Here is a 68,810-nt window from a genome sequence, read left to right as displayed (position 1 = left end):
TTCTTTCCTTATCCCAGATTTAGCACGAGTACAATCTCGTCTGAAATGTTCAAAAGCTCCACAGTTGTAACACTTCACCTGACTCACTCTTTAAAAAGCAGCGGCTATTATTTGCGCCTGGTGGGTTGGTGTTCCCACTTCCCTACATACCTTATTAAAATTATCCAGAGAGTTTTTACCCATTAATTTAGCAGTCTGAATTGCCTTTTGGCAATCTGCTGTAGCATTTTTCCACCGCTAAAGTTAACATAAGCATTTCATGAAGGCCTTCATCAGGTATAGCCTTTTCAAGAGAGTCCTGGAGTCTGGCGATAAAATCTGTGTAAGTTCATTTACTTCCTGAAAGATTTTTGTGAATGACATAGTACGTTTTGCAGAGGTCTCAAGATAACGCCCGGCCTTTAGACAGGTCTTATTAACGGCTTCTAAAATGTTTGCCTCCAAACGAACTTGTTCTTCTGCTAAAGCCCACTTGCCAATGCCTAAAATCCGGTTCACAGATATGAACATGTTTTGGTGTTTTACTTCTAGCAAATTTCTCAGCTTCTTCTCTCCACCAAAATTTAAATTGTATATATTGAGAGTTTTCTAACACTGCCTTCGCAAGAGTTTGCCAATCAAACGGAATTAGAGTATTAGCTTTCTTTTAGTCAAGTGTGCCCTCTGCCCCACACTCCTCTTTTTTTTTTTTTTTTTTTTTTTGCTTTTTGGGTCACACCCGGCGATGAATGGGGGTTACTCCTGGCTTTTGCACTCAGGAATTACTCCTGGCGGTGCTCGGGGGACAATATGGGATGCTGGGAATCGAACCTGGGTCGGCCGCATGCAAGGAAAACGCCCTATCCATTGTACGATCACTCCAGCCCCTTCATTCTTATCACAAGGAAAAATAAACTTTTTTTTGGGTGTATATGGGGGGTAATCACACCTGGTAATGCTCAGGGGTTACTCCTGGCTCTGCACTCAGGAATCACTCCTGGAGGTGCTCCGAGGACCATACGAGACGCCAGGGGTCTAACCCAGGACAGTCATGTGCAAGGCAAATATCCTATCTGTTGTACTATCGCTCTGACCCAAAACCTTTTTTTTGCAGTGTAGGGAATGGAGTCCAGGGCCTGAAACATGCAAGGCAAGTGCTTTACCTCGGAGTCTCGCTCCAGCCTAAGGGAGATTTTTTTGCTTTTTTGGGTCACACCTGGCAATGCACAGGGGTTCCTCCTGGCTCTGTACTCAGGAATTACCCCTGGCGGTGCTCAGAGGACCATATGGGATGCTGGGAATTGAACCTCGGTCGGCCGCATGCAAGGCAAACGCCCTACCCACTGTGCTATCACTCCAGCCCCTTAAGGGAGATTTTTGCTTGCTTGATTTTGGGCAACACTCAGCAGTATTCAGGGCTTACTCCTGGCTCTGTGCTCAGCATCTCTCCTGGCGGTGCTCAAGGGACTATATGAGATGCTGGAGATTGAACCCAGGTTGGGTGAGCGCAGGGCAAGTAAGTGCCTTACATACTATCACTCCAGCCAGAGTTTTAAAATTATCTCTGATGCAAGAGGTTAATAAAAACATAATATGTCGATTATTCCACAATATTTACAAATATCAAGTCATTAAGTTACATACCCAACCTACTATAATGCTTATGCTAATTATACATCAATTAGGACTGGAGCGATAGCACAGCGGGTAGGATGTTTGCCTTGCACGTGGCCAACCCAGTTCGATTCCTCCATCCCTCTTGGAGAACCTGACAAGCTACCGAGAGTATCCCGCCCACATGTCAGAGCCTGGCAAGCTACCCGTGGCGTATTCTATATGCCAAAAACAGTAACAGCAAGTCTAACAATGGAGATGTTACTGGTGCCCGCTTGAGCAAATCGATGAACAGCGGGACGAGAGTGCTACAGTGCTATACACCAATCAATGAAAAAAGAATGGTTAACTAGGTATAAAATTGTGAACTAGGTAAACAACTAGAGTTTCTCAACCTTTTTCCAACTGTTCCCTTCTGAACTGGTCTCCATCCTCAACCCCGCCCGTCTTACCAGCTGGCCCCCTAGTCTTGAGCTGGGGCTCCCATTTGTGCAGTTTTCCACCCGTGAACCCTTTGGGATATCCTGGGGCCCACAGTTGAGGAACACCACATGCGGGTATAGTATGAATTGTCTGGGGCTGCCACAAATAAAAGGAAGAATCTGCTGTCTTCTCTATAGATTATTGATTACTTTCCCCTCTTCTTTTCGTGCCAGTCATTTGTTAATTATCTATTGAACACTGTGATAATCTATTGTAGAGGCTCTGATTTATTTTCTCTTCTCACCAGAGAAGTATGACATTTGGGGACTAGGAGGTAGTTCAGAGGTGGCCCCAGCTGGCCCAAGCACTGAGGGTGATGGCCCACATTGCTGGTCTGTGCAGTGTCTCATCTGGCCCTGCTGGCTGAATAACCCTGGGAGTGGCCCTTGGTCTCTCGAGCACTGCTTGGAAGGCCCTCCTGATCTTTAAAAACAGTATTACAGGGGTTAATACAGTGGGTAGGGCACTTGCCTTGCATCTGGCTGGCCTAAGCTCGATCCCCGGCACACCCTGTGGTTCCCCAAGCTCCACTAGGAATGATCCCTGAGCCCAGAGCCTGGAATAAGCCCTGAGAACTGCCAGGTATAGCCCCAAACTCTCTCAAGATGGTGTGTGTGGGGGGAAGTATTACTTTTTATTCCAGAGGCACTTCAGTTATCAATAAATAATGTTGATTAATTAGGAACCTAATTATTTAAATATTAAGGGATTACCTCTATGACTGAACCAGTAGATCCACCATGGGCTTATTCAGAAACAGAAGAGAAGGTGAGGTGGGGTTTGTTCATGGCCGAGCCAGTGCACCTCTGGCTTCTCTTGCACCCCTCAATTTTACGGGGTTCAATGCACTTCTGGCCTCTCTCATTACACCCTTATGCGCCCACTCTGAAGGGCCTCCCTTTTCGTTCCATGGGAAAAGGAAATAGTGGGAAATGTCAGGCATTGTGAGTCCTTTAGCTTTCTGATCTATACACCAGAACACATTGTTCTCTTGCCTCCCTTCTAATTAGAGTTCTGGATGTGAATCTTGACACCACATATTTATCAATCACTACTAATAGTTTGGTGTGCTTAAGAAATCAGGTATGGACTATGTTACTGGTGTGATAAAGGCAATGAGAAAACAGAATATGAATCTGAGAAATAAATAGCCCAGGACTTGCTCATTCCAGCCATGTGACATTAGAAATCTTCGTTTGAGGGAGTGATCCTACAGAGGGCAGGGTGCCAACCTAGCTTCCATCTCTGGCACCCCACATGGTCCCCCAAGTCCACCAGGAATGGTCCCTGAGTGCAGAACCAGGAGTCAGCCGGGGTCACACCACACACAGTTGGGTGTGGCCCCAAAACAAAAACAAAATTTAAAAAACTTCAATTGATCCTGTCACTAAGAGATACTGAATGTAAGTATCATCATGAATACACCTCATGAAGGAAAGAAAGATTGTACAGTCAGAAGAGAAGCAGAGAAACCGATTAGGAAACTTTGGTAACTAAGAAAGTGTGTTCAGTGCATGCTGGGGGAAAAGACAGCTCAGATAGAGAAGGGACCACCAAGAAAAGGGTGCTAGGAGGGTCCGCTCAGGATGGGAGATGCGGGCTGAAAGTAAACTATAGACCGAACTTGATGGCCACTTAATACCTCTACTGCAAACCACAACACCCAAAAGGAGAGAGAGAACAAAAGGGAATGTCCCGCCACAGAGCCGGGGTGGGGTAGAGGGGACGGGTGGGGGTGGTAGGAGAGATGCTGGGACCATTGGCGGTAGAAAATGGGCAGTGGTGGAGGGATGGGGACTCGACCATTGTATGACTGAAACGTAAGCACGAAAGTTTGTAAGTCTGTAACGGTACCTCACGGTGATTCACTATGTGCTGAAAGTAGGTAAAGGAACAGTAATGATAACCTTTCATTATTGAAAACTAACATGCACAAAAGGGGAGAGACAGGGAGAAAAAAAAAGTGAGTTCTGGGGCTAGAGAGAGAATTAAGTGGGTTCAGGCATCGTCTTTGCATCCCACCAACACATCCTTGAATCCTCGGAACCACATATGGTCCCCCAATCCGTACCAGTAAGTCTCCCCTGAGCACAGAGCCAGGACTAGGCCCTGGGCCCCTCAGTGTGGTGCCAGCCTTTGGTTGGGGCGTCACCAACCCACGTGGCTGAGTGAGAGCACTCCCCACGCGTCATTCAGTCACTGCAACAGCAAAGGGAAGGGAAGAAGGCAACTATTACTACCCCCCCCTTAAAAATGTTGAATCGCTGTGAATTATGAAGATATTTATGATTTTCAGGCACATAGTGTTCCAACACCAGTCCCTTCACCAGTGCCCACTGCCCTCCACCAGAGTCTCCAGTTTCCCTTCCCACCCAGCCTACCTCTTTGGCAGGCACTTTTCCCTTCCCCCACTGTCCTAGTGGTTAAGGCTCTGCCTTTGCATTCCACCAGCTTGAATTTAAGTATATGCTTTATACTTCTGTCATTGTCACTGTCATCCCGTTGCTCATGGATTTGCTTGAGCGGGCACCAGTAACATCTCCATTGTGATACTTGTTGTTACTGTTTTTGGCACATCGAACACGCATGGGTAGCTTGCCAGGCTCTGCCATGTGGGCGAGATACTTTTGCAGGGCTCTCCGAGAGGGACAAAGGAATCGAACCCAGGTCGGTCGAATCGACTGCGTGCTTTATACTTAATAAAACTTAATTAAATATTTGTATTGATTGATGCAAATATTAATTAAATATTTACTCAATCAAATAATTATAATTGCCACTAAGACTAAATATCTTGATATTTAAATATTATACAAATGTATTGTTTAAATAAGTATTAAATAAGAATTAAATCAGTAACTACTGAGGCTGGAGCGATAGCACAGCGGGTAGGGCGTTTGCCTTGCATGCGGCCGACCCGGGTTTGATTCCCAGCATCCTATATGGTCCCCCGAGCACCGCCAGGAGTAATTCCTGAGTGCGTGAGCCAGGAGTGACCCCTGTGCATCACCGGGTGTGACCCGGAAAGCAAAAAAAAAAAAAAATCAGTAACTACTAAGTGGTGCGCTCCAAATTAAAAAAAACAAAACAACATAAAAAAAAAATCCCAGTCATTACACGGTCTTCAGAGCACCATTGAAAGTGACCCCTGAGCACAGAGTTGGGAGTAATTCTAGGGATGATTCAAAAATGCCCCTGCACCCCCAAAAAACAACAGCCTGAAAGGTAGACAATACCAAGAATACCAAGTATTGGTAAAGATGTGGAGAAAGTGACACTCTCATATATTATATTGCTGCTGGGAAAGTAAAATGATGCAGTTCCTCAGGGAAATGTTTGGCAGTTTCTCAAAGAGTTAAAAACACAGCTGTCGTGGCTGGAGCAATAGCTCAGGGGGTAGGGCGTTTGCCTTGCATGCAGCCGATCCGGGTTCGATTCCCAGCATCCCATATGGTCCCCTGAGCCAGGGGTAATTCCTGAGTGCAGAGCCAGGAGTAACCCCCGTGCATCGCTGGGTGTGACCCAAAAAGCAAGCAAGCAAACAAAACACAGCTGTCACATACAATTCCATCCCCAGGTATACACGCAAAGAAACCGAACTCTGCAAGCTGGGGCGGGGAGAGACAACTCGACCCGCATACGTTGCTTGTTGAAGGTGCAGGACCGCGCAGTGCTGGGGACGGAATCCCGACTCCAGCGTGCAGAGCGTGCACGGAGCCCTTGGATCCTCCCCAGCACGTTTCGGCTTATTTTCCTTCCTGAGGCTCAGATGTGCCCTCAACATAGGGTAAGTTTGTCTCTGGAAGTCGTCCCTGCTGGTGGCAGATTGTTACTTCCTGTGTCTTCCCAGCCTCCTGCAGGGGCGTGTGAAACCCCCCAGCCCTGTGCTCCTGAGGAGCGGGAGGATGTCAGCACAACCTCCCCCAGGAGGACTCAAATCTGACTTGGGCTGAAGACTGACTTCCACCACGTGACTCAGGCGCGGCTTGGTCAGACCTAATTAAGAACTACCCCAAAATGTTGTGGACCCCCAAAGCTCTTTGAGCTTCCTGACTGGTGAGCACTTTGACGGAGGAGGTAATGTCTGGTTCCATGGGGAATAGCCCCGAAACTCTGCAGGGAGACCTTCCTGGACCCTGCGGGGCTGTTTTTTTGTGTCCTGTAGAGTAAAACTGTTGCGAGTCCTAGCACCGATGGAAACGGAGAATCTCAGCAGTAAACAAGTGAGGTTGTAGCCAGGTGGTCAGATGTGTTTGTCGCGCCTCCCCTGAGATGCGGCTTTCTTCCTTTCGGGTGCGTTTCCCCTTTTGGAGGAAATGGCTCACACATCCTTGCTTCCGACGTGTGCTTGCCTTTTTGCGTGCTGGAGAAGCTTGTATTCTCTCTTGAGAATTGTTTCTTTCCCTCCCTTTATTTCCCAAATAAACTTGTTTTAATTTTAAAAAAAAAAGAGTAAAAATGTAAGTGGTCTGGACACCCTGAATGAAGCAAGAATAGTTTTGCAGACTGTGCCTCTGAGCTGAGGGTTTAGTGTCAGAACTGAACTGCGGTGTGGTCGCTCAGGGAAATGCAGATACATTTGCATTGTATCGAGGTTGACCTGGAGAGGAGGGAAGCCTGAGGCTGTGGAAGGCAAAGCGGAGTGGGTGGGTGTCTGCAGTGAGGGGCCAGCTGCTTGCCAAAGACTCCTCAAGAGATGAATAGCTTGAGTTCAGAGAATTGATCGGGATATTTGGCTTTTCTTTTCTTTCCTTTTCTTTCCTTTCCTTTTCCTTTCCTTTCCTTTCCTTTCCTTTCCTTTCCTTTCCTTTCCTTTCCTTTCCTTTCCTTTCCTTTTCTTTTCTTTTTTCTTCTTTCTCTTTTCTTTTTTTTTTTTTTGTTTCTTGGGTCACACCCAGCAATGCTCAGGGGTTTCTCTTGGCTCTGCACCCAGGAATTACTTCTGCTGGTGTTCAGGGGACTATAGGGGATGCTGGGGGTAACCCAGTTCAGCTGTGTGCAAGGCAAACACCCTACCCACTGCACTATCTGTCCAGCCCTGCATAGTAACAATCCCTGACCCTGATATTTGGGAAGGTGACATTCATTGCTGGTGAAGTGAAATCGCTTTGTTGAGGCACCCTCAGAACGGGGAGAAAGGAGAGGGGAACCCAGGGGGTGAGAAGAAAGGAAACACACACCCCGGGTTGGGTTGTGCGCCATTGCAGCATGGAATGGGCTGGAATGGGACTTTTTCCCCTTTTTTTCTTGTTGGGTCACACCCAGTGATGCTCAGGGGTTACTCCTGGCTCTGCACTCAGGAATTACTCCTGGCTGCACTTGGAGGACCATATGGGATGCTGAGACTGTGGCCATGTGCAAGGCAAATGCCCTCCCGCCGTACTATCGCTCTGCCCCAGAACAGGACTTTTCTTGGTGGTGTACTCCTCAGTGGTGTCCACCAACAGTGTCCGTCCTCTTCTGGGGTCCTTCCTCACTTGCCTTTTTCTCTCATCACTTTTGAAGAGGACTTGGAAGAATCTACGCTCCGAGTGTCTGGGGACTGCCCATGACCCCCCTTCTCTGGGAAAGGCTGGGCATCTAGCTTTGTGTTTTGTTTTTGTGTTTTACCTTCCCGGTTTCCTTTCAGTCCAGTTTGTGGGCACTTTGCCAACACGGCTCTAGCAGAACGGAATATTTTCTGTGTATTTGATTTCAGACAACTTCAAGCCATGCCCAGTTCTTTCATACCTTCCGTTCCAGGCATAATATCCACTATTGAAGAACAGGTATCTCGGGTGGGCTTCTGTGGATGTACAGAGTTAATCATTCTTGCTGCCCTTTTGTCTAGCTGAATGGGCCCAGAGTCGCTGCGTTAATCCTGGCAGAGGTCTATGAAAAGGAAGGTGAGAGCCACACTCTGGCTTCAGGCTTCGTTCCAAAGTCCTGTGGTTGAAGGTGGTAATGAACGCATAGTCCCCAGGGGGCTGCAGGTACACCCCTTTGCATTGTGCCTGCCAGCCCTCCCAGGAAGAGATGGATTCTGTTTCCCAGCCTTTTCAGCTGGGTTTAGCCAAGTGGCATGCTCTCGGCAATGGCACAGGAGCCAATGTGGCAAAAGGGCACTCTGAAAACAAGGGTTGGTCCTAGCTTGCTGAATGCAGGTTCCTAAGGGCCACGGGGAAGAGCTGCTGGGGAATGAGAGACCTGGAAGTCAGAGCCCCGAGGGCCATTCCAGGGGATGTGGCATGGACCAGGGTGGAATCTGGTTTCCTTCACCACAGTCTTAGGCCTTCCTGGAGTCAGAGCGTAGGAGAGACCCTCTCATCATCCATCCCATCATCCTAATGCATCAGGAAAGGGAGCTTGCCAATCAACAACTTCAAGCCTTTATTTTCCTGAACAAATCTGGAAATGTTTATTAATCCATCAAATTTTTAATCTGTTGAAGACCAGTTAGTGCACTGTTGGACTGGCATCTATTTACACTCAACAGGCTCCAGCCCAATAAGCTGCAGAGATGCCTCTGGATCCCCAAATTACCATCTAGTTAAATTTAACTCCAGCTATATCACCCTATTTAAAATTTTAGAATTCCTGTAGCATATGAGGCCACATTTGCAACTGTGTGACATCTCATGTCAGTCTATACCACTGATGTACCAAGAGTAGCACAACACATTTGATGGGGTGTAAAGTAGAAGGCAACTGATCTTGATAAAATACATATGTGTATACATATACACATATTAGCACACAAGGCTCCATCTGTAATGACATGTTACTAATCTCTTATACAAGAGCTTAATGGCTCCAAGGCGAGATGCAACCATCTTCATACACTAAGGAAACATTTTTGGATCATTTTTTAGCAGATTATTATAACAAGCAATGCAAAATAAATGATTTAGGAACTGCCTTTGGAGGCAGGCTTGGGTGGTGGTGGTAAAATTTGAAATAATGGTGGTGGTAAGGTATAATGGTGTTGGTATTGGTGTTAGAATATTTAATGTAATAAATTATTGTGAACATCCTTATAAAAATCATCACCATCATCTCGTCGATCGTTGATTTTCTCAAGCAGTCTCAGTAACGTCTCCATTCATCCTCGCCCTGAGATTTAGAAGCCTCTCTTTACGCATCCTTTCCAACGGTGCTCTTTCAGGGTCAGGGGAATGAGACCCATCCTTGTTACTGGTTTTGGCATATGAATAAGCCGAGAGGAGTTTGCCAGGCTCTCCCATGCGGTCAGGAAACTCTCGGTAGCTTGCCAGGTTCTCCAAAAGGGAGAATTAGGCTATAAATTAAAAAATAAAAAAACAGTCTCCAGCCTCTCAATATCTAGGGTGCATAGTACTTGGGGCTGGAAAGCTAATTTCATTTCCAGCATGATGGGGCTGTTTGATTTAGAAACTCTGTAGAGGGAGTCATCCATATGCAATGACTTGGTAAAGAAGTTCAGTGTACCTAACTTTTTAGGGGGTCTAGAGGCACTTAATTGTGGGTAAAGGTAGGTATTAGTCTCTAAATGGGTGTAGTCGACAGAAAGGGACTTATGGTGTCCAGGTTCTCTTATGGATGTGGGAACACTGAGTCTTTTGTTTACATAGAACTTAGTGATAGAGAATTTAGATAAAGGAGATAATTTTTTTAGCCTTGAATCAAGCTTATTTAAGTTTGATTAAATAGATGTTCACAATACAATTGTTTCAGATATTCAATATTCCAATACCAGTCCCACCACCGCAGTGCCCTTCCCTTCAGCAGTGTCCCAGCTTCCCACCCTCCCCCCAAGCCTGCTCCCTTAGTAGACACAAGATAATTCAATCCACTTTATATTGCCTGTTACAAGCCAGGAGTAAGCCCTGAGTAATGCCAGCTGTGCCCCGCCAAATGAATACTCCCAGAAATGAAGACAAAATGAAAGAGGACCGCCTGAGCACTGTTCGGGGGACCTCACCCCACTTAATAAAAGGGAAAATATACAGAGAATGAATCATTGTATAAATATAAATATTTGTTTATTTATATTACATTTTATATTTATATATTTATACAAATATATTATGTTTATATTATATTAAATATAATATAATATATTATATTTATATTATATTGAAAGTCCATGTACCCAAGCATTTTGGTACATGGACTTTCTCTGTATTTGACAATGGGGTACTACTATATGCTTGTAGAAAGAATACTGTTTCAGACATCAGGGCCAGAATATCTCATGACTTATTTTTCAGAACTACAGTCATTAACGGACTGGAGCAATAGCACAGCGGGTAGGGTGTTTGCCTTGCATGTGGCCAACCTGGGTTCGATTCCTCCGTCTCTCTCGGAGAGCCCGGCAAGCTACTTAGAGTATCCCCCCACCCGCATGGCAGAGCCTGGCAAGCTACCTGTGGCATATTTGATATGCCAAAACAGTAACAACAAGTCTCACAATGGAGACATTGCTGGTTCTCGCTCAAGCAAATCAATGAACAGCGGGATGACAGTGCTACAATCCAGTGCTACAATCATTAACAAACTGACATTATGGCCTAGCTGATTTATTGTAAGACACTTTTTTTTCTTTTTTTTTTTTAATTTATTTTATTGAATCACCAAGTGGAAAGTTACAGAGTTCTCAGGCTTATATCTCAGTTACACAATGCTCAAACACCCATCCCTTCACCAGTGCCCATATTCCAACACCAATAAAAACAAAAGCAAAAACAAAACAAACAAACAAACAAAAAAGTATACATACCACCCCTCACCCCCCAACCCACCCCATACGTGAGTGATAATTTCACTTCCTTTTCTCTTTACCTTGATTACATTTCAGATTTCAACACATAACTCACTATTGTTGTTAGAGATTCAAAACAGACTCACTATATTTGTTGGAATTTATCCCCTAAGAATACAGCTCTATTAACAGGGAAATATTTGATAATAAGTTTTCCATTGACAAGAATGAAGAGATAAAATGTCGCGCGGCTGCAGTAGCGGCCGCGCGGTTTACAATTTCTGTATTATAGTAATTAACTCCGCGAAGATTTAGGTTTGAAAATGAATCATTTCCCTTCCTGGAACAGCATGTAGCCAAAGTTAGTTCACAGTCTCCATACATGGGTGCAAGCACTTGCTGGAACCCCAATTCCTAAAGCTGTCTCTGGTTCCCGCTTGTTCCACATCCACCGGCTCTGCAGAGGCAAGGGCACCCGGGCCGAAAACCAGGCCGGCCCTACACTTTTTTTTTCTTTTTGAAAAACAATCTGGGGTTTGTCAGCACCATTTGTGAGCTGCAGGGCAGAGAGGCAGGCAGGCAGGAGAGTAAGGTGGGCGTGGGGTTTTGCTATTCTTCATTATGGAATGCGAAGTCAAGTGACCATGTGTGGGTGGAAAAGGCTCTTCTTAGAGAGGCTGGGAGATGGCAGAGACACACAACCTAATGCAGGCAGGGTACCTTGGGGTGGTACCCTGAGAGGGCAAAGGGAAGACGGGATTGATGGATGCCCATTGCTTCGGGTTTAGGATGGGCATGACCCCTGCTGGCAGCTCTACCTCTTCCCTACCAATCAGGATCAACATCCAAGAGACGGGAAATGCCCACTTCTCCAGGGGCTATCCAGCAACCCAGCCCAGCCTTTGAAATTCAAAGTGCGTATCCCAGTATCATCACTGGCCATTTGATCGCCTCATTCTAAGTTTCTCATTCTTTTTATTTATTTATTTATTTATTTATTTATTTATTGCTTTTTGGGTCACACCCGGCGATGCGCAGGGGTTACTCCTGGCTCTGCACTCAGAAATTACTCCTGGCAGTGCTTGGGGGGACCATATGAGATGCTGGGAATCAAACCCGGGTCAGCCGCGTGCAAGGCAAACGTTCTACCCGCTGTGCTATCGCTCCAGCCCCTAATTGTTTAATGAATCACCGTGAGATACAGTTACAGACTTACAAACTTTCGTGATTCCGTTTCAGTCATACAATGATTGAGTACCCATTCCTCCACCAGTGCCCATTCTCCACCACCAATGTTCCCAGTATCCCTCTCGCCACTCCCCCAACCCCCCGATCCCCGCCTCTGCCTCATATACCTCTTTAGACGAAGCGCTGATTAGGTAAGGGAGGGTGTTCACCACCCCACACTTTGGTTTTGATCCACTCCCAGCAATGCCTTGGGGTCCTGATTCAGGGGACCAGACTGAATGTCCAGGAATGTCAGGAATGAATTCCTGAATGTCCAGGAATTCAGCCCAGGACTCCTGCAGGCCTCTTGAGGTATCTTCCTGGCCCCAGAAAGGTTGGATGAGGACTCTTGACCCTCCCCTCCCCTCCTGCCAGAAATTGAACCCAGGGTCTCACATATACAGGGCAACTGATCTACCAAGGAACTACTTCATAGGCCTCTCCCGCCCCTTTTTTGTGGTGCTTCAAGGCACCTGGCTGGGGTGTGGTGGGAATTTGTTTCCCGGAAGTAGCTGAGCGTGTGCTATGCTCCATCAGTCTGTGCTCAGTGCATACAGGACACTGGGGCTCTGAACTCGCTGGCCACATGCTTGCAGGGCAGGAGCTCTAAGCCCCTCGCCTCCCCTCGTCCCTGGAGCCTCCCAAGCCAGGCCTTTGACTGTTTCCATAAAAGAGATAATATAGGGGGCTGGAGTGATAGCGCAGCGGGTAGGGTTCGATTCCCAGCATCCCATATGGTCCCCTGAGCACCGCCAGAAGTAATTCCTGAGTGCAGAGCCAGGAGTAACCCCTGTGCATTGCCGGGTGTGACCCAAAAAGCAAAAGCAAAAAAAAAAAAAAAAAAGATGATGTAAATGTCAGTTAGCAGAGACCCTCTCAATTTATTACCATAAAATTGTTGTGAAATTCTCTTTAAAATGTTAAAAACCACTTTAAACCTTCTGAAGTCATCCTTTTATTTATTTATTTATTTATTTATTTATTTTGCTTTTTGGGTCACACCTGGCAATGCACAGGGGTTACTCCTGGCTCAGGCACTCAGGAATTAACTCCTAGCGGTGCTCAGGGGACCATATAGGATGCTGGAATCGAACCCGGGTCGGCCACGTGCAAGGCAAATGCCCTACCCGCTGTGCTATCCCTCCAGCCCCCCGAAGACATCCTTTTAGCTCTTACTATCTGTCTCCAGAAATTTTCAGTTGTTTCACAGTCACACATACCTGGGTCCCTTGCACCTGGATTTCTTTCATTATTTTAGAATTTAGGATTCTTTTTTTTTTTTTCCCCGGTTTTTTTTGGGTCACACCCAGCGATGCACAGGAGTTACTCCTGGCTCTGCACTCAGGAATTACTCCTGGCGGTGCTCGGGGTACCATATGGGATTCTGGGATTTGAACCCGGGTTGGCCACGTGCAAGGCAAACGCCCTACCTGCTATGCTATCACTCTAGCCCCAAGAACTTAGGATTCTTTCACTTATTAAAAAATCCATATACTTCATTCTAAGTTCTTTCTGATTTCTTTTTTTTTTTCTTCGCATTTTGGGTCACACCCGGCGATACACAGGGGTCACTCCTGGCTCATGCACTCAGGAATCACGCCTGGCGGGCTCAGGGGACCATATGGGATGCTGGGGTTTGAACCCGGGTCGGCGGAGTGCAAGGCAAACGCCCTACCTGCTGTGCTATCTCTCCAGCCCCCTTTCTGATTTCTTGATGCTCCATCTGTTGGCTTCATCTGTACAGGGGATATGGGTGGGCTGTGGTTCTTCAAACTGGCTTTCTGTGTTTGGGGAATTTTGTCTGAGCTCATCCTGGACAGGAGGCCTTTGCTTCCTACTTTGCTTTGTTTGCTCCTCTCCTCCTTTCCTGTCTCTCGCCCTCCCAGGACTGTTGCACTCTTGTCCTCGGCTGGCCCATTTTTCAGTACCTGTGAGGGCTATGCCCTTTCTGATAGTATTGGCACAGCCGGAAATCACCTGTGGTGCCAGGGACTACAGACATCAGAACTGACAAGGACAAGGAACTGCCAGGATTGCATTCAGCTTCTATGGCACCTGGGTGCAAACCATGGTTTCATGCTTGCCAGGCATGTCCTGACCCTCCTCGTATGTATTTTCCTAAATCGGTATGTGTGGTGTGCGCCAAGTATCAGAGTGTGTCAAGTGCAACAGTGTGCTGAATGCACAGGTGAGTGCCGAGTGTAGGAGAGTGTGCCAAGTGCACAGGAGTGTGCCGAGTGCAGCAGTGTTAGGATTTCTCTTTTTTTTTTTTTGTCACATCCGGTTGTGCTCAGGGATTACCCCTAGCTCTTCACTTGGATAACTCTTGGTGGTGCTTGGGAGACCAGATGGGATGCTGGGGATTGAACTAGGGCTGTCTGCATGCAAGGCAAGCACCCTCCCTGCTGAACTATTGCTCCAGCCCATACCCCCACCCTCTCTCTCTCTCTCTCTCTCTCTCTCTCTCTCTCTCTCTCTCTCTCTCTCTCTGTCTTTCTTTCTGTCTGTCTCTCTCTCCTTCCTCTCATGTGTGTGTTTTGGTTTTTACTCAATGGGTTTCAAGGCTTGCCCCTCTGTTTGTGCTTGAGGGTCATTCCCAGAGTTGCTTCCGGGCTTTAAACCCAGCCTGCTGCTTGCTCATTCTCTCTTGACCCTGGTGCTCTCTAAAACCACAAAAGCAAATGTGTCTTGTGGCCTAAGGAAGAGAGGGGGAGGATGCAGTCCCCTGCCCTTGAGCAAAGTGGCCTTGACTCTTTCCTCTGCGGCACTAGAAGGTGCTGGGCTAACACTAGTGAAGGGATTGGTGCTGGAACAATACATACCAGGCACTTAATCATAAATCTCTTTGTAACTTTGTAATTCATGGTGATCCAATAAAAAGAAATAGAAAATCATGTAAAAGAATAAGAATGTGCTGGGGTAGTAAAAAGAGCTCTGGGATTAGTCCTGGTATGTATATATTACATATATAGAGAGAGAGACTGGAGCAATAGCACAGCGGGTAGGGCATTTGTCTTACACGTTGCCGACCCGGATTCGATTCCTCCGACCCTCTTGGAGAGCCCAGCAAGCTACCGAGAGTATCCCGTCCGCAGGGCTGAGCCTGGCAAGCTACCCGTGGCGTATTCAATATGCCAAAAACAGTAACAAGTCTCACAATGGAGACATTACTGGTGCCCTCTCACCCCAGGAAAGAGGCTCTGCAGGGGCTCTGGGGGTCTTCACCCAAACACTAGGCAGGCTTGGAGCTTTTGCCATGCACATGCCCCCTCACCCAAACAGTCAGCTGGGCAGTTTCCCGTTCAGCCACTCTGATTCCCACAGCTCCTGGGTTCGATCCCGGGTCTCCCCACAGACGAGCTCCTCCACGCCTTCCTGTGAGCCACGCCCAGGCCCAGGCCTCCCACCCTCCAGGCTGAGCTGTCCCCACTCAGCTTCCTGAGAGTGGTGGCCAGGAGGGCTTTTCCCAAGGAAATTCAGCTGATGGGCAGAGGCAGGTCTTGAGTCTTTTAGGCTTTGGCTCCTCTTCCTGGGCTGGGGCCCCTCATACAGAGCCCCAGGATGGATGCAGCTCTGTGCCTCTCCACCGCGAGGTAGCCGTGACAGCCAGGAGCAAGCCGCTGGCAGGGAAGCACAAACAACAGGAAATGACACAGCGGAGCCCAAAGAAGCAGAAGGGATTTCTACGACAGCTACAGTTTCAAGAAATTGGCTCTCGGGGGCCAGAGAGAGAGAATAGTGGGTAGGTGCTCACCTTGCATGATGCTCGCCTGGGTTCAGTCGCTGGCACTACTAAGGGACCCTGGAGTCCCACCAGGAGTGATCCCCGAACACAGCTGGGTGTGTTCTCAAAGAGGGAGGAAGGAAGAAAAGGAAAGAAGGGAGGGAGGAAGGAAGGAAGGAAGGAAGGAAGGAAGGAAGGAAGGAAGGAAGGAAGGAAGGAAGGAAGGAAGGAAGGAAGGAAGGGAGGGAGGGAGGGAGGGAGGGAGGGAGGGAGGGAAGGAGGGAGGGAGGGAAGGAAGAGAACGAAGGGAGGAGGGAGGAAGGGAGGGAGGGAGGGAAGGAAGGAAGGGAAGGAAGAGAAGGAAGGGAGGAGGAAGGAAGGAAGGAAGGAAGGAAGGAAGGAAGGAAGGAAGGAAGGAAGGAAGGAAGGAAGGAAGGAAGGAAGGAGGGAGGAAGGGATGGAGGGAGGGAGGGAGGAAGGAAGGAAGGAAGGAAGGAAGGAAGGAAGGAAGGAAGGAAGGAAGGAAGGAAGGAAGGAAGGAAGGAAGGAAGGGATGGAGGGAGAAAGGAAGGAAGGAAGGAAGGAAGGAAGGAAGGAAGGAAGGAAGGAAGGAAGGAAGGAAGGAAGGAAAGAGGAAGGGACGGAGGAAGGAAGGAAGGAAGGAAGGAAGGAAGGAAGGAAGGAAGGAAGGAAGGAAGGAAGGAAGGAAGGAAAGAAGGAAGGAAGGAAGTGAGGAAGGAAGGAAGAAAGGAAGGAAGGGAGGGAGGAAGGAAGGAAGGAAGGAAGGAAGGAAGGAAGGAAGGAAGGAAGGAAGGAAGGAAGGAAGGAAGGAAGGAAGGAAGGAAGGAAGGAAGGAAGGAAGGAAAGGAGGGAGGGAGAGAGGGGAAATGGGCTGTTTCAAAGATGTGTGTCTGCCAACAGTGCCGTTAAGCACTCACTGAACATGAGTGAACATGGTCTCCCGGCATGAAGGAGACCATGAGGAAGGAAGGAGCTGAAAATGGAGGCGTCCTGAAGGGCAATGCTCTGACACGCCCTCTTCCCCCACCCAGGGGGAGGCTCAGGGACCTGGTGACCATCGTCACCAAAACTTTTCTCCGGTCGCACAAGCTCAAGACCTTGCTCCGGAGTCTCTGCAAGTCCTACCCAGACCTGACCGCGATCGAAGCTGACCATGGTAAGGAGCCGCTGGAGATGGACGACTCGTGCACGGCAGACTTGACCACGCCCTCTGGGAAGGTAGGTGCTGGGCCACTTCCCTCATGCTGGGTGCAATCAGCGAAGGCGCTCGTAAGCAATTTGAGGTGTGTGGCACCTCACAGACTCCCGATCCAATGACACATAAGCCCCTCACCCCAATGAGACAACCGCACCAGAGCGTATCTTCTTGTCTGTATCTCCCCGTCTCCCTTGGACACAGAGAGGAAGACCAAAGGGGAGGGCAGAGACAGGGCGTGAGGGACTGGGCCCCAACGCTTCACAAGGAGCCTTGGGCGTGATCCTTGACACCGCGTGAATCCTCTCTCCCTGTTGGGAGTAGCTCTAGGATTGAGCCTGGACTGGCCAGAGAGATAGCACAGTAAGAGGGTGTTTGCCTTGCACGCAGCTGACCCAGCATTCCATATGGTCCCCCGAGCACTCACTGCCAGGAGTCATTCCTGAGTGCAGAGCCAGGAGTAACCCCTGAGCATTGCGGGGTATGATCCAAAAAACAAAACAAACAAACAAAAAAAAGGTTAAGGAGAGGGAGAAGGATTCGGGTGGGAGCTGAGTCAGGCGCCGAGGCATTGCATCACGCAGGGCAGCTGGACATTTGTGGGTCCCATCTCTGCCTCCAGATTTGCGTTTCTTTGAGCACAGAAAGTGATTTCCCCATCCACGCTTCCATGTTTAACCCCCCATTCACCATGAGTGTGTCTAGGTGTTACTCGAAACCTCAACACCGGACTGACTGAGAATGAACAGAGCCCTGCTCTGGGGTCTCTCATGTGCCATTAACGAGTGTACAGGAAACATTGCTTTATAAGCATGCAGAAGCCATCGAGAGGGCACAGTGGGTAGGGCACTTGCCTTGCATGTGGCTGACCTGGGTTCGATCCCTGGCACCACATACGGTCCTGTCAGGAGTGAGCCCTGAGCACCTGCAGGTGTGGTCCCAGACACCCTTCCCCACAAAAATAATTTAGCCCCAAGATCAGAGCTTACAAGAGAAGCAAGAAATTTTCATCTCAAACTGGATCGTTGGCTATATCTTAATTTATCCCACTTGAAATGCAGGTTGTTTCGTGGGTTGAAAGAGAGGGAGAGAGAGTAGGTGGTATGGACAGACGCAGGCTCGGCTGTGCCAGCCCCTCTGGTGCGGACGGCTTCAGGAATAGATGCTTCTTCTTTTTGGGGGCTCCGACATAAAACATGTATCTGCCTCGTGTGCGGGGTCAGGCAGCTCAGGGGTGAGCCTGGTCAGCTTGAGACGAACAACGGGCTGTAAGAAACCCCACTCAGAGCAGAGGTTGCCTCTCACCTGCCCCCCGCATCGCTCCTTCCCAATCCCTCTTCCCTTCCTTTGTTTTTGTGGTGATGACCAGGGGGTGGCACGCTTTGGATGTGGCTCCAGGGAGCACAGGGCACGGCACGTGGAGTGGTGACAGGGACAAACTCAAAGCCTCCTGCCTACAAGGCATGTGCTTCACCACTGAGCCTCTCAATGTTTTGGATTTTGGAGCTCAGGGACTCTCTAAATGGGTGCTCAGAGACCCAGGGGCTACTCCCAGCTGGTGTTTTGGGGTTCCAGGACTACACCAGGGTCCGGGGGAGCCCTGTGGTGCCAAAAATCAAGTTGGGGTCAGGGAAATACAGAGCAATAGTACAGCTGGTAGGGTGTTTGTCTTGCCTTACATGCGGCCAATCCAGATTTGAGCCCCTGTCCCCTATTGGGTCCCCTAAGCACAGAGCCAGGACTAATCCCTGAGCACCCCCAGGTGTGTCCCCAACACAAAGGAACAAGCAACAAATCAAACTGGGTCCAGGACAAGCTAGACACGCGCCCTAACCACTGGACTGTCTCCTGGTCCAATCCTGCTCCTCTTGCGGGAGGGGGTGTGTGAGCTGGAGAGCGAGAGCTTCGGGGGAGCAGCGCCAAGAAGGTTCCCACCCTTCAAACTCTGTGTTTTCCGTCCCACCACGGAGATTACTGGGATGCACAGGGAAGGAAAGAGGCAAAAGCCAGGCAGCAGTGGGTAGTGCTGTGGCCACAGGGGGCAGAGAGAGTCACTGAGGGTGACTGCAAATGACCTGGATTTGATTGCTGGCACCTCAAGCCCCTCCAGGAGCGATTCCCAAGCACAGAGCTAATGGGCGTGCTGCCCTCAAAAAACAAAATCCAAGCAGGAAAAAGAACATTGAACTATGGAACTAACTCGCGTGATAGCACAGTGGGTAGGGCGTTTGCCTTACATGCGACCGACCCGGGTTCAATTCCTCCGCCCCTCTCAGAGAGCCCGGCAAGCTACCAAGAGTATCTTGCCCACAAGGCATAGCCTGGCAAGCTCCCCGTGGCGTATTCGATATGCCAAAAACAGTAACAAGTCTCACAATGGAGACGTTACTGGTTGCCCGCTCGAGCAAACCAATGAGCAACGGGATGACAGTGATACAGTGAACTATGGAATGCAAAGAGAGTAAATATATGAATAATTCTGTTCTTTGTTCTTATCCTCTACCATGATGCATCAACTTAACAACCATCTATGCCCAGTGTTGTTTGATTTGGGGACCCCACATGCTCAGGAGTTAGTCCAAACTCAGTGCTGAGAGGACTGGGGGGTGACAGGGTTTGTGCTTTCCAGCCCCTTGAGTTTCCTCCTTGACCTTCACAGTAGCAATTGAATCCCCGTATTTTGGTACTCTCCCTTACAGTCAGAGCGAAGCTTCGGTGAATGTTGTTTGTTTCCAGTGCTTGGGGATTACACTTAGGGCTTCACTCACGCAGAGCAAGTGCTGTACCACAGAGCTACATCCTTGGCTCGAAAGTTTGGTTTTGTTTTCATAAGCATATTGAAGGTAGGAAGAAAGACTATTAATCTGTTAGCTTCAAATATTATAACTTTAAAACAGCTAGACTATAACATATAAACTAAATATTTAGTCAGGGATGTCATTTATACACTTGTCCCAGGCCAAATTCCACAGAATTCACTGTCTCCCTGAGTCATTATTCACATTCTAAATAGAGGGGTGTAGAATAGTGCACTTGCCTGGAGCAACAGAATGCGCGCAGACCCCCCCACACACACACCGTGCCCTACCATGTTGCCCTGCTGTGCTGTCAGTATGGTCCAGCTCTAACCTCTACCTGTTAAAGATTTGTGTGTGGGGGGGGAGGGGTGTAAAGTGATAGTACAGAGGATACAGCAGGTACAATAGCACTTGTCTTGCATGCTGCTGACCTGGGTTCAATCCCGGCTACCCCATATGGTCCCCCAAGCCTGACAGGAGTGATCTCTGAGCTCAAAGCCAGTACTAAGTCCTGAGTACCATCAGGTGTACAGTGGGTAGGGCGTTTGCCGTGCACATGGCCGACCCAGGTTTGATTCCCAGCATCCCATATGTTCCCCTGAGCACCACCAGGATAATTCCTGAGTGCAGAGCCAGGAGTAACCCCTGACCACCGTCAGGTGTGACTCAAAAAAATCTGGAAGCACCTGGGTCCACAGAAATAGTACGATGGGCAGGGTGCTTGTCTTACTCACAGTGGATCCCAGTTTACAATTGGTGCCCCAAGCACTGCCAGGAGTGATCCCTGAGCACAAAGCCAGGAGAAAGCCCTGGGCACTGCCAGGGAGAGACCCTCACACACACACACACACACACACACACAAACACACATACATCTGAAACCATAAACTCCAGTGTGGAGAAACTCGCTGGAGTGCTTTGCAGGGCGTTTGCCTAAACTGTGAGCCAATTCTCCAAGAAGCCTTTCCCAGGAACTGGTCAGCCACCTAGAGAAAGCCTGGATGTGGACTCACAGCCAGTCTGCCTAAAGAGTTCCAAACATCAGGCTAGATATCTAGTACAGGGTAAAACACTGCCTTGCATGCAGCCAACCTAGGTTCAATCCCCAGCACCTATATGACCCTCTGAGCCCTACCAAAAATTATCCCTGAGCACAGAACCAGAAATAAGCCCTCAGCACCACCAGGTATGGCCCAAACCCAACCCTATCCCTGAAAATTAAAAAAAAAAAGGGTGGTGGTGGTGGTGAGGGGATCCAAGCAGGCTCTGAGGTGTGTGGACTCAGGAGCTGCCTCCCGACACTGTGTGGGCTGAGGAGCAAAGGAGGCCGTCCGTCCTGTACTTCTGATAGCTTGTTGGCACTGGTTATAAGCTTGTGCTAGGATCCTGTGAAACTCTAGACCCTTATAATTTTTTTTCTTTTTGGGTTATACCCAGTGATGCTCAGAGATTATTCCTGGCTCTGCACTCAGGAATTAGTCCTGGCATTGCTTGGGGGACCATATGGGATACCGGGGATCAAACACGGGTCGGCTGCATGCAAGGTAAATGCCCTCCCCACTGTACTATCACTCCAGCCCCTCATAATTTTTTTAAAAATTGCTTCGTGGAACTGGTTCCTAGCTGAAATAGTACAGCCACTTTGTAGGTCTATCTTTTCAAAAAAGAGAGGCATAAAACAGGGTTTGGATGCAAAAATCAGGTCATGGACAATAAAGACCACACAGGTTTCTGTCCAGCCTGGAACTTTAGTCCCTATGAGGCACCCTGTGGTGAACCAATGACAAAGGTTTCCTTCCTTGCAGGAGAGAGAAAGTCCACAGGTGATGTAGGATAAGCTCCAGAGGATTCCAAGACAAATCGGGATAAAGAATTTTATGAACCTCCAGGGGGAGCACAAGTTCCTTCTCTGTCTCTGCTATTCAAATTCCCCACCATCCTTCAAAGGAAAGGAAAGAGACTAGACTTGCCTTATATGTGGCTAGCCCAAGTTTGATCCCTGGTACCATATATGATCCCCAACAGAGCCAGGAGTAATTCCTGAGCTCAAAGCCAGGAGTAAGTTCTGAGCACCATGAAGTGTGGCCCCCAAACCAATATATACAATAATAAATAAATAGAATTTTTATTTACATATACAATGTGTGTGCAGCTGAGAATTCTATCTAGGCTGGGTGCTCACGTGCTCAAGGAGACAAACGCACATCCAGAAGTCATATACATGACTGTCCTGTTTACCTTTTAAGCAGCGTGAGGAAGAGAATTATACCTGTGATGATTATACAATGAAAGATTACAAACCAACTTTTGGAGTGAATAAACAGGAGGTGCCGATTATGCAGTGAAATATGGTACCAAAAATGGGTTCAGCTGTGTATGTTGGGGTTCAGGTCTCCTGCCAACTGCTGGCTATTGGTAGTTAAGTTTGGGGGTGGTTAAAAGTTATATGCAAATTTTCAATGGAAATGGGGAGCCAGCATCTCAGTTATCCATGATTATTTATCCTAGATCCAACTCTATAAGGAAGTAGAAGTTCAGGGAGTCCAGGAGGGCAGTTAGTTAGCTCAGGGATTTTCTTTCTAGAAAGAACCTCTTGTCCATTATCTTCTAGATTCCCCACTGGTTAGATGGTCGCTCTGTTCCTTACACAGCTCTTTTGGACAACCTCAAGGCAAAGTCGCTTACCTGGCAAAAGGGCCAGAAGACAGGCCAGAGGTTGAGACCTGAGGTCACCAGAATGGACTTCCCAGCCTGAAACACTGTCTAGACAAGATGCCAAGAGGTCTGGAACTTACCGGAAAAGATAGAAATCCAATACATTTTCTGAAGCTGTCCATGAGATCTGATTAGCAGTTCAATTTCCTTAAAAAACAACTGATAAGAGTTAGTGAATTCTAGCTCCTGCGACCATCCCTCTGAACACCAGGGACAGGCCATGAGAGCTGTGGAGGCGCCTGTGTGGAACAGCTGCCCAGTGCCCATGCAGATTGTAGTGTTGGGGACCAAACCCAGGGGTTGAGTGACAGAGAGAGAGAGAGAAAGTACCTGCCATAGAGGCAGGCTGGGGTGGGGGGTGATGGGAGGGAAACTGGAGATACTGGTGCTGGGAAATGTACACTGGTGGAGGGATGGGTGTTGACTGTATGACTGAAAACTAATCATGTCATTAATAGCTTTGTAAGGGTCTATCTCACAATGATTCAAATATATCTATATCTATATATATCTGTAGCACTGTAGCACTGTCATCCTATTGTTCATCAATTTGCTCGAGCGGATACCAGTAACATCTCCATTGTGAGACTTGTTGTTACTGTTTTTGGCATATCAAATATTCCACGGGTAGCTTGCCAGGCTTTGCCGTGCGGGCAGGATACTCTTGGTCGCTTGCTGGGCTCTCCAAGAGGGATGGAGGAATCGAACCCGGGTTGGCAGTGTGCAAGGCAAAAGCCCAACCCGCTGTGCTATCGCTCCAGTTCCATATATATATATATATATATATATACATATATATACATATATATGCATATATATGTATATATATATCCTTGTGTTAACCAAAAGACATCATTATAAAAAATAAAGAAAAAAAATAGGAGGGGAATGTCCCTCATTTATGGGCTGCATGTGTAAACCTTCTCTCTTTCTCTTTCTATCTCTCTGTCTCCCCATCCCTCACACCCCCCCACCCACAACACCATACACACATAAACAGAGGAAAAGAACAACTCATAGGCTGGAAGGAAATAACTGTGATACAGATATCTGGCAAAGAATGCTTATCCCAGAAAAAGAATTTCTACAAATCAGTAAGATGAAGACAAGTTTTAAATGAGCGAAATACTGGAAAAAGCACTTAGGAAAAAAAAGAAGCTATCCAAATGGCTAGTGATCTTGTAAAAAAGATGTTCAACCTCATTAACCATGAGAAAGATGCAAATTAAAACCACAAGGAGAGATCATTATACACCCACTAGAATGGCTAAATTTAAAAGACTAATAATACCACCTATTAACTATAATGTGAAGCAACTGGAACTCTCCTATCCTGCTGGTGGGTGTGGAAAATAGTACAACCACTTTGGTGGTTTGGCAGTTCCCATAAGCCTCAAGTACTCTCACCCTATACCCCAGCAAGTTATCCCCAGGAATATATCCCAGACTAGAAAAGGTTTGCACAAGAATGGCCCTTGTAGGGGCTGGAGTGATAGCACAGCAGGTAGGGTGTTTGCCTTGCACGCGGCTGACCCAGGTTCGAATCCCAGCATCCCATATAGTCCCTTGAGCACCACCAGGAGTAATTCCTGAGCGCAGAGCCAGGAGTAACCCCTGTGCATCGCTGGGTGTGACCCAAAAAGAAAAAAAAAAGTGGCTCTGGTAGCTTTGTTTCCATGAGCTTCAAACTAGAAAAAATTCAAATGGCCATCAGCTGGGAGAACAGACCAATTAACAGTGTCCAGTGAGATGGACTACTGCTCAGTAATAAAGCAATCCTGATATATAGTAGGTGACAAGGACACACACACACACACACACACAATTTAAGCTCACCAGTTTGGAATCGGTTCCCGTGACCTCTAACCAAGGTGTCCTGAATAATACAAGCACTCTGTAGATCTGCCTGTTTTCCAAACAGAAAGGCGTAACGAGAAGGTTCTCTCCTGGCGTATTAGGCCACAGACTATAACAAACATATAGGCCTTCATCTCACCTTGAATTTCAGACCCTAATCAAGCAGCCTGCACCAAACTAGTGACAAAGGTATCCATCCTCCCAAGACAGAAAAGGTCCACAGGGAATAATCTGGGACAAATTGGGATAAAGAATTTTCTGGGCCTCCAGCTAGGACTCTTTACCTCCCACCGCAGTGTGACACAGGATTATACATTTGTAAAAATAATAGATTGTTTTTCCATGGGGATTGTGCATTTTATTTTATGTAATGAGAACTAGAAATAACATAAAAAGAATGAGCTAGGGCTGGAGAGATAGTACGGTGGCTGGGCTTTTGCCTTACAGGCTGCTGGCTGATCTGGGTTCTGTCCCTGGCACCGCTTTAGTCAGCCAAGCCCTACCCGGAGTGACCAGCTGCGCACAGAGCAGTAGGAAGCCCTGAGCACTGCCAAGTGAAAGAAGAAGAAGAAGAAGAAGGAGAAGAATGAGAAGGGGAAGGGGAAGGGGAAAGGAAGAGGAAGAAGAGGAAGAGGAGGAAGAAGAAGGGGAGTAGAAGCAGCAGCAATATTTCACATGCACTGTCAAATGATAAGTAAATAGAACAAGATGCAGGGCCAGAGAGAGAGTCCAGTGGTGAAAGCACTTGCGGCTGATGTAAGAGTTTAATCCCTGGCACTCCATATGGTCCCGCAAGCACTGCCAGGAGTGATCCCTGAGCACAGAGCCAGGAGTAAGTCCTGAGAACCACTGGACGTGACACAAAATACAAAAGACTAAACAAACAAAAAATAAAACAAGGTGCAGAAGAATATTTTAATTTTTAAAGAGTGTGCTTATGGGGGCTGGAGTGATAGCACAGCGGGTAGGGCGTTTGCCTTGCACTCGGCCGACCCGGGTTCTAATCCCAGCATCCCATATGGTCCCCTTCGCACTGCCAGGGGTGATTCCTGAGTGTATGAGCCAGGAGTGACCCCTGTGCATTGCTGGGTGTGACCCAAAAAGCAAAAAGAAAAAAAAGTGTGCTTATGTATATATTTATATAAGAAGAAAATAACTCTAGAAAGAATCAGAAAATGCCTCTGAGAACAAAATTATAGTAAGGAAGTGTCATTTATCCACGTATTTCCTTTTATGAATTTTTTTTCCTTTTATGCATTCTTAACTTTGTATTTTACTCATGTATTGTGTAATGTTTAAATTCGGTGATGGTGGGGTGTTTGGACCATACCCAGCAGCGCTCTAGGGTTATTCCTGGCTCTCCACTCTCAGAGACCCGACCAGGGTCAGCCACATGCAAGGAAATTCCCTTCACCCCAATAGTATCTCTTCATCCTAATCTTGAATGTTTTTTTTTTTTTTGGTTTTTGGGTCACACCCAGCGATGCACAGGGGTTACTCCTGGCTCTTCACTCAGGAATTACCCCTGGCGGTGCTCAGGGGACCATATGGGATGCTGGGATTAGAACCCGGGTCGGCCGAGTGCAAGGCATACGCCCTACCCGCTGTGCTATCGCTCCAGCCCCTCTTGAATGTTTTTAAGAAAGAAAAAAAACCCAAGTCTTTCTTTAAATGTGAAATTTATTTTTATTTACTTATTTTTTTGCTTTTTGGGTCACACCCAGCGATGCTCAGGGGTTACTCCTGGCTCATGCACTCAGGAATTACTCCTGGCGGTGCTCAGGGGACCATATGGGATGCTGGGAATCGAACCTGGCCACGTGCAAGGCAAACACCCCACTCGCTGTGCTATCACTCCAGCCCTATTTTTTATAATGTAGGAGTACTGCTATTTGTTCAACCATTGATTAAGCTGACTGGATTGGGCATGAACTGCACATTACTTTTTTTTTTTTAATTGTATTACTGTGAAATGAAGTTACAAAGCTTTCATGTTTGAGATTCAGCCATATAATGATGGAACACCCATCCCTCCACCAGTGCACATTTCCGCCACCAATGTCCCAGTATCCCCCCTCCCCTCCCACACACATCCCAGTCCTCATCCTGCCTCTATGGCTGACAATTTCCCCAATACGCTCTCTCTAATTTGGGGCATTACGTTTTGCTTGAATTTTCCCACCACCATTCAAGCCTGCCAGGGGCAGATGCTAGATAATTTATTTTTCATTGCTCATTTTGAATATCATGAGAACTTGCGTGACTTCGATTGTAAATGTAAATTTCTTTTCTTTTTTTTCTTTTTGGATCACACCCGGCGACGCACAGGGATCACTCCTGGCTCTGCACTCAGGAATTACTCCTAGCGGTGCTCAGGGGACAATATGGGATGCTGGGAATCAAACCTGGGTCGGCTGTGTACAAGGCAAACACCCTACCCGCTGTGCTATCACTCCAGCCCCCTGTAAATGTACATTTCTAGATTGTAAATGGTTGGGTTCCAGAGACATCTCTGTATGGCACTAATCCATTTTGGGATTCAGTTGGGAGTCTCTGGGCCAGGGCTGTTGGTGCCCTAAGGGTGGCGCCGGGAGGCGAATTGAGGGCATAACATCCAATCTGCTGGGTGGGCAGGGACCCGGGGAAGGACAGCCCAGGTCCTCTGCCACCATGAGGCCTGGAGATTTAGTCATGGAACCCGCATACCTGGGCCTTGCTTGTGGAAGCTCTTGGTCACCAGGATTCATTCCATCTGGAGTAGGTGGGGAGAGTGCACCCGCTCCCTCTGGGGTGCCCAGGTGAAACTGGCTCCGTATGGGGCCTGGTGAGATCTCCAGCGCTGTAGTGTCTTCAGGGACTTGCTGCTGTGTCTCTGGGCCAGGGCTGTTGGTGTGCTAAGATCCACATTACAAAATTTTCAGCAGATTATATCTTGGTGAGGTCCATCCTGAGACAGTGGGGTCAGGCTGGAGTTATGGCAGTGATTTTGGATTGTGGAAGCAAGTGGCTGCCGGGAGCCCTGCTTGAGTGGGCACAGGCCAACCCGCCCCCCTCCAATTTACCCCAGTCTGTTCATCCATAGATGGGTTAGAGTTTAACTGCTGCTTTTTATCTCTTTCAAGATTTATTTAGCGGTCTCTGAAGCAAGGTCGGTAGTAGAGTTTACAGGTGGTGCTGGAGTTGGTTCATGGAGGTGACTGCCAGTTCTTCCATGTGTATTGGGAAGTGGGGGGAGGTAGCCCACCCCGACTCTGAGAAAGCCTGGAGATTTCAGTCACAAAACCCACATACCAGAATTTTCAGCAGATTATATCTTGGTGAGGTCCATCCTGAGATAGTATAGGCAGGCCGGGGGTATGGTGGCGATTTTGGATTGTGGAAGCAAGTGGCTGCTGGGATCTGCTTGGGCGGGCCACCAGGCCAATCTTCCCCCCTCCAATTTACCCCCATCTGTTCAGCCATGCGCGGGTTGAGCTTAACTGCAGCTTTTGATCTCTTTTGAGATTTATCTATGGTCTCTGAGATAAGGCCAATAAGTGAGCTCGTACAGCTGAGCCGGAGGTGTTTTGTGGGTGTTGCTCCCACATACCTACCTTTTGGCCTTTTAATTTCTTGGTAAACTTGGTCCCAAGTTGTTGGGGTCTGGCCAAAGGCACAGCAGCAATTTTGGGGTATCAGGAAGCCTGAAGGCTGTTGATGCACTGGCCCTGCAGGTACAGGTTGACCTGCTGGCGTCACCATACCCCCGAAAAACCCAAAGTCTTAAGTAATGTTCTACTGCAAGAACAAAGAGAGAACATGAAATTGTCTCACACAGCGAGACTATGTGAAAGTGCATCTTAAAAAAGTGAAAGAGGACCAGAGAGATAGTAGAGCAGGTAAGGCACTTGCCTTGCATGCAGACAACCTGCATTTAATCCCAGGCATCCCCTATGGTCCCCCAAGCTCACCAGGAATGATTCCTGAATAAAGAGCCAGGAGTGACTCCTGAGCACTGCTGGGTGTGCCCCCCCCCAAAAAAAGTGATAGAGGACCAAGGAGATAGTAGAGTGGGGCAGGGCATTGCTTTGCACACGGTCAACCCAGGTGTAGTCCCTAACATCCCATGTGGTCCCTGAACACTGCCAGGAGTAACCCTGAGCATGAGCACCACCAGGGACGCCCCCACCCTTCCTCTCAAAGATGCAAAATCTTTCATGTTTCTTCTGACAAAACCCAAGAGTTTTACAAAACTCTTTTTTTCAGTGACAGAAAAATAAGTCCTAACGCACTCACTCCTGCAGCTAACTGTCATCAGCAGAGGTTTTTATGGGTCTGGGCTAAGCAGACAATTTTCCATAGAATGCACTCTCAGTACTGGAAGCAGAAAGCCGACGGGAAGAAGGTCAGGTAGCTCACAGAACTGGAGGGAAAGCCAATTCTGGAAAGGGCGAGAATGAAAGAGGAGGCAGTCAGGAACCCAGCAAGGTACTGTCTGCTCAAGGTCACGGTGGCCGCCTAAGGAACATGGCCCAGCCACCACTGCTGCCACCAGAAGCAAAAGAACAAGTTTCAAAATACATTTGGACATTAGCCACTTTGGAGTCTAAGTTCAGTTGGCCAACACCTTCACTCTGGCTGCCAGAGGCAGAAGAGTAAGTCCATCTATCTTGGGATCCAGACTGGCCGTCACCCCACCCTACACAATGCTACCATCCGTCAAGAAAGGCGATCAGTCAGGAGTCCTGGGGTAAAAAGATGGCAAATGCTCATTACAAGTATGTATATCCATGTGTGATAGTGCTATCTTAAAAAAAATGAAAGAGGGCCCAAGAGGTAGTATATATATAATATAAATGTATTATATATATGTACATATATATATGTACTAGTAAAGAGAGGCTTCTAAAATCTCAGGGCTAGGACAAATGAAGACATTACTGAGACTGCTGGAGAAAATGGACGATCAACGGAATGATAATGATGCTGCTGAATCTGATTATAATATATATGGATTTTTACTATGTAAGTAGAATTTTATAATGCATACTAAGTGGGTAAATATTTTGGGTATTTTTTTTATTTTTTGGCATTTGGTCCATTTTGTCCTGTATATCTTTTCTTCAAAGGTACAGAAAGGCAGCGCAGTATTTTAAACTCCTGCACAATATTCATTGGCTAGATATTGCCAGTATTTACTGAATTAACAGTCAACCGATGGTCATTCCTTTGCTATTCTTCACATCACCGCTTAGAAGAAATTTCCCTGAGCCCTTTGGCACGCGCCCTGGCAGTCCCCTTGGGAGAAAAGTTCCAAAAGTGGACCTGCTGAGTCAGCCGGCATTAAAATCTGACCTGACGCCAGACGTCTCGCACTAAAACCTGGGAGAAGGCGCCGCGTGGACCAGCGCCCGCCGCCCGGGGCCAGCGCCCACCCGCCCGGCCCGCGCGGCTCCCCGTCGCCGTCCCCGGGGGCGCCCGGGCCTTGAACCGCCGTCCCCCCACGTGCCAGTCCGCTTCCCTCCCCGCTTGGCCAAAGTGTCCCTCCTAGGGCCCCGGCCGCGGAAATAAATAAATAAAGCCAGCACGCCGCGCCGCCTGCGCGCGCCCGGACCCGGGCTCCGGGGGTGGGGCCGGGGGCCCGGCCCGGCCTCCGCGACCCCCGAGGCCACCGCGGCCGCGCGGCCCCCGCCGGCCGCCGTCCTGGGCGCGGCGCGGGACCCCCGAGCGGGCCGGGGAGCGCGGCGGCGTGCGGAGACCGGCCCGAGCGGGAGCGCCGGGAACGCGGGCGGCCGGGGCTGCTGCGGGGCGCCCGCCCGGCGGCCGGGGGCGCGGGGGCCGGGGCCAAGCGGACCTCGGCGGCCGCTGGCGGGAGGCGGCGGCGCCCGCCCGCCTGCGAGGCGGCTTGACAAGACTCGCGGCCGCCTAAAGCTGCCAGCGGGTCCCATGGTGTAATGGTTAGCACTCTGGACTTTGAATCCAGCGATCCGAGTTCAAATCTCGGTGGGACCTCACCAAACCTTTTTGGCTCCGCGAGCCCCGTTTTGGGCACCGTTGCCTGTCGTGGCCACCCGCCGGCCGTGCCCGTGGCCCCCGCTGACCCAGCCGGCCGCGGGTTAGGGTCCCTCCCCCTCGCTCCTCGCGCTTTCGTTTCAGTGCCGCCCCGGGGCTCGCAATGCGCATGCGCGGGAGCCGGGCGGGCCCGGGGCCGCGGACGCGGGAGCGGGAACGCGGGGACGCCCGGGCTCGCTCGGGGGCTGCTGGGGTCCAGGCGGCGGGGAGGCCTGTTCCCTTCTGGCCGAGATGCGCGGGGCGCTCGGTCCCGGCCCTCCCGCGAGCCGGGCACGCCGTGACCCGCCGGGGCCAGCCGCACGGGAAGAAGGAATGACAGACGGGTGCGGGGAAGGGGACTTGCGGGGTGTCGGTGCACCTGTGGGTCCGTCAGACTCGGCTGTCCGGTGCCGAGGCAGACGGATGCCTGCTTGTGACTCTCAGCAAAGCAACGACCAAATAATAATAATAATAATAATAACAATAACAATAATAATTCCCTTAGTGAAGTTCTTAGGCCGGCCAGCTGGCCCCGCCGCGGCCTCTCAACCTGCGTATGGGGAACGTCATCGCTGGGAGCATGGGGGACCTCCGTGGGGGTTCGGCGACAGGGGGTGTCTCTTATTGGCTAGTCCGGGACACGACCCGCTTTTGGGGTGCTGACCAGGTGCACGGGATTTGCCGGAAAGGGTGTCCCCCTGGGACCGGGAGGAAGGGTGTGCCAGCCCTGTTGTCATCTTTGGGTTGGTATCCGGGGTTTTGAGGGCTGTCTGTCCCTCTGGGATAAGTGACGAGGGAGCCAGGTGACGCATGAACATCTCCCTACAGGGTGATTGGCACTGTGCTTTTAGTCCCCACCTCTTGGGAGGGTGCCATGGAAACAGAGGAGCCCAGCGCTGTCTCTCCCCTGAGCACCCCTCCCCCCCCACCCTCTGCAGACTGCCAACATCTGAATGGGTTAGAGGATGAGCAATCCCAGTCTCAAAAATATCTAGGCAGGAGAGGTGGAAGGACTTGCTGTGCCAGACACGGAAGCTTATCATTAACTCCAAACTAGAGGAGTTCAGCTCAGGCATCTTGTATCCTCTGTCACACCCAGCAGGTGTGATCAGAGACAAAGCCTTCCCCAGGAGCAGAGTTCAGGGTACCTGGTAGCTGATTTAGGACAAAGCACAATAGAGGGAAAGGAATCTACTTTTCAACGACTTGTTCTGGGACAATGCAGATCCATTCAACTTCTACTGAACACAGCCGTAAATTCCATGTGGGTTAGAGTTTCTTCCTCTTTGCTCTTGGGTCACACCCTGTAGTGCTCAGGGGTTACTCCTGACTGTGGCTGTACAACTAGATGGTGCTCAGGGGACTATATGGGATGCTAGGGATCAAACCTGGGTTGGCCACATACAAGGCAAACGCCCTACCCATTGTACTATCACTCAGGCCTGAATTAGAGTTTCTTTAGGTGAAAAGGAAAGCAAGAAAGACAATCTAGGAGACTAGCCTCTGGACTTTGGGTGGATAAAGTCTTCATCAAAACATTAGAAGGGGGACTGGGGCGATAACACAGCGGGTAGGGCATTTGCCTTGCATGTTGCCAACCAGGATACGAGTCCCAGCATCCCATATGGTCCCCTGAGCACCACCAGGAGTCATTCCTGAGTGCAGATGCACAGAGTAACCCGTGTGTTTCACCGGGTGTGACCCCACAAAAAAAAAAGTATTAAGCATAATGCAGACCCACAAATATAAATTCCTTACACAGATATAACCAAATATTGCATACTGTTCAGCTCAGCCTAGATGGTAGAACTCTGAAACAAAGTAGGGAAGTGATGCACGTGCAAGTGAGGTAACCAGTAGTGTTCCCTTTAGGGAAGATACAGAGACTCCCCCAACGGGGGAGGGAAAGGCCCCCAGCAGTGTCTGGGGGCAAGTGGTACTGTTCTAGCTCTTTTTTCCTTTGGGGACAGTACCAGGACTCAGACCCAGGGCCTCACACACGTTCCACGACTGAACCCCAGCCCCTGTCTTTCTCCCTTATTTTTTTTAAACTGTTAACAATTTATTAAATCGAGGCACATAATGCGTGGTGCCAATGCAAAATGAAAATGTGGGGCCCCTGTTCAAAGCTGGGCAAGAATTCAAAGCTGGTGACATTAACCCTAGCACAGGTTCTTAAGGCAGTTTGTAAAGCAGTAGCCACCTCTGTCTGCCCCACTCTGTCTGTCCTTCTCTCCAGGCCCCAGCTTCCCTGAGACTTCCTCCTGACTTCCTTTTCTTCGGAGCCCCAGAAGCTCACCCCTGTCCTTGCTCCAAACGGTTTCTTTCTCTGAGGGGCCCCAGGAGAGGGCGTTTCCCAGCAGGTACCACCCTACGAACATGCCTGTTCCTGAAAAGTGGCCAGCAGAGGGCGCCAGGACCGCCAGCAAAGACAGGTGTATCTCGGTCTCCGTCTCTTCCTCTGCAGACATTTTAGGATGTCCATTCATCCAACTTGTAAAACTTAATTTAAAAACTTAATTTAATTTAAATTCTAATGACAATATCCAGGAAGTGTCCAATGTTTGGGGTTAGAGGCAGTGCAGAGGTTGCCCTGCCTAGAGGTTGTGCTTGCCTTGTGTGGCACTGACCCCAAGAAGTTCCTGGTATCACCTGGCTTGGTGTGGGCTCCCCCCCTCCCACCAAAAGAAAAATAAGAAAGAAAGTTAAAAAAAAAAAAAGAACAACAACTGGATCCCTGCCCTCAAGGGGATTACAAATTTTTTCCCTTTTCATTTTTTAAGCTAGTGTGATGATTCATCCATTATGTAAATGAACCGGGGCTTAAAATCTTTACTGATTCATGGAAAAGTAGTGTAAAATGAAAATAGGCTATGTGGACACAAAAGTAAGTGGAATTCAACTAAAGAAAGGTTTATATATGTACATATATATATATATAAAATGTAGGGATACTGCTATTTATTCAGCCATTGATTAAGCTGATTGAATTGGGCATGAACTCCACGTTACTTTTTAAATTTTAATTAATTAATTTACTTGTTTGTTTTTATTTTTTTATTTTTTGAGTCACACCTGGTGATGCACAGGGATTACTCCTGGCTCATGCACTCAGGAATTACTCCTGGTGGTGCTCAGGGGACCATATGGGATGCTGGGAATCGAACCTGGGTTGGCCATGTGCAAGGCAAACATCCTACCCGCTGTGCTATCGCTCCAGCCCCTACTTAAATTTTTTTTTTAATTTTATAAGTTAGTTCACAATGTTTGATTACATTGAATATTCAAACACCTATCCCACCCCATTAAACCTTCCCACCACCAAATTCGGGATGTTTCCATCCCAAACCCCAATCTCTGTCCCAAAACACAACTGAAGTAATATACTTCGTATTGTCTGTTATGAAGAGCTGCTGAACATGCTTACAAAAAGTGTTCATATAGGAAACAGGGTGAAGATTGTTCTATTTTGGAAGGAGTCATTAAGACATTCTATAGGATATCACTAACATATTGTTAAAGTTTGGGTGATGTGAGCTTTGGTATATATATCTGAAAGTATGTATATATGCATATATATATATATATATATATTTCCCTCTATGAGTTGTTGCCTTTTCTGAAGCCCATCAAATGTGGTGTGGTAATTATGGAGAATGGGTAGGGAGTGTTTTATGATGTGTCAAAGCGGCCATGCAGTCCAAGAATATGTTAACTCATATGTGAGGTGAGGCTCGAGCGCATGGGCAGCGGTCTTGGCGCTGGGGGCAGTCTGTGAGTGTGACTGCCAAGCTACTGGAAAACTGGGGACCTGGTGGGAGGAGGCCCAGTCCTGTTCCAAGCAGGACTGGGGCTCTCAGTCACGGGTTCCCGCCTACCTCTGCGGTACAGGACCTAATTGCATCTTTTGATCTCTATTGAGATTTATGGGTCCCTGAAATTAGGTCAATAAGTGAGCTTATATGGCTGAGCCAGAGGTGGTTTGTGGATATGTCTCCCACAAACTTAACTTTTGGCCGTTTTATTTCTTGGTGAACTTGGCCCCAAGTTGTTGGGGTCTGACCAAAAGCACAGCAGTAATTTTGGGGTATCTGGAAGTCTGAAGGCTCCATCAGGCTGCTGATGCACTCGCCCCAACAGGTGCAGGTTGACCTGCTGTTGGCACCATACCCCCTTCAACTAGAGAAAGTTTTTTAAAAGAAATCCAGAGTTAGAGAGAGAACGTAACAGGCCCAGTGAGTTCAGGAGATCCAGGTTTGATCCCTGACTCTGCATGGTCTCTGAGCCCCCAAGTGTGGCCCCCAAACTAAAATAATACTATACATCCAGACAATAGTATGGGGGTTAAAGTGCTTGCTTTGCACACAGCAGATCTGGGTTCAATCCCAGACACCACATATAATCCCCTGAGCCATTGCCACAAGTGACCCCCCACTTAGCACCAACCCAGGAATAAGCCCTGAGCACAGGTGAATGTGGCCCTGAAACCACAGCAACCCAGAGACCCAGATAAAAAAATGACAAGGAATTTCTACCATTTGTATAAAATGGGGCCATGGTTCACATGAAGGGCCAGTATGTGCCCAAAAGATCCCAAAAAGCCACCTGAGAAGTGGGAACGTTGGTTTTACTGGGGGGATTGACAGGGAGAGGACAAGGAGGGATTGTTGTCTTTTTTGATTCAGAACCACCATGCTCGGTACCTGGGGTGACACTGGGGTCTCACCTGTCTGGCATGCATTGCCACTGACCATGGCACCATGGAACCCAGAGCCCCCCACTCTCAAGGCCAGAACTCAGCACCCCTCTGTCTCCACTGCTGAGATGGTCTCGGTTGCACTGACCCATCCTCACTCACCGGAGAGCCCGGGCATGCTCCCTGGCAGCCGTGCTTCACCCCGGGCACGTCCATAGAATCAGCTACTTAAGACGGCCCCCGAGGGGCTGGAGCAATAGCACAGCGGGTAGGGCGTTTGCCTTGCACGCGGCCGACCCAGGTTCGATTCCCAGCATCCCATATGGTCCCCTGAGCACCGCCAGGGGTGATTCCTGAGTGCAGAGCCAGGAGTAACCCTTGTGCATCGCCGGGTGTGACGCAAAAAAAAAAAAAAAAAAAAAAAAAAAAGACGGCCCCAAGAAGCTGCTCCAGCCATGCGACAGCAGGGCAGGGGAACTAGGAGAGGGTCCTAGTTAGGACCCTACCCTGGCCAGGTGCGGTGGGCTGGAGGAGCTGTGGGGGGGGGGGGCATGAGGCTACAGGGCCAAGCAGGGCTCCATGGGCTGCTGGAAAGGCCTGGGTGTTAAACCCTAAGTTCCTGACTTGACCTTAAAGGGTGCGGAAATCGGAAAGGAAGGCCACTGAGAGGAAGACACCTGCTGGTTCTGAGTGGTCAGGCGAGCCCTGAGCCTGGCCTCTGGCCTCTCTCTCTCTCTCTCTCTCTCTCTCTCTCTCTCTCTCTCTCTCTCCCTCTCTTTCTCTCTCTCTGTCTCTCTCTCCTCTCTCTGTCTCTCTCTGTCTCTCTCTCTCTCTCTGTGTCTCTCTCTCTCTCCCCCCCCTCTCCCTTCTCTCTCTCTCTCTCTCTCTCTCTCTCTGCCCCCTCCTGCCCCAGCCCCCACCCGTCTGTTTTCACACCTCTCTGATGAGTCACCCCCCAGCTCATTTCTGTGGTGGCAGAGAATAAGAAAGGCAGCAGAACAGGAAGATGAGACACTCCTGGCCCAGTGAGTTACCTCCCTCTCCCCAGCTCTCACCCCTCCCCCCCACCTTGTGGCAGTTGCTGTTGTGATGGGGGTGTCCCCCTGTGCACACACTGGTCGCAGTGTTACACTCTTGGCTGATCACACACTCTGTGGGGACACTGGGGATCCCAATGTCAGTGCATCTGGGATGACACTGGGGTACCAGGGAGGGAAGGCTGAGCTCCAAGTCAGCAGGGGGCTGTGTCTCACTGAGCACTCCCGGGCCCGACCCAAGCTGCTTCTACCCTCAGGAATGGCAGAGGTAGAACAGGGAGGGGGATTACTTGCAGCTTTTCTGGTGGTGCTGGGGATCAAACCCAGAGCCACATAGGCATGCCTAGGGTCACATCCTTGGGTCACTTCTCTGACCCTAAGCCCCACCTTAAAACGTGTTCCTTCCCAGGGAAGTTCCAGGAGAAGTGTTTCTCCAGGCCTCTGTCTCCTGACGATAAAAATGTGCTCGGGAAGGATTGAGAGAGAGAGGAGAATATTTTTTTTTTGGACCACACCCAGCTCGGTGCTCAGGGATCATTCCTGGTGGGGCTGGAAGGACCATATGGGATTCCAGGAATCAAACCCAGGTCGCTGTGTGCAAGGCAAATGACGTCCCCGAAGTGCTATCCCTCCTTCCCAGGGAGAACATTTTTATTTTTTTTTATTATTATTATTTTTTAATTCTTTCCATTTTTCTTTATTTGAGAATATAATTTTTGAATTCCTTTATGGAGTTTTCCAAGGGGCCTGGGAGCCACTCTCTATTATACTTGGCCCACTGTGCCTGGTTGTTGAGTGCTAGGACCCAAGGTTGTAGTGCAGGTTCATACAACTATTACCACCCTAGCATTCAGGGAACACGAAGACAACACTCATTGTCTTGGAGGGTTTGGTGGCACCCGGCTTCAAACTGGGATCCTGTACGTGCAAAGCATGTGCCCCTGACCCCTGTGCTACCTCTTCAGTCCAGGATTTTTTGGTTTTATTTATTTAATTATTTATTTATTTTGCTTTTGGGGTCACACCCGACGATACACAAGGGTTACTCCTGGTTATGCACTCAGGAACCACTCCTGGCGGTGCTCAGGGGACCATATGGGATGCTGGGAATCAAACTCGGGTGAGCCACATGTAAGGAAAAGCCCTACCCACTGTGCTAGCACTCCAGCCCCTTGTTTTATTTTTATAGAGCTTTGTTATATAGAAGACACTTGGTTGATTGTTTTTTTTTTTCTGGGGTTTCTGGAGTTTTATTAGAAGATTTGCTTCCTCTGCTAATTCTTTAACTTTTTTTTTTTTATAATTTATTTATTTTTAATTAGAGAATCACCGTGAGGGTACAGTTACAGATTTATACACTTTTGTGCTTATACTTCCCTCATACAAAGTTCGGGAACCCATCCCTTCACCAGTGCCCATTCTCCACCACCCTTAAACCCGGCGTCCCTCCCACCCTCCCCACTCCCATCTCCCCCCCACCCCACCCTGCCACTGTGGCAGGGCATTCCCTTCTGTTCTCTCTCTCTAATTAGCTGTTGTGGTTTGCAATAAAGGTGTTGAGTGGCCGCTGTGCTCAGTCTCTAGCCCTCATTCAGCCCGCAACTCCCTTCCCCCACATGGCCTTCGACTACAATGTAGTTGGTGATCGCTTCTCTGAGTTGCCCTTTCCCCGGAACGTGAGGCCAGCCGCGAAGCCATGGGGTCAACCTCCTGGTACTTATTTCTACGGTTCTTGGGTATTAGAGGGAGAACATTTTTAAATGATGAACATTCCTAGAGGCTCCGAGGTCAGGCAGAGTCATCACCACCGGCCGAAGGACCACGATACCCAGCAGAGAAGATCCAGTACTGCCCCACCATGACCTGGCGGCTGCCGGTGGGGAGGGGGGGTGCGTGGGGGGATGCCTGATCCACTAGGAGGATTTCAAGCTGCATTCCCGGAGCTGAGCCCCGTATTAACGTCAGCTCTTGTCTTCCCCTCACCCCAAAGCCCAAGGGTCCTGTGGTGGGAGGCGGGTGCGTGTGGGGTGTGGAAGGAAGAGGCTACAGAAGTTGGAACTGGGGAGAGATTCAGCCGGGCGCAGGAGATCAGGAGTCCAGAGCGTGGCCTTTGCCCCTCTCTCCTCCGGCTCCCGCCCTGGCATCATGTGAGGGCTCAGGCTAATCAGAATTTCACTTCTCCATCTCTGGCTGGCAGCCTCCTCTCGCCTGCCCTCTCCTGTTCCTTTCCCAGCTCTTCCTCCCGGAAGTTGTGTTTCAGACTCTGCCCTCTCTCTCTCTCAGCGGGACCCAGCTGACGTGGGCTCACCGGTGGCGTCTGTCTCAGCGACTGTCCCTCAAAGAGCAGAATGCAGAGGAGGGAGGAGCAGCCCGGGGGACCAACTCTTCTATAGTCACCTGCTGGGGTGGCTTCCAGTGGGTGCCACCAGCGTCCACTCAGCTCACCCTGATGGTTTCCATCTTGCGGACACACGTCTCCAAGGCCCAAAACTACCTCCTGATGGGCTCTCGGGCTCCCGACTCCTTATCCAGCTCCTCGGTTCTTGGCCATGTCTCCAGTTCACTTCCTGGGTGCCCGGGTCATGTGACTCCCATGGCCCAGGGAGGGCCCTGACACTTAGTGCTCCTGGGAAGCGATTCAGGTTCTGACCAGATGATTCGAGACCAGGAGCCCTGAGCCCCTTCACACGGCCATGCCGGAGGCTCAGCCTCTTCCCCTTCTTCCTTGGCGGTGGGGCGAGCTCAGCCCTGGGCCAGCGGGGGCATGCGGCGAGCGCCCCTGCCAGGGTGTGAGCAGGACCCTGGTGAACACTCACAAATCACAGTCTCGGGCTCATTCAGATTCGGGTGTCATGACTGAGGGTATTTTTTGGTTTTGTTTGTTTGTTTGTTTGTTTTTTGGGGGAGCTGAGGGTAGGGGTTGATGTTTGGCCAGACCTCATGGTGCTCAGGAGCTATTCCTGACTTTTCACTCTGGAGTGACCCCTGGCAGTGCTGCCAAGGGGGAGCCAGGGCCAGCCAGGCACGAGGCAAACGCCTTAACCCCTGGCCTGTTTTTTTTTTTTTCTTTTTGGATCACACCCGGCGATGCACAGGGGTTACTCCTGGCTCTGCACTCAGGAATTACCCCTGGCGGTGCTCAGGGGACCATATTGGATGCTGGGAATTGAACCCGGGTCGGCCGCGTGCAAGGCAAACGCCCTACTTGTTGTGCTATTGCTCCAGCCCCTCCCCCCCACACCTTTTTTTTAATACCCTGTAGCAGAATGGCCACAGGCTGGGGAGAGTTCACGGAACAAAGCACTCAGAGATCTGGAAGGAGGGATGTGTGAGTGAGCCAGTTCTGCCTCCCTGCCTTAAAGCTCCATCTTTGTCCAATGAGGCAGCAAAAGTGGCGAGGGAAGACAGACAGCCCTGCCATCCCAGACCACAGGGCAACCAGGAGGGGGCAGAGCTGCCCTCCCTGGCATGGGCCCCTACTCAGGAACTGAACCTTGTCCCCTGCCTGGCGCAGCCCTGCCAACACCATCCCACAGCCCGACTCGTGGACGAATGGGATGCCTCGTACTCCACCCGTACCCTCAGCCCCTCTGTCTGGCCAAGAAGCCCTTTCCAGCCACGAGGAAACAAAACGACACAAAGTGCAGTGTGTCTCCTGGAAGGGGAGCATCCAAACGGAGCTGCAGTTCACCGAGCAGCGTGGCAGTAAGGTGAACCTCTGGGCTTTGCTGAAGTGCCCTGGTTATGTAAGATGTTGACATCGGGAGGATCTGGGAGAAAGAGCTATGGGAACTCTTTGTCCTATCTTTGTAACTTCTATAAATCTAAAATTATCTCTAAATGAAACACTGAGTTAAAAAAAAAATAAAAGAGAAGAAGAAGAAGAGGAGGAAGAAGTAAGGCCAGGGCGAGTGTCCCAGGATTGCTGAGTTTTCTGTGTGACCATCATCTGGAAGCTGGTGGCAGGGCAGAGGGATGGGCTTGCCGGATGCAGAGAGTCCATGTGTCTGGGGCTAACTGGGGGACCCCTGCTCTGCAAAGATGGGGGTGTCTGCTGTCTCTGTTTAGACAGAACCGAATGACAGCCGGAGATGGTCCTTCCTGGCTGAAACCATGAGGTTTCGGCCACTCCCACGGTGCAGGCGGGGACGGGGCTCAGAGAATGTTCACAGGCGTGTCTGTCTGAGACCTGGGCCTCAGCTACCGAAGCAAGCCGACTCCTCGGAACTCGGAGCTCCTGGCTGGAGGGAGAGCGCACAGCTGATCGACCCCAGTTTCATCAGCAGCTCTTCGTTGGCCTCCTGAGCACCCCAGGAGGGACCCCTGAGCGCAGGGTCAGGAGGAAGCTCTGTTCACTGCCGGGTGCGTCCCACAAACAAAATCACGGATCTGTGCTGGGATAGGGCTTGGCGACGGAGCTTTTGCCTTGCATGTGTGGGGCCCTGGGTTCGACCCCCAGAGCCACAAGGGCAGCCACACCGGAGAACCAGCGACCCTATGGGGTAGAGTGGCGCTGCCCCAGAGCCGGGCTCTGGTCTCCGTTCTCCTCCTCTGAATGTTTTGACGGGAAATTCCGGGCCTGTCAGGAAGGAATGTTGATGTCCCGGCACCAAACAAGGGTTCCCCTGAGGTCCAGGGGCCTGCCAAAGGGCTGCAGTGTCTTGATCCCCAACACCGTGTGGGCCCTGAGCAGTGCCAGGAGCCACCCCAAGCAGCAACCCGGAAGTAGCCCCTGAGCACTGTTGGGCTTGCCACCCCTCCCCAAAGCAAAAGACTGTCTCTGTCTTGGGACGCTCTTAAGATAATGATTCTCCCCAGAGCAGCTGAGAGTCGCCTCAGCTGTCTCCTGGCCTTCGGAAAAGAGCTCTCTGCCGGTGACTGGCGGGGGTCGGGGCCCTAGCTGGCTGGGTGGGCTTGGGGGGAAGCCAGGCCCTGAATGGAGATGAACAGAGGAGACTGACCTCTGCTCTGCTCAGCCCAGCCCGAGCTCCCTCTCAGGAGCAGAGACCCACTCCCACAGCAGGGCCCAGAGCACCGGCAACTGGCCGGTGCCCCAGGGGAGGACGCGGCCCCAGACACTCATCTGTAGCCATGTGGCCGCAGCCCCTCTTGGCTCCTGCCTTTCTGCTGCAGCCCTGTGGAATCTTTTCTTTTCTTTTTTTCTTCTGATTTTGAGGCCACACCCAGTGATGCTCAGGGTTACTCCTCGCTCTGCACTCAGGGATCACTCCTGGTGATGCTCAGGGGACCATGTCGGATGCTGGGGAGCTAACCTGGGTCTGCTACATGAAATGCAGGTGCCTTACCTGCTGTACTATCACTCCTGCACCCCTGTGGGACACTTCTTCTGAGGGAGAATACAGCAGGAGTGAAGGGGGAGGAAGAGAGAAAAGGAAGAAAGGAGGGAAGGAAGGAAGGAAGGAAGGAAGGAAGGAAGGAAGGAAGGAAGGAAGGAAGGAAGGAAGGAAGGAAGGAAGGAAGGGAGGGAGGGAGGGAGGGAGGGAGGGAGGGAGGGAGGAAGGAAGGAAGGAAGGAAGGAAGGAAGGGAAGAAAGGAAGGAAGAAAAGGAAGGAGGAAAGGAAGGAAGGAAGAAAAGGAAGGAAGGAAGGAAGGAAGGAAGGAAGGAAGGAAGGAAGGAAGGAAGGAAGGAAGGAAGGAAGGAAGGAAGGAAGGGAGGGAGGGAGGGAGGGAGGGAGGGAGGGAGGGAGGGAGGGAGGGAGGGAGGTGGAAGGGAGGGTAAAGGCTGGGGAGGACAGGAGGAAGGAAGGGAGAAGAGGGGGAAGAAAGAAGCCAGGCCTCACATGTGAAGCTCCAAGCTTGATCCCTGGAACCGCATGTGCCCCTGACTCCCACCCCAGCACTGCCAGGCCCCGGGGTCCCTAAGAATCCCTCTGGGTCCCACTGGGGAGGACCACATGAAAAATTGACTTTTCAAACTTTTGTCTTTTAAAACAGCTTCCTTTGATCAAGCGGGCCAGCAAGATGGTTCTCCAAGACAGGACAGTTTGTTGCTAATAAAGCTCTTTCATTTTCTTTTCCTTTTTGGGTCACACCTGGCGATGTTCAGGGGTTACTCCTGGCTCTGCACTCAGGAATTACTCCTGGCGGGGATGGGGGACCATATGGGATGCCGGGGATTAAACCCAGGTCAGGCCCATGCAAAGCAAACGCTTTACCTTGCTGTATGATCACTCGGTCCCATAACTCGACTTCTTGGCCCTTTAGGGATCACGTCCCTTGATGGGTCAACCCTCAAGCAGCCATGGGCCTTTGAGGTCACACTCAGCATATCCCCAAATCTAGGATTAATTTCCCAACATGTCAATCTGAGTGATGCTGCATTTGGACTCTGTCGGTCTGTCTCTCTGCGTGCTTTCTCCGCTCTCCCCTCCCACTCCTATGCCTCTGTTTATATTGCCCCTTCTTCCAGTTTTGCCACCCATTCACCCATTAACAACTGAACCCCTTAGGACCCAGACCTGGAATAGCACCCCTTTCTGGAGGGCTTTCCTGCCCTTCTTCTGGGCATGCAATGCGCCCACCCTCTTGGCTGAGCCAGGTGGCCCTCCGGTGCCCCCTCTGTCCCAGACCTCTCTCTTGCACCGCTGGCGTGTCTGCCCGGTGCGTGTCTGTGGGCTCTTTCAGAGGGTGACCTCCTTGCTCATGCACCTGGGCATTGTTTTCCAGCCCTGAAGCCCGCCTCCCCTCCCAGTCCTTAGCAGGACCCCCGGCTTCCTGCTGTGCATCAAAGCCAGCAGCCTCCAGAGATTTCTCAGCGCCTGAGACTGATGAAGAAAGCGCTTTGCAGGGCTCAGGGAAAGCTCCTTTAGAACCTGATCCCTCTCCCTCCCCAAGCCTCAGGCTCCCCCTGACACACACACACACACACACACACACACACACACACAAACACTCCTCTCTAGCCTCTCAGCCCCCAAGGCCCTGCTCATTGCGCTAGGGCTGGTCTCCTGTGCAAACAGGACTTCCCTTCCCCACGCTTATACATCTACCGGGGACGGTTTTATGTCTTCTCTGCTGAGTCCCATGGAAGAAGGAGCCGAGTTAGTCCCGTTCATTCCATCACCCCTAATGCCAGCCCATAATGGACACTCAACTACGTGACAGAGACGGGGAGGTCATGACATGACACCTTTTTAATCATCATCAGGCCATCTAGAAAGCCTAGAAAGAGGACCAAAGGGCCTAACCTGAGACAGAGAAAAGGACACCCCCTGCCAACTCTGACCCTGAGCCCAAACTGCTCAGAAGGAAATTCTTATTCCCAGGAAGGGTGTGGGGGCAAGCCAACGAGGGCTTCTAGGAGGACGTTTCCTGAGGGCTGCACTCTGGCCAGCTTTCCAGATGCCACCCGACAAAGTGCCATTTGCTGAGCCAGGAACGCTCTCTTAAGGGTGCCAGAAGGATCCACAGGGAGCCGGTGGCTGGAGGAGATAATGGGAGACAAGCCTGGGTAGAGGTGCTGGGGAATTAATTCACAGCACAAGGGCACTGGGATCCTCCCTGGCCCTGTGACAATAGGAAGGTGAAAAGTCACCGGTCCCCTGGGGGTGTCCCAGGACATTTGGTTCCAGGTAGGTGGGGCAGAGGCGGGACAGACACCGGGATGACAGGTGCCATCAGCTGATGACACAACCGCTTTTTTCCTTGAAGGGGTTCTTGTCCTCTGGGATGCCTCTGAGGAGAGGATCGTTTCCTGCTTGGGCCTCCACATACTCCTTGATTTCCTTTCCGGTCTTAGAAACCTGTGGGAAGGCAGGGCCAGAGCGAGAGTACAGTGGGGAAGGCGTTTGCCTTGCATACAGCTGACCTGGGTTGAATCCCCGGCACCCCATATGGTCCCCGAGTCCAGCAGGAGTGATTTCTGAGTGCAGAGCCAGGAGTAAGCCCTGAGCATCACCAGGTGTTCTCCCTTCTCTCCCCCACCCCCCGCCAAAAAAAAGCAAACTGAAAGAAACAAACAAATCTGTGGGAAAGTAAAAGAGGGAGAACCAGAGAGATAATTCCATAGCTGAGTTCCCGCTTAGCGTGCAGGAGTCCTCAGCTCCATCCCTTGCATCACGTGGCTCCCTTAGCACTGAGCCGGAAGCAACCCTGAGCAGAGATGAGTGTGGTCCAAGAAAACCAACCAAACCAAACAAAAAAAAGCCCAAAATTTAAAAAAGGAGAGCTCCAGCCCTTGCTTGTGGCTTCAGGTCCATTGAGAAAACACCGGGGCCTGGCAGGATGGGGAGAGAAAGTTAAAGGGGTCAGGGGTAAAGGTCGAGACCCCCGAGGATGACTTCCACTTGGGGACAGCCAGCTGGGACTGGGGTCCTTCCAGCTGCCCAAGGCTCTCGCCTCGGCACCTCCCAGAGTCTCCACCTCTTAGTTGACCCCCAGACCCCTCTGCTGTCCAGAGCCGAGCCCCCACCCACCAACCATTCCTCCCAGAAGTCCTTGAGGCCCCTGAGGAGAATGGCGAACGGGAGGGGGACTCACCGGCACTCTTGGGTTCCTCACTTCCTTCTTCAGCTGCTCCACCTCCATCTTCAGCAGCTCCTTTTCGCTGAGGTCCTGGGCCATCCTGGCCTGCAGAGACCTAGGCCTGCCAAGGGTTCCACAGCTGGGGCGGCAGTTTCCCTGGACACGCCCCCCTCAACCTCTACCCTCCTCCCTGTCAGGTCCCTCTGTCAGGGCGGTTATTCACTGTCGCCTGCCTGAGGTCTGGCCAGGGGCAGCCGCCTCGCCTCAGACAAGAGCCTGTCAGTGGAGGAAGAAGGAAGCAGGGCATGGAGTTGATCTCTGTGAGGAAGATTTGGGAAGCAAAGTTCTTCTTTTGCAGAAATACACAAAGAAAAATTTTTGGGGGGTACTGTTTCATGATACTTTTGCTTTATTTTCTTATTTTTTTAGTTAAAAAATTAATGCACCGTAATTTAGAATGTTATTCATAGTTGGGCTTTAAATATACAGTGTTTCAGCACTGATCCCATCACTAGTGGGAAATATATATTTTTTTAACTTTTTAATTGAATCACTGTGAGCTAGACCACTACAAAGCTGTTCACGACTGGATTTCAGTCATATACAGTGTTCCAACATCCATCCCTCCACCAGTGTACATTTCCCAGCACCAGTGTCCCCAGGTTCCGTCCCATCACCCCCACCCGAACCCCCCTGCCTGCCTCTATGGCTGGTGCTTAAACCTTCTTTCCTGACTCCAGGACCTGTCCTCAACTCCCTGGGGGGTTAAGAGAAGAGGTTCTGGAACTGCCACACTCCAGCATTTATTGCAGCCCTGCCACTTTCCTGTGGTGTGGACTTAGGCACGTCTCACAGCCTCTTTAAGTCATACTTTTCTCACCTACAAAATGGGTAAAATAGTGTCTGTGCATGTGTGTGTGTGTGTGTGTGTGTGTGTGTGTGGTGTTGTGTGTGCATATGTGTGTGCATGCTTGTGTGTATGTGTGTACATGTGTATATGCATGCTTGTGTGTGCATGTGTGTGCACGTGCCTGTGTGTGCATTGCCCAGGGTTGGAACCCAGGGACTTGTGCATGCAAGGCGGGCTTCTACCACTCAGTCACATCATCAGCCAACAGAATGTATTTTAGATGATCACTGCGCTGAGGACAGAATCCATAGCCAACATTGGCGACTCCGGCACCTCACCGTTCACCGGTTACTGAGAGTAGCAGCACCACCACGGGCTGTCCTAAAGGCCCGTCTCTTGCCGGATGCCTCACCTCACTGGTTCAAAGACTCGACCCCAGCCCAGGGCAACCTCAGCCCCTCACCTGCCAGAGAAGAACGCGCTTCAAATCACTCTCCCCGGCCCCGTGAAGATGGTGTTGGCGTCTCCCAGCTCCTCATCTGCTGGAAGTCTCTGGATGAAGCAGATGGTTGGGAAGCCCAAATCTTCGCAGCCTAAGCTGATCATAGGCTCAGGGTCCTAAGTCCATCCTCTGCCCCGAGTTACCAAACTCAGAATGCCACCAAAGCAGAGATACTGGGTGCGAGGCATCTGTCCTGCCCCCTGCTCCCTAGTGATCCCCTTGGCCTAGCGAAGCCCAACTGGTTCCTCTTGGCCAGTTCTCACCCTGTGGCCCTGTGTTCACGGCCCCTCCCCTCCCTGCAGCCTGGCGGGCCCCACTACTCCAGATGTCTTTGTGGCCCCAGATGTCTTTGTGGCCCCAGATGTCTTTGTGGCCCCGCCCCCTGGAGCCCTTTGACTTTACTGTCAGGGTTCTCCTTGCTCCACCCTTGTTCCTTCCCCCAGGAAAAATACCCTTCCTCTTCATGATGCTGGTCGGTAGAATTTACAACCCCCTGAACGCCTGTGCCCACATTTTGCTGCCTCCTCGGAAGCCCTGGAGTGGGTGTCCCCCATCGTCCCTGAGCACAGGGCTGACACACTGATCTTTCTCTGCTCGAGGGACCACAAAGGGGGCGATGCTGCTTCACAGACCCCCAGCTCCCGCTCTCCCAGGAAGGCTCATCCAGGAGCAGAACTGGGGCGTCAGTCTGCTCAGGCAGGAAGCCGGTGTTCTCCCCAGGATGGGCGGCAGGAGGGATGAGAAGGAAGGCCAAGGCCTAACTCCTCTTCCAAGATCCAGGTCCCCTGCTCTTAGTTCTGGGGCATCTAAGAATCTGAGCTCCCTCCGCCAGGTCCCCGCAGGGCCTCTGGTCCTGCTCGTGTCGGAAGCACAGCGCCTACCTCTTGAGACCTGCTCGCTGCTCCTTTCACCTCTGCGTCCGAAACCACCCGTGAGTCTGGAACCGGAACCTTCTCAGAGCCCGGTCCTTCCCATCGTCTGCTCTGAGTGCCTCCTGCTGCCCTGGGTCCGTTTCATCGCGCCCTCCTTCCATCGATGCTGGGAGCATGTCCGCCCGGTCTCGGGGCCACAGAAGCTTCCAGAGATGGGAGTGCGTTTCTCGTAGCTCTTCCTGTGTCCAGCCCGATTCCTCGGGCCATTGGGGGCGCTTTCCTATTGTTATGGCTCCACCGCCTGGGCCGGCTGACGGTGTCCATATCCTACCCGTCCACTCCCGTCCACTCCCATCCCTCGTCCCTCGGTGACTCATCCCTGTGTTTCCCAAGGAAGCCCCCACCCTCTGCCCTTTCCTCTCTTTCCCTGAGTGGAAAATCCATCCCCACCCCCCGGGCCAGGCCAGCCCCCTTCCTCCTCTTCTCCCACCCCCCACAACAATTTCCTCTCCAGGCCCAGAGAGCAATCACGGCCGCCAAACCTTGGCTTCCTCTGCCGGGAGGGATTGGGGGGCTGGGCCCCCAAAGGGGCCCCTGGCTTCCCCCTTCCTCCGAACAGGGAACAGAGAGGCGCGGGGCATCAGGACACACTTCCTCTTGCCCCGGAGTGGGCATGCCTGCTCAGAGCGAGCGCGCGGCTCTGGGTCTCTCCCTCAGAGGAAACCAGAAGCAGCCGGAGGAGGGAAGACCAGACGACCAATCGAGGGCCTCGGGTGGTGCAAAAGCCGCGGCTTCCCCGGGGAGCCGGCCCAGACCCAGGGGCCATGGCCGAGCTGCAGCAGCTGCAGGAGTTCGAGATCCCCACGGGCCGGGAGGCCCTGCGGGGCAACCACAGCGCCCTGCTGCGGGTGGCCGACTACTGTGAGGACAACTACGTCAAGGTAGGCACCCCTCCTGCCCCCCGTCCCCCACTCCTCACCCCTTCCGAGGGGCCAGAGGCCAGCCTCTATGACAGGTGCTTATCTGTCCACGCCTGCTTCAGGCCCGGCTCCCTGCTGGCCGGCTCGGGGTGACGTGTCAGATGGACGGTCCAACGTGTCAGATGGACGGTCCAACCTTTCCGTGGACTTGAGCTGGACCCGTGAGAGTAGAGACGCAGACAGACCAGGCTTCGGGCCTGGCACAGGGACAGGGGAGGGACCCAGGATGGCTGGGAGCCAATGACCAAGGTGGTGATGCTGTCCAACCACTGTCTCTGCTGTACAGGGGGCCAGGGGGTGCATTTCTGGATTAGGGGGACAGGGACCGAGGAAAGCTCCCTCCCCCCATCACTTCACTAACCCTCATGAGCACCTGGTGAGACAAGGGGCCTTCCGTCCTCTGTTGGAGGGGAGGAACGGCTGCAGGTGGGGGGGCACAGAGCATGGGAAGTGTAGGAGACGGGCCGTGGCCCCCGCCTCCTCTCTGACCTCTGGGCCCCCTGGTTGTTCATTTGCCCCCTAGCCCCTTATCTGCATGTGGGAAGAGCATAAAAAAGAAAGAGCATAAAAAACGGGTGCAGGTGCTTGTGGGGAAGCGGCAGGGACAGACAGGCCAGGTGCCTTCGGGCAGCCCTGGCTGGGGAGACACCCCCACTTTCACTCAGAGGTTGCGGTCCTGACAGGCTTGGACACCCTTGAAGGTCTCCAAGCAACTGGCAGGAACTGGATTTGAACCCCAAACTCTGGAAAGCCACCCCTCTCCCTCCGGGGCTAGAAATGCTACCCCCAGGGGCAGTTTCTGCCCGTGCAAATGAGAGAAACAGGAGTGGGCGGTGGCTCCGTGGCCGGCAGAGCCCTTGCCCTGGGTGTGATCCCCGGCACCACAGATATCGAGGGATCAACTTGTCCATCCATGGAAGAGACGGGATGTAACTCGGTCTCTTGGCGCTGAGAGGCATGTCCTGACCCCCGGCCCAGCCACCCGAGTCTTCCCATCCTCCAATGACTCGAGCACTTCAGCTGAGTCCTCATTTGTACATGCCGGGTTTGTCACTCCAATTTCCAGTCGGCCGCTCCTGCGTGTTGAGCAATCTCACAGACCCCGCGGCTGGTACACGCTCCTCTGTGGTGATCGCACAGGTTAAATGTGCAAATAGTGGACGGAAACATTCGGCCCGTGTCTGCCCCTGAAGAAGGGCAGGGGGGATGAGACTGATCGCTGTGAAGATGGTGATGATGGGGGCTGGGGGGATGATACCTGCGACCCTCCCTGGCACGGCATGTGGTGCCCCAAGCACTGCCAGGAGTGACCCCTGAGCACTCCCAGGGGTGGCCTCCCAACTAAGAATATATAAAAACAAATCAATGAGGAGGAGGATGAAGACCTCCCTCGTGGAGGGTGGCAGGCACTGCCAGCTCAGGAGCCTCTGCACGGCAGGGCGGCAGCCCCCAGCGCCCCGGGCAGAAGGAGCCTCCCCGCAGACCGGACACCTGGGGGCGGGCGTGCTGGTGGTGAGCGCTAGCAGCACTTGGGGGAACAGAGGTCTAAGCACTCGTGAGAACTTCTAAATAAGGCTTGGTTCCCACACTCGCCTCCCTCCCCACCCCACCCCCCTCACCCCAGGCAGGTGTCAGGAAACTCAGGGGGTGTGGGGGAGGGCAGGCTGGGGTCCCCAAGGTGCCCTCTGTCAGGGGCTGATTTGCATGAAGAGGAAGTGGTCGCCTTGGAATCCCTTGTCCCTCAGACTTCTTTTTGGGCTAAGACCAGAGTAAGGAGGGGGTCTAGGCTCTAGCCTGGCTCCTCCAGGCGCGAGCAGACACTTCCTGTTGGGGCTGACCACGCCACCTGTCCAGGGAGGCGGCAGCCCGGGAGAGGCAGTGACAAGCCCAGGTGGAGACCGAAACAGAAGAAGGTGCTTGGTGCTGGGTCCCTGTGGCCTCCCCCCTTTGAGAAAGATCTGGACCGACCTGCTTCCTCTCTGGTTTGAAGGGTCTGCAGTGGTTTCTGCCCCTTTTCACGGCTCTTGGTTACCTGTGCCGCTGAGATGCCCATTTCAGGCAAATGAGAGAAATGGGAGCGGGCTGCGGCTCCATGGCCGGCAGAGCCCTTGCCCGGCGTGTATGAAGACGTGGGTGTGATCCCCGGCACCACAGATAACAACAAAGAACAAGAACGAAATGTGGAGTGCATGCCAAATTCAATCAGCTTAATCACTGGCTGAACAAATAGCAATCCCCCTACATTCAGAGAGAAAAAGCAAAGAATGAATAGTACAACAGGTACAGCCAGCCTGCATGCGGGCACGGCACCACACAGCTGAGCGCTGCCAGGAGTGAGCCCGGAGTACAGCTGCGTGCGGCCCAACCCCCGTGAAACAAGCAAATAAGACTGAAACAGACAAAACACAAGAGCCTGCTCAATGGACTAGAGTAGAAACCTTACAAGCAGGGTCCTGGGTTCAATCCCTGAAACCCACGGTCTCCTGAGCACGTCTGGGTATGACCCCCAACCAAGACAACTGCTTTTATTTATTTATTTCCTTTTGGGGTCACACCTGGCGATGCACAGGGGTTACTCCTGACTCTGCACTCAGGAATTACTTCTGGTGGTGTTCGGGGACCATATAGGATGCTGGAAATTGAACCCGGGTCAGCTGTGTGCAAGGCAAATGCCCTACCTGCTGTGCTATGGCTCCAGCCCCAAGACAACTGCTTTTAAAGAAAGGAAGGATGAGTCCCTGAGGGAGGGCCACAGGGGTCTGTCCAGAGTTCTGGGCCTCTCCCCTGGCGCCCGCATGGTGAGGCTCCCTCGGAGGGCCCCGGGCTCTCAGCTTCCGGCTCCAACAGTGTCTGACCTGCTCTCCACTAAGAGGCCCCAAGGAGCGCCCAAGGCCCTGAGCAAGACTCCAGTGCGGCTCCCGGCCTGGCCGTGCACTGGCCTGCCTCCCTGCCCCCTGGGCCTGGCCCTGCCCCCATCCTGCCCCAGGAAGCCTCAGCCAAGAACACAGCCATGCAGGCCACCTGCTGGGAGGACCAGATGACTGGAGAGTGGCCCCCGCCCCCACACTCGGACCTGAGGCTGAGCAAAACCTCTTCTCCCTCTGCAGCTCTGGGTACCCCTCCACCACTGCCTGGCAGTGTGATTCTGGTCAGCCCTGGCACAGTGCCTGGCATGAGGAAGGAAGATGCCCAGCAAGTGTTTGGGTTCACATTCAAATCATTAATCAACTCACAAATACATATATATATATATATGTATATATTCATTGTTCACTGTCACTGTCATCCCGTTGCTCATCGATTGCTCGAGTGGGTGCCAGTAACATCTCCATTCGTCCCTGTCGCGTGCTAGTGTAGCCCAAAAGCGTCTGCTCACTCCAGGAACATGAAGAGCATGTTGTTACTGTTTTTTGGCATATCGAATACGTCTCGGGTAGCTTGCCAGGCTCTTCCGTATGGGTGGGATATCCTCAGTAGCTTGCCAGGCTCTCCAAGAGGGGAGGAGGCTTTGAGCTAATATAGTTGAGCCGGAGGTAGTTTGTGGGTGTGTCTCCCATATACTTAACTTTTGGCCCTTTAATTTCTTGGTGAACTTGGCCCCAAGTTGTTGGGTTCTGGCCAAAAGCGCAGCAGCAATTTTGGGGTTTCTGGAAGTCTGAAGGCACCATGAGACTGCTGATGCACTCGCCCCACAGGTACAGGTTGACCTACTGGTGGCACCATACCCACAATATGTATACACACACACACACACACACACATATATGTGTATATATATATATATATATACACATATATGTGTGTGTATGTGTGCGTGTGTGTTTAATTTGGATTGGGGGGTCACACCCAGCATGCTGGGGGTCTAGTCTCAGCTTCGTGCTGGAGGCTGCTCCTGGCTCAGTGCTCAGGAACCATGGGGGAGGGGGCCCTGGTAATCCCAACTGGGCCTCCCACATTCAAAGCATTCACTCCTGAACGTTGAGCGACCTCTCTAGCTCCCAGATGTATTTCCCCCCACTACTTTAAACATCCCTGGCAGTGTTCAGGGGCTGCTCCTATCTTGGTGTTCAGGGATCTGTCTTGGTAGTGCCTGAGGACCGTCTGGTGCTGGAACCTGGGCCTCCCCCACGTGAAGCTTGCTGGGCTCTCTCTGGCCCCCAAGTTCATATTTGCTGGCTGGTTTGCTTTTGATCCTCCCAAGTGGGGTGCAGGAGCTCCAGGGGGCTCACTGGCAGGTCTGGAATGTGAGGCTGCTCAGGCCCTGAGTGCCGGGAAGACCCAGGCCAGCACTGTGCCCGCCAGTGCTCGGGAGACCACGCGGTGCCAGAATCAAATCCAAGTTGGGCATATACCAAGCACGTGCCCTCGCCATTTATAGCATCTCCTCGCCCCCCAACTTTATATTTTTAAGTGTTGTCAGTATGTTGGGAGTTATTCTAGAGTAATAAGATGAACATGCTCCCTGCCCTTGTTGTGCTTATCTTTGTGTGTGAAGGGAAGCAGAGGGGGCGGCAGGGATGGATAATGAAACAAAGGGGTACAGAACTCCCGATAGGGCTAAGTACTAGGAAGAAAAGAGCATAGAGCAAGTTTCGATAGAACTGGACTGAATGGGGCTGGAGAGATAGCACAGCGGGTAGGGCGTTTGCCTTGCACGCGGCCGACCCGGGTTCAAATCCCAGCATCCCATATGGTCCCCTGAGCAGGGCCAGGGGTAATTCCTGAGTGCAGAGCCAGGAGTAACCCCTGTGCATCGCCAGGTGTGACCCAAAAAGCAAAAAAAAAAAAAGAACTGGACTGAAGTGGGCTGGGGAGGTCCCAGTAGGGGGCACTCAGGGGTGGGAGCATTCAGAGGTGGGAGCACTGCACTCAGAGGTGGGAGCACTCAGAGCTACAAGGTCTCTGAGAAGCTGAGACTTAATAATAGGCTTTTGGGGCCTGGAGGAGAAGCGCATCGGAGCACTGAGGCAGAAGTAGCCCCTCGGCACCGTGTGGATGAGCCCTCCCCCCTCAAATAAGGATTCCAGGGCCCGGGAGATGGCTCAGAAGGCTAGAGCACATAATTTGGCTGTGGGTGCTCTGGGTTTGGTCTCCAGCACTGCCAGGCGTGGGATCCTGAGCCTGAGCTGGGAATCGCCCCGAAACACCCCCATAGAAGCAGGATTCTGGAAAGAAGTGCAGCGAATGGCATGGTCCCGAGGTGGAAAGGATCTTAGCTTGATCTGGAACATTGCCCCTAGGCTTCTGTTGCAATGAAAAAAGTGGGAGTGGCCGGTAGGGGGTAAGGGTAGGAAGGAGGGTGGGGACTGAGGCAGCAGCAGGCTTCCGGGGCCGCAGATGCTGCAGTGAGAAATCTGGGTTTCTGGTTTTGATTTTTTTTTTCTTTTTGGGTCACACCCGGCGATGCACAGGGGTTACTCCTGGCTCTGCACTCAGGAACCACCCCTGGCCATGCTCAGGGGACCATACGGGATGCTGGGAATTGAACCCAAGTCAGCCCCATGCAAGGCAAACGCCCTACCCGCTGTGCTATCACTCCAGCCTCGAGAAATCTGGGTTTGATTCTCTGTGTCCTGGCAAACTACTGGAGGGATGAGTAAACACATGAAGTCAGTTCCCTCTGGGCCTCAGTTTCCTTGTCCATGAAATGGACACAATCATTGGTTCCCAAACACCAACCTGCTGACTGAAGCCAGAGACACACACAAGAGCCACCTGGGTTGCTGCTCCAGGTCCGACTCACAGCCGCCCCCCCACCCTATTCCCCAATAACCCAGTGGAAGTTCCACTAAGAGGGTCGGGATTGGGGGCCTGAGGTCGGTCAGCTGCTTTTGAACTTGGAGAATCCAGTGGGCATTACCTTCTCCTTACCCTTCTACCATTGTTTTTTTTTTTTTCTTTTTGGGTAACATCCGGCAATGCACAGGAGTCACTCCTGGCTCTGCACTCAGGAATTACCCCTGGCAGTGCTGGCGGACCATATGGGATGCTGGGAATCGAACCCGGGTTGACCGAGTGCAAGGCAAACACCCTACCCGCTGTGCTATCATTCCAGCCCCTCCCTCCTACCATTGACCCTTTAGCCTCCTTATATCCCCCTGCTCAGCCTGAACACTGGAGGAGGGGTCCCTTTCCTTCCAACGCCAAAGGGGGACCACTTCCTCCGAATCCACCCCCACCCCAGGGCTCCCTGGGAGGCACCGCTGAGGCCGGGCTATGTGTTTTGCAGGCTGCAGACAAGCGCAAGGCACTGGAGGAGACCATGGCCTTCACCACCCAGGCGCTGGCCAGCGTGGCCTACCAGGTGGGCAACCTGGCCGGGCACACGCTGCGCATGTTGGACCTGCAGGCGGCTGGCCTGCGGCAGGTGGAAGCCCGCGTGAGCACGCTGAGCCAGGTAAACAGGGCATGGAAGCTTCTGGACCAAGTTCCAAGTCTTTCCCATTTTCCTTAGTGCAAATGCCGTCCAGCTCTGAGGCTCAGAGTTTTTGCCCAGCCGCTGCCTCTTCAGTGTGCCAACCGAGTTGTACCAGGGAAGTTGGAAAGCAGGGCCGGGATGCGGCTCGATCTAAAGAGAGGGCCTGGGAAGACAGCGCAGTGGCTATGGCACTTGCCTTGCATGCGTCTGATCCCGAGTTACATCCCTGGTACCACCTATGGCCCCCTGAGCACAGGACCAGGGACAAACCCAGAGCCCTGCAGGGAATGGCTCAAACACTGAATACGAAAGCCCGTGCGTGAGTGGCAGGCAAGAGAACTGGGTTCAACCCCCAGCATCACAAAAGTGAAAAACGGAACACAAAAACACATTCAGGCTTGCAAGAGGGCTAAGGGACGGAGCACAATGTGTGTCCTAATGTGTGTGGGGGCCCTGAGTTCAATCCCAACCACTGCATGGCTCCCAACCACTGCCAGGTGGGGGCCCCTCAAAATAAATACTGAAAACTGGCTGGAACCTGTTTCCATTTAAACACAGGCAGTGACTCAATAACATGGACCCAACAGGGTTGCTTGGCAAGGTCATTTTTAGTCCCGAGGTGGGACTAAATTTTTAGTCCCAAGGTGCCACCCCACAGTGCTCCCCACCCTCTGAACACACACACACACACACACACACACACACACACCCTCCTCCTTCCTTCCTGGATCCTTGGCAGAGGAATGGCCCCACGAGTCACGTGTGCCGACCCCACACATCACCCATGTGCTTGCCACAGGCGTGTCCTTCCCTGTCACCCCAGCCTGGAGCCCTGCCCTGCCTAAGCTGGTGTTTTGATGGAGAACTCAAACATCCCCAGAGAAATTAATTCACTTCCCTCTCCCTGAAAATCCAGACTCAACCCCCAACCCCCCGCCTCCCAGTTTCCCTGGCTGCCCCCTGGCCAACCTGGTGCTCCAGTGCTTTCCCGGCAGCCCCAGCAATACTGTTTTCTCTTTTCCGTTGGTTCCCGCTCAGCTAATAATAACCCTCATTCTCTCCCACCAGGAAGTTGCTCCAAAGTGGCTCCATCCTTCCCTGGCTACCTTTTTTTTTTTTTTTTTTTTCCCAAATGTTATGTGTCCCTAGGGACAAAATTCTTTTTCTCTGAGCCTCACTCACAGTCTCCCCTGGTCCCTTGCCCCTCCCTCAAAGTCACGAACCTCTCTTCCCTGGAGGGGCAGCGGCCCCCATGGTCTCAAACCCTGTTTTGCAGATGGTGAACATACACAAGGACAAAGTGGCCCGCAGGGAGATCGGCACCTTAGCGATGGTCCAGCGGCTGCCCCCCGGCCAGAAAATCATCGCGCCTGAAAGCCTGCCTCCCCTCACACCTTACTACAGGAAACCCCTCAACTTTGGCTGCCTCGATGACATTGGCCATGGGATCAAGGTAGAAGAGCGGGACACCTCTTCTCTTCTTTCTCCCATGCTCACCCTTTTCCCCTTGTGGGTTCTTCCTCTCCTGGCCCTCAGTTCTCTTGTGTCACCTGCACGCAATCCCTTTCTTTGCTCACTCCCTAAGGTCCACCCTAAGTCCCTCTCCACCCCCAAGGAAACCTTAGAGGACTGCCTCCTCCCCACTTATTTTGGTTTGTTTTCTGTTTTGGAGCTTCAGCCAGCGGTGCTCAGGGCTTCCTCCTGGTTTTGCACGCAAGGATCACTCCTGCCTATGCTTGGGAGATCATGTGGGATACCAGGGATTGAACCCGGGTCAGCCTCAGGCAAATGCCCTACTGTTGTGCTATCACTCTATCCCCCTCCTCACTTTTGAAAAATCCTTCATGGCGGGGCTAGAGAGTTAAGACCTTGGGGGCTGGAGCGATAGTACAGCGAGTAGGGTGTTTGCCTTGCACGCAGCGGCAGCGGCCCTGGGTTCGATTCCCAGCATCCCATGTGGTCCCCTGAGGACCGCCAGGAGTAATTCCTGAGTGCAGAGCCAGGAGTAACCCCTGTGCATCGCCAGGTGTGACCCCAAAAAGCAAAAAAAAAAAAAAAAAAAAAAGCAAAAAAATAGTTAAGATCTTGCCTTGCATGCAGCTGACCCTGGTTCTATTCCCCACACCGCCCCACACATTGGTCCTGAGCCCCATCACAAGTGATCCCTGAGCACAGAGTCAAAAAATAAGTCTTGAGTACTATTTGGTAGTCTTGAGTACTTACCAAATGTGGTTCAATACCCACACCCACACCCACACAAACACACCCAAGGAAAGAAAAGAAAAGAAAAAAGAAAAGGAAAGAAAACAAGAGAAGAGAAAGAAAAGAAAAGAAAAGAAAAGTAGTCCCTTAAGGGCCAGAGATCCTGCTCAGCAGTAGAGCGGTTGCCTTGCTTGTGTTTAGTTTATGCCACACCCAGTTGTGCTCCCACACCCTGCAACTCTGCACTCAGGAATTACTCCTGGTGGTGCTCAGGGAACCGTATGGGATGCCGGGTGGGGACCAAACCCTGGTCAGCTATCTGCAAGATAAGCACCTTACCCACGGTCCCACCTCTCTGGCCCCTTGCCTTGCATGTATGAGGATCTGGTCTCCTCCCTGGCACCATATAAATGAGTGTCCTTCACAACCCACCCCCTACCCTGCCTAACTGACCCCTCCCAGAGATTGTGGCTGCTGAGCATAGCCTCCACGCACTAGCCCTCCCCCACCATGGGTGCTGGGTGTGTGCGAAGGAAGGGGAAGAGGGAGGGGAAAGGGTGTCGGGGTGCATGAGAACTTCTCCCCAGCCACATGAGAACAGCAACTTCCTCTGTCTGGAGGTTTGAGGTCAATGTACGGAGCAGTCACCCCGAGAAGCTGTTGCTTGGGAGAAGGGAGGTGATGCGGGCACTGGAAGGGGACAGGAGCAAGCGGGCATGACTAGCATGTCCCCCGCACCCCTTGGTCCAGCTCCTGAGAGGTGGGAGAAGATGGACACTCCCCTCTGGTCAGTTCCTGTCTCCGAACTTCCACAGTCCAGACCAGATGGAAGCCCCCCTCCCTCAGCGACCCCCAGTATCCTTGGCACTTCCTGCTTCAATCGCTGAGTCTCACCAGTGGTCAGCTATTCTCAACTTTCCCTGCAGGTCTAGCCTCAGTCCTTCAGACCCTTCGGTTAGCTCTAGGCAGGTTTCTCAGAGGGCGCCTCTCCCCTGCACCCATGGGGATTTGCGCTCACTGCTGGTGGGGCTGCACCCCAAGTCATTTGCACTCTAAGTCCTGCCCTGGGCTCCCCAAAGCCAGTTCCACAGGTGTGGAAAGGACCAGTGGGGCATCCCAAGGTGTTGACCAGTTTTACTTTCAGTTGGCGCTGGGGCTGAGGTCTCCTTTGTGCTTCAGCTCTGAGCGGGGCGGGGTGGGGTGGGGGTCCGAGGTGCCTGGGGAAAGGGGTGGGCCCTGCAGCCACAGAAGCAGAGGAAGTGGACGCCAGACGGTGTCTGCACTTCGAGGCTTCCGTGGGGCTGCGTACGCGGTGCCCAGAGCGAGGCTGTGCGCGAGAGCGGGTGGGGGAAGGGGCCCCGGACGTGGAAGTGGGAACTCGCAGCGTGCGCGCCCTCCCTCCCACTTCTCGCCTGCCCTTCCCCCGTCTACCCCGAGGGGACCCCGGCGGTGGTGATCCTGGGGTCCCCCATAGATGTCAGCCCCGTCCCCTGCTCCCCCCCTCTGCAGGATTTGAGCACGCAGCTGTCGCGGACCGGGACCCTGTCTCGTAAGAGCATCAAGGCGCCTGCCGCACCCGCCTCCGCCACGCTGGGGTGAGGCTTCGCGGCCAGCCCACCCCCACCATCCCATCGACCCCCCCTTCCCAACACTCACCTCCCCCAGCGCCCCGTGCCCGGCCCTGGACCTCTGCCTCACTACAGCCCCCACGCCCCCTTCTCTCCCCCCACCCAGGAGGGCGCCCCGAATCCCCGAGCGCGTGCAGGTCCCAGTGGTGCCCGACGGCAAACTCTCGGCCGCCTCCTCGGCCTCGTCCCTGACGTCCACCGGGTAAGCCCAGTCCCGGGTGCCGGTGTGGGGGCGGGGACGGGGTGCGGGGCTCCCAAGGACCCCGCTGAGCGCCGCTCCCTGGGCTCTCTCGCATCTCAGCAGCGCCGACGGCGGGGTCATCCCGGCCAGGGTCCAGGCGGCGCCTCCAGCTCCCCCGCTGCCCAGCGCCGAGGCCCCGCCGCCGCCGCCGCCGCCGCCACCGGCCCCCGCCTGCCCGCCGCCCGCCGCCCCGCCAGGTAGGAGCCGCGGTGACCGCAGGGGGGGGGTAGGCGGCAGACAGCTCGCGGACTTCCAAGCCCCGCTCCCACCTTCTCCTCTAACCGCCCCAAGAGGAGCTTTGAACAGGCCCCTGGGGCTGCGATGAGGTTAAGTGGCCGCGTCCCGGCTGGGGGGTCAGATCCTGAGCTCCTGCACTGCGCGGCCCGACTGCTCAACCGGGCGCCTGCGTGCTGGAGGCGGGGCGGGAGAGGACCGCGGGGCTGGAGAGAATCGCATTAAAGGTGGTGGTGATGGGGGGCTGCCCTGACACATTCACCGGGGGTGAGTGCAGGGGGTTCTTGGCGCCCTGCGGCAGCCCTTCCGCTCTCCCCTAGCCTTGGAACTACCCCCGCCTCTGGACCTGCCCCCACCCCCAGCCCTGGATGCTGACGGATTTGAGTCGCTGCCTCCACCCCCGCCAGGCTTTGAGAATGAAGAGCCCAGCTGGGTCCCAGAGTCATACTTGGAGAAAGGTACTTGGAATGGGGGGGCGCCCCCATTCCAGAAGCAGCCTCACCTGTTGGCCAACAGTCGCACCCCCCACCCCATTTCCTGATGAGTTGAGCAAACCAGAAACAAAACACTTCCTACTCGGTAGCCCCTACATCTCACACCCCCTCTCCTTCCGCCCTGCAGTGGTGACACTGTACCCATACACCCGTCAGAAGGACAACGAGCTCTCCTTCTCAGAGGGGACCGTCATCTGCATCACCCGCCGGTACTCTGATGGCTGGTGTGAGGGCGTCAGCTCAGAGGGGTCTGGATTCTTCCCTGGGAACTACGTGGAGCCCAGCTGCTGACTGCCCACCCGGGCTCTAGCCCCCCTCCAAAGCCAGCTCCAAAGCCAGAGCTGGCCCTGGCCTGCCCACCTCCCCACCCTTCCCCCACCTTGGTGGGGAGCAGCCCTTGGAGATGAAATATACCTACTGAAGGGACACTATGACAGGAAGAACTGGGACCCAACGAGCTTAGTCATCTCACTCACAGATGAGCCCAAGTTTCAGGTCAGAGGGGGCCTCCAGCTTTTGAAAGTGCCACTTTTGAGTTTGGGGGCCACACCTAGTGACCCTGACGGATCAAACCCAGACCTCCTGCATGCAAAGCCTGCTGTGCAGCCGAATGAGCTCCTCTCCAGCCCATGCCAACTTTGAATAAAATGGATGATCTGAGCGCCCTGCAGGGAGTCAGGGAAGGGAATTAGCCCCTCTTCCAGGCTGGGAGGGCTCCTCGCTCAAAACCTTCCTTCAGCGCCCTCTAGCTGCGCCCCAGACCCCTGGTAAGACTGAGCAGCCTGTGGCAGGGGGTCGGCTCAGTCTTGGCGCCTCAGCCAAGGCGCTTCTCCAGGAGTGGGGACTCGACATCACTTCCCGCCACCCCTCAGGTTGCGGCGCGGAGAGATCGCAGGCACCTCGTCCCCCTTCACCTCCTTTATAGCTCTTAAAACACCAAAGACGGAGGAGGGGCTTGGGTTGCGCTGGCTCTGCTTTAAAACATGGCTTTCTGTTCCATACGGGAGGAGGGGGTGCGGGGTGGGGGTGGGGGTGTGCCCAGCCGGCTGGAGTGACTTTGGTCAAGTGCCCGGTGGGTCTCGTGGTGCATAGACGAGGCTGGGGTGCGAGGAGACAGATGCGTTTGGGAGGCCGGTGGCTGGTGGGACCCAAGCCCGGCCATGTGCTACCTCCTTCCACCACCAGGAGGCGACGGCTCCCTCTGGCTTTTTCCTCTGGGGGTGCGGGAGGACGAGGGCAAGAAAGGGGGTATCCTAGGGGGAGGAACCTCGATAGGTGAAACGGGAGCTAGGCCTGGGGCCGTGGGCTGACAGCGTCGTCTCCATTTAGAGACCCGGGTTCTCTTGAGGCGGCGGCTGGGGTGGGGTGTTCTGCGGGGTGCGGTGAGAGCTGGGAGAGCCGCGCCCCCCCCTCTCCTGGGCGAGGGTGAGCCTCCCGCCCCAGCAGAGGACAGTTTTGGAAATAATGAGGCCTTTCCAGGACTGCGTCGGTGGGACCCGACCCAGGCGAGGGAGGGAGGGAGCCGAGCTGGGGTAACTGCATAGATAGGGGCTGCTCGGAACTCTCTCCTCCCTCTCCCTCCCCCTCCCCCACCCCCAAACGGACGAGCCCGGAATTCCTCAAGTACCGGGAGGGGCAGACCAAAGCGAAAAGGGAAAAGGGAGTCGTAAAACTAGGTTTGTCTTTCCCGATCGATATCCTCCACCCTCCACTCCGCCTCCGTCCGGGCTCGGGCGCCCCCCACCCAGCAGGCCGCCGGGTCCTCAGCTCGACTTCAGCACCTGTTGCAGATGCTGGCGCACGTCGGTGGCCGTCTCCCAGGGCACCACGTGGGCGCGGAAGGAGCTGGGCTCCGCCTTCTGCGCCTCCTGGATGAGGCGGTGCATGGGGTAGCCCCGGCGCGGGAAGGCCACGTCGCCGGCCGCCAGCAGCCCCATCGGGCAGAAGTCGTTGGCGCCGTCGCCCACGTAAAAGAGGCGCTCGAAGTGCACGCCGTCGTGGGCGCGCTCGCGCAGGTAGTCGCTGAGCACCTTGTGCTTGCACATGTTGGCGGGGCAGCGCGCGCAGCTGTGCGTGTGGAAGGGCCGCAGCGTCAGCAGCCCCCGCGCGTCGGGCCCCGACGGGTTGCTGAGGATGCGGCGGAACAGGCCGTGGTGGCCGGCGGCGCGCAGCGCGCTCTCCACGCCGAAGGTGTTGGCATCCGAGATGAGAATCACCTCGAAGCTCGAGCCCTGCTTGGCGACAAACTGCAGCAGGTCGCCCATGCCCGGCGTCAGGGGGATGGCCTCGTAGACGGCGCGCAGGTCCCGCGGCCGCACCCCCTGCTCGCCCAGGTACTTGAAGACGCGCTGCATGTACTCGTTATAGAAGCCTTCGCGGTACGTGGCGCGCAGGCTCTCGGGCAGCCGCTGGCCCGGCGCGACGCGCACGATCGAGTCGTCGCTGTTCTCGTCCACGATCGTCTCGTCGAAGTCGAAGGTGAGGAGGAAGCGCGGCGAGCCCTGCGCCGCCATCCCGCCGTCCTGGGAGCGGGGAGAGGACCAGGAGGAGGAGGAGGGGGCAAGCGAGAGGGGGCGCGGCGGGAGCCGGCCGGGGAGAGGCTGGTTAGCGGGCCAGAGGCGCTGGCGCTTCCAAGACCTGGGAAGGACCCAAGGCTGGTTAAGCCGGGAGGAGAACCGCGCCGCCCGCCGCCGCCGCCGCCCCAGCCGCCCCAGCCCTCGCAGGACAGTCCCCTGACCCCGAGCGCTTCCTGGGTGCCTGTTTCTGCTCTCCTCACCCTGGACCATGGAAGGGAGAGCGCAAAGCAGCAGCAGGAGCTGTTCCCCCAGGGATTACCCCTTGGGGGAGCCTGCCAGGGACCCTGGGACTGGTGGGGATGTGACAGAGCAGAGCCCGTGGCTGGCGCACCAGGGCGGGGGGAGGAGCCTGGCGTGCACAGTGGGTGCCAGGTCCTGAGATCTGGAGAGGGGGCTCCCACCACCCGTGGGGGGTTGGTGGTGGCCAACTGGTCTTTAGAGCATCATTAACCAGGTGAGTGCACCAGATGCAAGAGACCCAGGAAGGCTTCTGGAAGCTGCTTCCATCCAGATGGCACTGGACAGGGGTCCCGGGAGGGGCCAAGGTTGGAGGGCCCTGAGCTGACAGCTATCACTCATCACTTGCCAATTCCCCAGGAGGGTGTCAGTAGGTGGGGTTTCTGCCAGGGTCCGAAGCAGGCAGGCAGCAGAAGCAGAGGGACTTGGGAAGGAAGGAGCCTCCCACGCCAGGCTGCGACATACCTGGGAGACAGGTAAGGGAGAGGAGAGCGGTGTGACAGAAAAGGCAGAGGTGGGGGGAGGAAGAAAGGCAGGGAGGAGGGGGCCAGGAGGAAGTCAGACTGGGTGGGAAGGCAGGGAGACCAGCTGGATCCGGAGAGACAGTGCACTTGGGCCCTCTGGGGACAGCTGTAGGGCCAGTCATATAGAAGACTGGGGGGCCTGGGGGCGAGTGGGGGGGCACAGGAAAAGGCGAGCCAAGAAGATCGCAGGTGGTCACTGACAGAGCCGGGCAAGCAGCGTGACATCTCTGTCCTGTCTGTCACTAGTGCAAGCCACACTACCTTCCCTCCAGGCTTGCCCTACCACTCGGCTATTCCCTAATGCCCTCGCTGACACCCGGAAACCTTCAGTGCCCACCACGCCTGGCCAGACTGACCCAAGGTCCTGACGTCAGAGCGGGGATTGGAGCTGGACTGGGGGCATCCCTACCCCAACTGTCCCCTCCACCTCTGCTCTGGTCTCACAACACCCACCTGTGACCCAAGGACTCTGGAGTTGGGGGTGGGGGGGACTTCAGGACTCCTACCCCCGGGTGATGACAGCTTCTGGGGATGAGTGGGGCTCCGGAGAAAGGGTGGGAAAGCCTCCCAAGGGCTGGATGGGGCTCTTTCCCCCCATGGACAGACAGTGGGAGTGGGGCCAAAGCTTCACCCCGAGGGACCTCTGGAGGAACCCACTTACCCTAGACAGGCACCGCATGCTGGCAACTGGAAAACACCCGCTCATCACGGCGCATCACCCGGCACCACCTAGAGGGCCCTCTTGCCTGCAGTCGTCGTCCTGAGTGCCTGACAACCACACAAGGGCCACTGAAGGAGGCCCCCGGCAGCTGGCCTCAGCGCCTCCCCCTAACGCCCACCGGGCTCCATCCTCACTGCTGAGAACCACTCCAGGCTCAGGAAAGACCACCCCGGAGTAGGCAGGGCACTGGCTGACCACAGGCCCTTGCCATGGGCATCCTGACCCCCAGCCCTGGGGCCATCACAGGTGAACTGCTGAAGGCCCAGGGCGACACGCAGACTTGCTCAACAGCCAGCACTCAGGGGCAGGAAAGCTCTCGGGGTCCACTCCCAGGCTGGTTTCTCTGGCGCTGCGCCTTTCATGACACGCTACCCCACAGCTCACAAACCACCTGCGTGCATGGTCACTCACCGCCGGGCACTGTGAGCACAGCATAGGGGTAGGGCCCTGGGAGGTCAGTCACTTGCCCCAGGCTGTTGTGCTGTGCTGCGAGGCAGAAAACTGGTTCCTGAGTGCCAGGGACACAGCCTTGCCTCCCCTGGGCACTCTAAAGATAGGGGCCAAGGACGAGCTGCAGCTGGGGGGGTGGGGTGCATGGGTGTTTCCGGACAGTGCCCCCAGCCCAGGACTGGAGGCCAGCTGGAACAGGACTTTGCTACAGAGCTTCTAGAGCGTCAGGATGTGACTTTGTGGGACCTTCACCGCGACAGCTACAAGGACTCCACTCCACTCCACTCCACCCTGAGGTGGAACGAGCCATCAGAGGTGGCTGGGACAGCTGGGGACAGATACCAAGTCCCAGGGTTGGACAGCTCAGAGAGCAAAGGTCTGGCTAGCTTCTGCCCTCTGGTGGTGACAAAGGGTGACACAGGAAACCCCTGCCTTTGTCAAGGTGACACTCTCCAGACCATCCCGGGACAGCAGGGAGAGTCTGCTGTCCCCAAGGAAGAGTCTGGGTCATTCCAGGGGCAGGACACGGCCGGAGGGAGTGTGGGGGTCTTTGGCTGTGTCATCATCCTGAGGCCGCCACCTTTCCCCACTCCCTGACCACAATAAACCCTTCCCCAGAAAGGCCTTGGGGCTCGGCCTTTTCCAGAACTTTTGGTGGTGGAGTTGAGAAGGGGTAATGGGGGCAAAGCCAAATGAGGAGGGTGAGATGGGGGCAGAAAGGGGGAGCAGGGGAGGAGGGATGGGGAGGAGGTGGCAATAGCAGGGAGGCTGGGAAAGGCGGTGGGGGAGGGGGTGGAGGGTTGTCCCCATGCCCTCACGGGTGGGAGCTACACCTTCCAGTATCCCGGCTGATATCACGTTATCTGCCCAGGGCCGGGTGAGCTGGAGGAGAAAGGTCAGGGATGCCACTCCCGCTGTGAAAGCAAACACGGACAGAGCCGCACGTCCACGGGCACCGGACAGGCCAGGAGCGGACAGACAGCGGGAGTCCAGTAGCCACTGCTCCGCCTGATGACTCCGGCACCCAGTAGAACATTCACTTGCTTTTCAATCCTGCTCAACACTTCTCACGTCTCATAGTCGAAGACTAGTTACTTTCTTCCCTCCCCGCCTAATAATAGCATTTGAGGACATCAAACATGTATTGTTTGGTGAGTTGCCCAATTCTTTTTGTCCCTAGAGAAGAAAGCCCAAGTGTCCTGGGGTTCTTTGCCCTTACACTGAAAGGGCCAGCCTGGGACACTCCACACATATATATATACCTCCCACTCTGCACGATCCCCCCAACCCCCGTAGCCAGAGCACCCCCAGAGCCCCCATGGAACCTGTTCTAAAAGTCTACTCACCTCTGAGCCTTCTGCGGTCAGAGCCTTCCGTGGAGCCCAGAGCCTGTGGGAGAAGAGGGAACGGGGTGCCTGAGTTTCTGCAGGCTGGAAGTGAGCAGGCTTCTTCAGCACGGCAGGAGCCTGCGTGCTAGCTCCAGCCCACGGGGGACCCACCTCCCCAAATCACACTCCTCTCTGTTCCCTTTCCCGCCCTCCTGTCTGCGCCAGGGTTCTCTTCTAACATCTTGGGGATGTGGCACCTTCAGGGAAGTAGGAAGCGTTTGGGTGTAGACTGTCTTGTTTTGGTTTCTGAGCCACACCTGGCAGTGCTTGGGGCTTACTCCTGGCTCAGTGCCAGGACCGGCAGTGCACTCAGGGTGCCGGGAATCGAACCTGGGTTGGCAGCATGCAAGGCAAAGCACTCTGCCTGCGGAACATTCTCTCCGGCCCCTTGGGCATAGGCCTTCTTCAAGGATGGATGCGCACAGATGACAGTTTGGGGACAGTTTCTGACAGGAAATATGCAGGATGGGGGTGGAAGTTGGGGATGATCTCAGCGAAATCACAGTATCAGACCCAGACCAGGTCTCTTTCTGTCAGTCACTGGCGATCAGCTTTAACCCACCCCCAAGCTGCAAAGCTCCCTTTCCCCCCCCAAAAAAAAAATGCTCCATGGTCCTCATTGCCAGCAGCAAATAGGAAAAGCAGGTCCAGAAAGGTCAAGCTAACATGATAGGGTCACACAGCACCCAGTCGGGATTAGTGTTTAGGGGTCTCTGGTGTCCCTGGGAAAATCAGAGCCAGAACTTTCCCTGTCGCTTTGGAGACCCCTTTGGACTCGGAAGACCTGGGCACCTCGGGAAGCCACCGGGCGCCCTCTTTGGGCCGGCTCTGCTGGGGTGGACGGGCTGGGTTGGGGATCCTCGCTGGGCAGGGAGGTGGCAGCTGCCGGTGAAGTGGGGGGAGAGATATTTTTAGAGGTGGCTGGAAAGCAGGCACTCTGGCACACCCCCAGCTGGCGGGTGCTTCCCAATGCGGGGCGGGGGGTGGGGTGGGGGTGCGCAGTTCGGGGAGTCGAGAAGGACTCGTGGGTGGAGGGGAGCAGGGGGCCTCGGTCGCTTCTCTTTACCTGAATCCCGGACGGAGGGCTACCCGGGCACCGCGTCCGTGGGGCAGCAGCAGGGGACTCACTCCTCCGCTCCGGGGACTCCCCCACCGGCACCGCGCGCGAAGGAGCGCGCTCCAACTCCACGCGGCCCCCACCCCACATTGGGACCCCTGGTCCTCCCCTTCCTCCGGGTGCCCTGGAACTCACGGAGAGAGCGGCGGCGGCAGAGGTCTATCCCGGCCGAGTTTGGAACGCAAAGAGTGGGGAGAGGGGCTGGCTGAGGTATTTGGGCGCAGGATGGAGCAAGGGGTGCTTACGGGAATTGGAGGGGACGCGGTGTCTTGTCCGCCCCCGGATTTCTGGGCTCCAGCTCACGAATACGTCCAGTGCCGAGGGGCCTCGGATGATGTGCGTCTGGCCCGTCCCCTCCACCTGCCCCCATCCCCCCCGGGCTGCCGCCGCGTCCCCTTTAAATGCCCGGGAGCCGGAGCCCGAGCCGCGGCTGGCGCTGCGGCTGCCGCAGCACCCGGGCCCACCGCAGTCTCCGCACGTCACAAGCGGCCGGCCAATCAGCGCGGCGCCGGCGCACATCAAAGGGGCGGGCCGCCCGCAGGCCACGCCTCCCGGCTGCTGCCCCGGAGGCTCGGGCGGAGCGCGCGAGGGTGGGCTCGGGCCCGGGGGGCGAGAGGGTCGGGACTCGGCTCAGCCCTCGGGCGGACGTGGCGGGGACGCCCCCTCCTTGCGGCCAAGGGTCTCCACGGGAGTCCCCGCCCGCCCGCCCGCCCACAAGTGCGGGCGCCGAGCACTTTCTCAAGTGCCTTCTGCCGGCGGGGCTCGGTCCCGCAGCTTTGCAGAGATGCGCCCCACCTCCGGCCCTGAAGTTCTTCGCTCCGAGCCCGGGGGTCGGCCCCGCAGAGCCAGCCCGGGAAGGGCAGTCCCTCTGTTCCTCTCCCCCGTGAGCGTAGCTAGGTGCCCTGTGCCCTCCAGGCGGAGTCCCTGCGCCCCGCCCCGGCCCTTGGGGACCCTTCCCGGGTTACTGGTTTTGTAACCTGTGAAGGATCGCCGAGAGAGGGAGGGCGTCTCCCACACCCCTGTTCGGTCAACACCGAGCTGGGGGACAGGACCGTTTGCCCCTTTGCAAGCGGGGCTGTATTGAAGAACCTCCTTTCTCGGCTTCCTCGGAGCTCGTTCCGGGACACACGTCCGTCCCTGTCCCCTCCTGTCCTGGAGGTGAGGAGGGAGGTGACTGACCCCTACTTACTAGAACGTACTAAGAACTGAGCATTGCACGGGACCCTTTACCAAGGCTAAGTGTGCACAACACTCAGGAGAACTTGGGCAAAGTTCAACCCTAGGCACCCATGACTCATGGGGGTCACAATAGGGCTGTGTGTGAGGGGGAGGGGGGCGCAGGTAAGCACACCCCCGCCCCCAGGCTTGGGTCTAACTTAGATGCTTCCTAAATCTCTCCGCTGCTCCTTTCCTTGAAAAATGCCAACCAGTGCAGTGTTTGGGCATAATCTGGCAGAGGCGTGTTCCAGGAAGGAGGGAAGATGAGAGGGTTCAGCCAGGAATGACCCGGAGTCTCAGGGTGAGGGTGTCTTCATGTAACAGGACACGTGGGTGCCACGCTTCCCCATCGACAAAGGGGACCCTTTCAAGCTGCAAACCTGCTCTTTGCAGCGCTGTCTGTAACTCCCCAAGCCCCAGCTCCTTAAGCAAGCTGCCACTCGGCTTCCTCCTTCCTCTCCTGTCTCCAGGGCTCCCCCCACCCCTTCCCCCGAACGCCACCCGCGGAGCCAGAATCCAGCACAACTCTTGTCTGGGACAGCTGCTGAGACTCCTGGTCTTGCTATCTGCAGACTGAACTTGCGTGCATCTCAGGTGGCCCGGCTCTCTGCACTTTGTAGGTGCCTGTTCATGGACTCCCCAGCACCCCATGAATCGGGGGAAGTTGTTCAGTTGGCTTTGGGAAATGAGGGCAAAGAGTAGATCTGGTCCTGGGCCAGCCAGCTGGCAAGAGGAAGAGCTGGGTTTTCAACCTGGTCACACCGGCCCCCTCCCCCCCCCCACCCCCGAGTCTGCCCCGAGTCTGCTGGGAGCTCCATGCATGTGGGGAGTTTGTCTGATTCATAGACACCCTGGTACACAGTAAATCTTAAACTCCCTGGGCCACTGTTGGGGCAGACAAACCCTCTCCAGTCAATATGAAGGCTCCATTTGGTCCCCTTGTTTGAATTATTTTATTGTGCCTGAATTAAACCCAGGGCCTCTCAGTTTAATTAAACCACTGAGCCCTAGGTCTCATTTAATCTTCACACAAATAGATTCCATATCACCCTCCCTACCACAAACTCCCACCCCGTTAAACTACTGGGAAATGAAGATCAATTTGCCTAAATGTCCCCCACCCCCATGCCCAGGATTCAAATCTTAATCTTTTGCTTTTTGCTTGGGTTTTGGGTCACACCCAGCAGTGCTCAAGGGTGACTCCTGGCTCTGCCCTCAGGAATTATTCCTGGTGGTGCTCAAGGGGCCATCTTGGGTGCTGGGGATGTTCTCTCCAGTCCCAAATCCTGATCCTTTGCAGCAACTTGTAACCCCTACAACTTTGTAACAATTCAGTGGTGGGTTAGGAGAGGGGTCCACAGTTACTTTTCTGCCTAAAACTTGTTTTCCCAAATCTGCTTTCCAGCAAGGCATGCCGTCACTTCCTGCCCTGAACCTCATATCCCACGCCCCACTGCAAAACGCCTTCACGGAGAAAGGTAGGACACGTAGTTCTTCCTAAGTGACTCACTTCAGGACACAACCCTTACACTCTAAACTTTCCTCTGTAGGTGCTGGGGAGAGAGTACAGCTGCTAACG

The 68,810-nt window shown here is 53.4% G+C and overlaps 3 protein-coding genes and 1 non-coding gene across 6 annotated transcripts; 2 read left to right on the top strand and 2 right to left on the bottom strand.

Annotated features, from left to right (window-relative positions):
- Positions 1-30,251: 30,251 nt before the first annotated feature.
- TRNAQ-UUG (transfer RNA glutamine (anticodon UUG)) lies at positions 30,252-30,323 on the top strand. Its single transcript has one exon. It is a non-coding gene; the product is annotated as a tRNA-Gln (tRNA).
- A 13,076-nt stretch (positions 30,324-43,399) lies between these two features.
- GNGT2 (G protein subunit gamma transducin 2) lies at positions 43,400-47,188 on the bottom strand. Its single transcript, XM_055132905.1, has 4 exons — positions 46,813-47,188; positions 45,893-46,027; positions 44,595-44,700; positions 43,400-43,858 (listed from the first exon to the last, which is right to left on the bottom strand). Exons 3-4 carry the CDS (start codon positions 44,676-44,678, stop codon positions 43,733-43,735), a joined length of 210 nt encoding a protein of 69 aa, XP_054988880.1. The 5' UTR covers positions 44,679-44,700; positions 45,893-46,027; positions 46,813-47,188; the 3' UTR covers positions 43,400-43,732.
- A 152-nt stretch (positions 47,189-47,340) lies between these two features.
- Positions 47,341-59,780, top strand: ABI3 (ABI family member 3). Of its 2 annotated transcripts, none has more exons than XM_055132875.1 (8): positions 47,341-47,744; positions 54,013-54,180; positions 55,478-55,654; positions 57,913-57,998; positions 58,138-58,233; positions 58,336-58,469; positions 58,827-58,964; positions 59,128-59,780. In XM_055132875.1, exons 1-8 carry the CDS (start codon positions 47,628-47,630, stop codon positions 59,289-59,291), a joined length of 1,080 nt encoding a protein of 359 aa, XP_054988850.1. In that variant the 5' UTR covers positions 47,341-47,627; the 3' UTR covers positions 59,292-59,780. The 2 variants fall into 2 exon arrangements, with proteins under 2 accessions (XP_054988850.1, XP_054988849.1); XM_055132874.1 differs by having other exon boundaries at positions 58,333-58,469.
- Positions 59,781-59,905: 125 nt separating this feature from the next.
- PHOSPHO1 (phosphoethanolamine/phosphocholine phosphatase 1) lies at positions 59,906-66,478 on the bottom strand. Of its 2 annotated transcripts, none has more exons than XM_055132877.1 (5): positions 66,149-66,478; positions 64,855-64,897; positions 62,999-63,105; positions 62,163-62,278; positions 59,906-61,637 (listed from the first exon to the last, which is right to left on the bottom strand). In XM_055132877.1, the coding sequence occupies exons 3-5, from the start codon at positions 63,041-63,043 to the stop codon at positions 60,764-60,766; spliced, it is 1,035 nt and encodes a 344-aa protein (XP_054988852.1). In that variant the 5' UTR covers positions 63,044-63,105; positions 64,855-64,897; positions 66,149-66,478; the 3' UTR covers positions 59,906-60,763. The 2 variants fall into 2 exon arrangements, with proteins under 2 accessions (XP_054988852.1, XP_054988851.1); XM_055132876.1 differs by having other exon boundaries at positions 66,259-66,478.
- Positions 66,479-68,810: the final 2,332 nt, after the last annotated feature.

This window comes from Sorex araneus, chromosome 3, assembly GCF_027595985.1.
Source record: "Sorex araneus isolate mSorAra2 chromosome 3, mSorAra2.pri, whole genome shotgun sequence".
NCBI classification, from domain to species: Eukaryota; Metazoa; Chordata; class Mammalia; order Eulipotyphla; family Soricidae; genus Sorex; species Sorex araneus.
This window is presented reverse-complemented; position numbering and strand designations above follow the sequence as displayed.

What these genes read in the sequence shown, in the direction of transcription:
- GNGT2 (XM_055132905.1), bottom strand. Translation starts at nt 44,678, where the DNA reads ATGGCCCAGGACCTCAGCGAAAAGGAGCTGCTGAAGATGGAGGTGGAG. An exon ending in TGAGGAACCCAAGAGTGCCG is followed by an intron (nt 43,859 to 44,594) that starts GTGAGTCCCCCT and finishes GCCTTCCCACAG; the next exon opens with GTTTCTAAGACCGGAAAGGA.
- ABI3 (XM_055132874.1), top strand. Translation starts at nt 47,628, where the DNA reads ATGGCCGAGCTGCAGCAGCTGCAGGAGTTCGAGATCCCCACGGGCCGG. An exon ending in GTGAGGACAACTACGTCAAG is followed by an intron (nt 47,745 to 54,012) that starts GTAGGCACCCCT and finishes TGTGTTTTGCAG; the next exon opens with GCTGCAGACAAGCGCAAGGC. An exon ending in GCGTGAGCACGCTGAGCCAG is followed by an intron (nt 54,181 to 55,477) that starts GTAAACAGGGCA and finishes CCTGTTTTGCAG; the next exon opens with ATGGTGAACATACACAAGGA.
- PHOSPHO1 (XM_055132877.1), bottom strand. Translation starts at nt 63,043, where the DNA reads ATGAGCGGGTGTTTTCCAGTTGCCAGCATGCGGTGCCTGTCTAGG. An exon ending in GCATGCGGTGCCTGTCTAGG is followed by an intron (nt 62,279 to 62,998) that starts GTAAGTGGGTTC and finishes CCTGTCTCCCAG; the next exon opens with GTATGTCGCAGCCTGGCGTG. An exon ending in GACACCCTCCTGGGGAATTG is followed by an intron (nt 61,638 to 62,162) that starts GCAAGTGATGAG and finishes GGTCCTTCCCAG; the next exon opens with GTCTTGGAAGCGCCAGCGCC.